General features: G+C 35.1%; 1 pseudogene; it reads left to right on the forward strand.

Annotated features, from left to right (window-relative positions):
• Nucleotides 1-1,132: 1,132 nt before the first annotated feature.
• LOC149180925 (large ribosomal subunit protein uL10-like) lies at nt 1,133-42,650 on the forward strand (annotated as a pseudogene).
• Nucleotides 42,651-72,089: the final 29,439 nt, after the last annotated feature.

The raw sequence follows: 72,089 nt of genomic DNA on the forward strand, positions 1-72,089 counted from the left end.
ATCGTGCCTTCAGGTTGTGGTCATATTCATACAACTGAAAATAATTGTTCATGTTAATTAACCATGCTTCAGCCGCTTCTTCTTGTTCCCCATCAAAATGTGGGGATTTAATTTTTCGAAATTCTCCCTGTAGCTCCACTCTCTGACGTTTTGAAGTCTGCTGTTCGGATACATTATCAGAATGGTCCTCCCTTTCTTCTGATTTTTCAGGTTCAGTTTGATAATTTCGTTCTTCTGTCATCCTCTGTTGTTCCGCACTGGGATTAGCTAGTGGTGGGTTCTGCCTGTCCGACAAACTCTTCAGAATTCTTTCTTGTTCCACCATCAGTCGTGAATTATCCTCTCGTAATCGTGCCATCTCATTCTTCAGTTCCTGAACCGTCTCTAGTATTGCAAGGTTTGTGCTACGTGTCTCCTCGCCAAGCTGTACCCACAGCTCTGGGTTATCCCGAGGATTTACTGCAGGTTCCTGACCTGCCATCGATCTATGCGAAGCGCTGCCAGCTCTCTGCATATTCACTGTTTCTGTCTATTTCCTATTTGCTGTTGTTTTCCTGTGTCTCAACCCTAGAAATGGAACAAGAAGAGGAGTTAGTTAAATAGTTCTCCTTCTTACAAATATAATGAGATGGTTATTTGTACATTGTTTTTTTTTTTTTTGACATGTTGTTCCAGAGGTCACAGTATTGTAACCATGCTCTGATACCAATTTGTCACGATCCTTCCATGATACATGAAAATAATTTTTTTTTTTAAACTTATTATAACCTTTACATGTTTAACCCTAACATAAACTTTATGCTGCTCATACTCTGCCATTACACATAGCTATTCAGGTTATTAACAATATTGGAAATATATCGTTTCCACGACAACTATACAAATGTTTGGTTCATGGTTTGTTCGTATGCATTGTTTACACGTATACTCATTTGACAACCGGAATGTGTGCTGGCATAACGTTTTGTGACCGGAGTAACATTTCCGACGTTGAGTTGTTGGGTTGCTATTAATTTTATGGGCAGCTGTTTAATGCTCCCAGCACAACTGTCTTGTCTCTCCTGCTCGGCCATGTGAACACGCCGGTTTCCATATCCTCGTCCCTCACGCCTTTGGTTCCCGCTTCTTTTCAATGGTGTGGATCTGTCGATCTGGATCGGAGGGTGGAGATCCGTCTGAGGGTTTTAGGACTCTTATTAAACGCTCTGAGTTCCCACTTGGCTCATTTGGTCTTGAAACTGCTCCCGGATTTTGTTTGCCTCTTCACACATCAGATTTATTTTCATTCTCACCTCCTCCGAGGTCTCATCTGCAACTCAGGGTTTTCACGCTCGATTCCCTGGGATTATTTCACACATGTAATGTTTTTTTTCCACAGTTTAACCCATAGTTTCACTATTACATTATTCTTTCATTACGGGTTTTTACTGATGGTTTTGCATGCATATTAACAGTTCTTGTTTCTTGGGCGTATGAAGGTAAAGTTATGGCGTTGCAACCTTCCAATTCGCAGGACGACGGGCCTTCGGCATCCCGACCTCCTTCGCTGCGTACCAGGTATGCAATATCGGCTCATAGATTCCTGGTGCGATGATTGGGGTTTCCTTTTTTTTTTGCCTGAGGTGGTTGTGTGATTTATACATGCTTGATTTTTCACTGGCTTTCAGATTCCTATAATCTGATCGAGGTTACCCAGGACAGGGTCCTTGTGGTTTTGCTTTCGAGACTATTCATGTGTTTTCGTATTCTCAGATTGTTGTGTTCCCGGCTTACCCTATTGGGTTGTGAGGAACAATCGGTTCCTTTTGCGCGGGAGGTGCCTTAGCCGTTTTCAGCAATTGAATTATCTCGAAGGCCTATTTGTTTTTCTATGAATTGTTAATCAGATGTAATTATTTGTGTACAAGTAGTAAGGACTACTAGTGAACTGGTCGCGGAATATGGACCTCTCTGTTTTCAAAGGATATTTTATTTACATCTCTGATGAATATTTTGTTTATAATTCCAGTTCGTTGTTTCCTGGAATAGATACTTGCTCTGTAAATGTTGTTTTATTTTTGGGTTTCCTCGGAAGGTTTAATAGCAAGCTAACTATATTCCAGAGTGCTTGACTCCGATGTTCAATGGACTTGCCACTCTGAATCGGTTAAAACGTTTATAATGTTATCCCTGTTGTTTGTATATAATTTCATGGTTTCATGCTACGGCGGATCTGCCATTGTCCTGTAGAAAGAAAAACTATTGTCTGCTATCTACTCGGATTCGACTTATTATTCCTTTTTGAGCTGATAAGGAAATCTGTTATGTTTTCGGCACATTGATCCTTACTGTTGATGTGCATTGATTATGATGGAAGAATTATGGTTATTGCTGAGATTATGGGTTTTAGTTAATTTGAACATTAGATACTCCTGCTGTCGTATCTACTACCGCGGCTACGGTGAATTGTGCAGTTTGCATTTTCGTCGTTTCATTGAATGGAAATACTGTAGAGTCTGGTTCTGGTTCATATTCTTCTTGAACCCTCTCTTAAGATTATTCATATTCTTACGGTTAACAGCTACCTCTGTCTGTATTTTTTTAGTTATATGTAGTTGCTTTACAGTTTATGCAAATTGTCTCGTTTGTTATAATCTCATATGGCCTTCTAAACTCTTTAATGTACGTTCACACCGTAAATGTTAAGGTGTTTAGTTGGTGAGGGTTTTCTCACTTCAGTTCTGGTAACCCTAGCTTAAAACCTATTATAGCTTGAGGCCTGTTATTCTTCTCCCCTCTAATGATGAACAAGCTCAAGTCATTTAAGGATAACTTAATCATTTTCTTTATGTTTGTAAATACATTAACTCCTCGGAAGTCTATACAGTACAATTTGACCTCCGTCTTGTTGTTTTCTTTTTCTTTTCTTGAAGTTAACAATAAACATAACAACATCAGGTTTTTTCCTCAACAATCATCTATTAATATTTCGGTAATATTTGCCTGAGCCGGGTATTTTACAACAAGCATAATAATGATATAAGATTGTATAATTTTAATTGGTTTTCACAGCCAATCTACTGTAATTTTAGCTAACAGTATTATCTACAATCATTGTTGAAATAATTTCCTCAGAGGCTGTTACATACCTGGTCCGCCAGATTTGTAATTATGCTTCAGAAGTTCACGTGTAATCCTTGTTTGCTCTTGACCACCCAACCATGAGATCCATCGCCAAGACTGGAATCTCCCCCCGAGCTATCTTGCAGGCCTAAAGCCCTCAACAAGATACATGCAACTTGTGCCTGGTTATCTGGTCCTCACCAGACTTAACCAACTTTCCTTTCTTTCTTTTTTCTTCTGTCTGTCCCTACAACACAGAATTTTTGTCTCTACCCTCCCTTTTCCCCTGGAGGCCTCTCCAGTTAGGGAGAGTAGTTTCATGCAGTTTTCATAACTCATTTCCTCTTCCAATCTTCCTTTGAGAAGTTGTCAGCATTTCAAGAAGTATATATTCCTTTTCAATATATATTTAATTCACAATAAAATAATATGATTAGAGTTTTAAAAACAGTCTTTCAATTCTATCTTTTACTACAGTAAAATTCCAATATTTACATTTTCCGGGGTCATCACAGGGGAAAAGAAGATCTCAGCTTGGGGGAGAATTGGTGGTGAAAGGTTCGTGATTGGGTGAAAAATTGTTTATATCAAGTAGATCCAGTGGTTATGGTTAGATTTTCTGGTTCTTGTTTATTTAAAATATTGTTTATCCTACACATTAGTTGATATGAAAGATGTTTTATTTGTTGGAGGTGGAATATTCTATTGTATGATTTAATTATGTTGTTCTAAGTTATTTTCTTGCATGTTGTTTGCATAGGCATAGTTGAATAATATTGTTGTATATTGTATTGTAAAAGTAGTTATATCACAAATAGAAGCAACTTAAACAAGATGTAACTAGACTTACTCAACTTCTTATGAATACTAAGGTGTAAAGTGAACTCTACAAGTTGTTTTATTTTTAACTACTGATAACAGTTCTGAAATATAGAATTATATAGGATACGGATAATATTCTGATATATTTTGTGTGTCTCAGTGGAGGATTGAATGAGAATGGATTTGACTTTCTAAAATGGACTTAGTTGGTATCTATTAGTAGAATGAGTAATTTATAACAAGATTTATTATTCTCTTTCATATACACATATACTTGTACATACTGTTAATGTAGTTGTCGACCAATTGATCAACCAAAAAAATATTGTTCTCTCGTTTCATGCACAAGAAAGAAAAAGAAAAATGTTTAAAGCTTCAATCATAAATATGTAAGCGTAGATCACCAGTTTATATTGGGGTCATCACTTAAGGTAAACAATCATTAAGAAACATAGTTAGAAAATTATACAATTTCCGTTTAGGAGTCTGATGGTATAGAAAAAAATATGTTATTAAAAAGGATGTGTCTGTACAACTGAGAATTAACACAGAAGAGAACGCGTCGAGAGATGGATTCAACTCTTTGGAATTAAAAACAGTCTATTAAAGAAAAAGTGAAAATTACTAATTAACCAATAAAGAAAATATGCCTAAGACACAAATAGCTCACAATTACTTTCTACTCTGATTGATAATCAGAGGGTGAATTAAATAACCCAAGTGCATTCCAGTCATTCCATTAAAAAAACCATGTTCAGGTAGATAAAGAGTAAAAGTCATGGTTGCCGTTTGGGTAATATACGAAAATGACTTTCTAATTAAATATGAAACATATGAAATCCACATCAAATACTAAAGGGGCGTAGGATGCACACCTTACGCACAAGGGTGATGAATTTGGCGCGTGTAAAATCATCCTGATGTTGTGAAATACATATAAATACACCCTACAAGACTAATATGTTTCGAAAAACCATGAACAACAAGAGCTTAGCAAAGCAATGGATGAATACATTCCTGAGTAATAATAAACCACAAATTCTTCAACACTAAATTGATATAAGCGTTAACGAAAGGTAAATCAGAGAAGTAACATTACTGTTTAACAATTACACCAAGTATAATATGGAGCAATAAAACACAAACTTTATAAATTTACCAAGCGTTTTCACACTGATGAACTTGAGGGGTATTTGTAAATCGAATGTATTTACTTTTCAAAAGGAAACCAATCAGATAATACACACTGAAAAAGATATAGATTTACAATTTGGGTTTGATGAATCCATAAAACAGTCACAGAATGAATACAACCACTAGGAAATTTTAGAGTACGATTACTCTCATGAGAAACTAAGATAAGTTTATGTAAAGGGGTATTCCAACCTTCGAAAAATTACAGATGAACTATAATTATGATAACCAACTATACATATTCGAACACAACCCGCCAAATTTTTAGCTAGAGGGAATCATAAAACCCATCACTAGGATGGAGAGAATGAATCGACATGGAATCCAGGTGCATCATCGACCTGGAACATAATGAGGGGTATTAGTTAAGTAGATTTATTAGTGACAGCTGGGGTAGACGAGCCGGTAGATGACATTGGTCTCCAACCTGTATCTATCACATTGCACAAAAACCCATTCGAAATGTAAGCAAGGATAGTAAATTCGAAAACTTATTCACAAGCTATAAACTCAGCGAAGAAAAAATTATTTACCTGTAGAAAAGAACTCAGCGAAGAAAGAAATTATTTACCAGGGTATCAAAGAGCGAAAAGAAAATTCAAACTCCGTTTGCGTGCAGAGCGGAATTTTGACAATAGAATATACAGAGGGAATTAGAGCCAGACCTTACCTGTGAAGCCCCTGTGCCACGAACACCAACTTCCTATAGTATGCATCGAACCAGAGACCTTACTTCCTGAAAAACCCCAGTTCCATCTTGAACTGAGATCCATAAAATCTGGAGAGTAATGAATAGCAGAGAGCCATTGTTTTATACCTTTACATCATACATGAATTAAGAAACACACAAAATGCAGTAGAGGGTTCTTTTACGTGATGGAAATTAACGAGGAAACATGCATAAAAGGAACAAATATCTTAGGGGTTAATGCATTGACTAAAGTATATTATGGGCACAAATATAATACACTGAAATACAAAACAAATAAACTTATATTTATAGCGAGAGCCTAGGTCTTACCAGTGGCTAGGAACGAAGAGTTTGTGATGAGGAGATGCCTATAGGAGCGCCGGGGAAAAAACGCCAGCTACCATCCATACCTCATTATGATGACAGCAATTATAAAAGTTGACTCCAAAAACATTGTGTAGGGTCAGGTGTTATACCGTGGTAAGGGGAAATCAACATATCTCCTCCATAGCAACACAATTATCCTCCAAGAAACTCACTAGTAAAATTCCCCCAGATAACCAATGACCAAGTAACAGGAGCGCAACGCACGAATGATCAGGAAAATAAAAGACGGAAGGGGTTAGGGTTTGCGAAGAAACTCCACAACCATTCAGTCTCCTTAATAAATCTAAATTGTCCGTCAATCTCAGACCCATGTGACCAACACGTGATGATGGAGGCATGGCATGACAGGATTCGTCGTGCAACGCCCAAGGGTACCACCCTTCCCATTACATATTGTGTAGAGATTATGCAGTTGGAAAGAAACATAGGATAAATAACGATAACAATGATATGGTTTGATAGTTAACATTAAACCATTATCTTCTATAGTATGAGATGACATATTACGGTAAATTTATTATATAACCAAAAGAACTTTGGGTTAAATATGTGCACATTATATCGTACATGGATTATGGTTATACACCACCAAGATTTCACCAATATCCCAAGAGGCATGTGATATGAACCCTAAGATATAGTAAATGAATTGCGAGTATGGTGAGATTTCTGGTAATGATAGTAATGAAATAAAATGTATACATGTTGTCCAAGGGAATCATGTAAAGAAGCATGAGCAACCTATGTTGAATGTTATACCTTCATTATTACTCTGAATTCAATAAGCATAAATTGACTAATAACCTAGTAAATTATTAAAACAGAAAGTGGTAAGCATAGTATATTAAAAAGATCTTGTAGAACAGAGGTATGTGACAAGTGGTATCAGAGCCCAGTTTTAATAATAGGCCTGCAATGGACCATCACAATCTAGAAAATTTTTGTGTATACAAATGTTATTACAAAAATAGTGATAGTAGGTTGCACTGGTTTATAAGGTACATAAGTGAAGCATTTTGCACAAAATGGCTAAAGAATCTCCTCCAGCCATAGTGGGTCGTGAAGAGTTATATGTCGAATTAGGAGGGGGTAGCACTACACCAAAATCCCAATTTATGGAAGTTATTAAAAACCTATAACAAGAACTAGCTCATCTCAGAAACAACAATTAATGACTGTTGAGGGCTAGTGAGGAGCAGGAACGTATGATAAGGGAGTTGATGAAAAAATCCAGTCATAAAAGTGTAGAACCAGAAGGGTTGAAACAAAAACAAGTAGATATCGAGTTGAAAGAATATGGAATTTCTGGGGAAACAGATAAAACGTATTCAAAATCACATAAGTAAAAGAAGAAACCGGAGTTGTAGGGAGAATTTCGGAAAATAAAACCCCATACTTTTGATGGGGAAAAGGAGGAAGATGCAAAAGCATGGATTCTTAACATGATCAAATACTTCCAGGTGTATGAGTATGAAAGTAATTTGAAGGTCCAACTCACTATTTACCAGTTATAGGGAAAAGTTACTCTATGGTGGGAAAAGGCTAAAAGTATACACCTCTTGGAAGAGAAGACAATTTCTTGGGAGGAATTTCAGAAGTGGTTTAAATCTCGGTATCCGAGTGAACGCTATTATGATGACCTTTCTAAGGGATTCCATGAATTATGATTAGGACAACTTACCATGAATGAGTTTGTAACCAATTTTACAAATTTACTATGACATGCGGCCTATATTAAAGAGGAGAAAGAAAAAGTACAGAGACTGAACTATTTACCAACACCTTACAAAGAGAGGATTGAATTCAACAATCCAGGACCATGGATGAAGTAGTAAGGAAAGCTAGATTATGTTACCAAAAGTTCAAAAATAGAAATGAAGGGTCAAAGTCGTGGCAAAACAAGGATAAAAAGAAAGTTGCCATGAACATAAAAAGACAGAAAGCTCCCTACCTTAAACACTTTGGGAAGGAACAATAGAGGAAGAAGTTTAAAACGAGAAGTGTAAATCAGTCGTCTCAGTATCACACGGGGTCAAAACCCATTAAACTGAACAACAACAAGAGCATGGGGGCAAGGTATGGGAACCACTGAACTATTGGGGTTGTGGGACTGAAAAAAAAACCATCATTTAGGGCCTCAAAATGGCTCTAGAAGTGTAGGACCCAAAAACTGCCAAAAATAGTAAATTGTGTTGCAATTAAGGAAACTAAAAAATCGAAAGAGATAATGGTGGGGGTCCAAGTGGAATAGGTGGGTGGACACCAATATCCACTTGGATCAGTCCTCCCCACTTAGGAAGCAATGGTCCCCATTACGTTGAGGGCATCGATGACATGGGGAAACTTCTATTGAAATTGGTTCCTAGTGAGCCACTTGCCTTGGTGCAGGAGTTGGCCAACTTAGAAAAACCGATATAGTTGGATCTTCTGCTGGCGATTTTTCTTGACCTATGTGTCCATGATTCGATTAGTTGTGGCTTGTTCCATGCAGTTTGTGTTTAACTCTATTGGTGTGAGTTGTTCTGCAATCCCTGATGTGTCTAGTAATGATGGAAGGTATGGTCGAAGGCAGTCCACATTGAACACTTCGTGCAGGCCAAGGAATGGGGGAACGCTGAGTTCAAAATAATTGTTTCCCACAGCCTTGGTAATGGTGTAAGGTTGATGGCAGAGTGGTCCGACCTTCTGATGGGCTCCCATAAGGCGTTTTTCTACAAATGCAACCAAAATTTGTTATCCACCTGAAACTTGTGTGGCACCCAATATTAATCATGTCACTACTTGTACTTGGCATTTGACTTCTCCAATATGTCCTGAAACGGCTGGTGGATGTGTTGGATGCATTCAATAAATATGGTTGCTTTATTAGCCTTGAATAATACATGTGTGGATTCTCTCTGTGTAGTCGAATGAGGCATGGAAATATCAATGAGACACAATGGTTGAAATCCTAGACCCACTTGAAAGGGACTACGACCAGTCGAGCTATGGAGAGCTCTGTTATACCTGTGTCGCACATAGGGAAGACTCTCATCCCAAGTTCATGGATGCTTGGAGTTGTACATGCGGAGTATGTGCACTATCATCCTATTGACAACCTTTGTCTAACCAACATTTTGGGGATGGAATGCAGTTGACTTGCTGAGATTGCTGTCTAATAGTGTCTAGAGGCTTGACCAAAATGTGCTTAAGAACCTACTATATGGATCTGATATAATGGTCAACAAGATCCAAAAATGTATCCAAACTCATTCAAAGAAGAGTTTGGCAGTGTGCTTTGCTGTGATACTCTTCCTGCAGGCCACCAATATAGTCATCTTAGAAAATATGTCTACGACCACAAAAATACACAGTCATTACTATGCTTGGTAGAAGGTAGGCCAGACATGTAGTCCATGGAGATGGATTCCCAAGGATAGATGGGAGTAAGAAGAGGAGTGTACATGCCTTTCTTCTTAATGTTTGGCTTGGTGATGGTGCAGGCAGTGAAGGATCTCATATATTTTCCAACATCCAGTCAGAGTTTTGGCCAATACAAGTAATTTTGTAGTACATCCACAATTTTCTCCACACTAAAGTGTCTTGTGACCCATCTGTAGTTCGCCTCCTAAATCATCTTGGCACACTCACTTGAAAGAACATAAAGGTGGCCCAGGTAGCATAATAATGCATCATGGAGGTGGAAATCAGGAACTTTCTTGTCATCCACTAGCATCTGGTATGTGGAGTTGAACTTTGTATGATCATTTTTGTATAATTGTAGTCATCTAGAGGTCTCGTGGTCACAAGACTTGAGAACATTAGTCAATGATGCAACTGGGGGCCAGCTGAGGGAGGCTACAGCATGATTGGTAATGCCCCTTTTTTATTTAATGTTGAAGTGGAATTGTTGTAGACATGTAGACCACTTCTGATGGCGATCGTTCTGCAACTTCCCTTTTGTATATCTAAAGTGAAGAGGTTGGTGATCGGTGTGGATGGCCTTCTCCTTCCCTAGAATGTAATGCTTCCATTGTCAGTAAGCTTGCATGATGGAATACATCTCTTGATCATAGGTGGGGTACTTCTGAATTGAATTGGAAAGTGTCTCATCATGATAGGACACTAGATTCCCATGCTAGGCGAGGACTGCACCAATAGCATAGTCGAAGGAATTTGTTTCAATTTCAAATGGTTGATGTAGGTTTGGAAATGTGAGTACCGGTGCAGAGTAGAGCCAACGCTTCAACTCAATGAACACCTTCTGTTGGGACTCAGACCATGGAAAATTTACTTTCGCTCTGCCCTTGGTAATCTCACTCAAAGGCCAAGTGATAAGGGAGAATCCCAACATGAACCTCTGATAAAAATTTGCAAGGCCAAAAAAAATGCGAAGCTCTGTTAGAGTGGTTAGGGCTAGCCAATCCTGAATGACTTGGATCTTAGTCGGATCCACATGCATGCCACGCAGATCTATGATGTAACCCATATATTAGACTTGGCTCATGACAAAGGTGAATTTCTCCAAATTGGCACACAATTTTTGCTGCTGAAGGGTTTGAAGGACCTGCCGAATGTGTTGCAAGTGTTCTTCCCAACTCTCGTTGAAGATGAGGATGTCATCTAGATAAACAACCACAATTTAGTTGGTGAAGGGCCACAAGATGTCTTCCATTAGCCTCATACAAGTAGTAGGGGAATTTTTCAACCCAAAGGGCATAATCAACCATTCAAAAAGGATTTCCTTGGATTTGAAGGCGGTCTTCCAATCATATGTGGGATGTATTGGAACGTGGTGATAGGCAAACTTTAGATCGATCTTGCTGGAATACATGGCCCACTTGCGTTGGTCAAAAGGTCATCAATTCATGGGATTGGATACCTATTCATGATAGTGATTTTATTCAATGCTTTATAATCAATGTAGGGCCTCGAGGTCTCATCCTTCTTCTCAACAGGTGCAATCGGGCTCCCACAAGGTGGGGAACTTGGTAGGATGTTCCCTTTTTGAAGCAAGTCTTGGATTTACCACTTGATCTCTTCATTTTCTAGAATGGATCGAGGATATATCGACCCATTGGGTAGAGGTGCTACGGGAGTTAGATCGATCCAATGCTTGACCTAATAGTGCAAGGGTACCCGTGTGGGTGAGGAGAAAATGGTCTTGTATTCTTCCACTGTCTTATCCATTTACATCCACTTGCATGAAGGAACCCTTCATGGGGGCCATGGATTTGGCTAAGATCTTCTCCTTACTTTGAGAGAAAACTAGAAAGAAAGTAAATTTGCCAGTCTGGGAGATGATCTTACTGCATTTCTTAGCAGAGATCAAAGACCTGGCGGTAGGCAGGGTTACCTCCCGTATCTTTTATACCTTATTACCCAAATAAATAATAACAGTGCAAGGCCTTGACTCATATAAAACATGACGCTTCCAAAAGTATGGTTGGCCTAATAACACATCACAAACTTCAAGAGGAGAAACATCACAAAATACATCATCCGTGAAGGAATTGATGTTATATGAAAGGTGGCACTATTGGCTGACGTGAAGATCTCGTCCTTGGTGAAGCCAACCGATGGTGTATTAGTGCTGTTGTGGTGTGGTTGGTAGGCCCAAACACTTCACGACCTTTTCTGAAATAAGGTTCTATTGGCTCCCACTGTCGACAATGAATTGCAACGGAGAACCCTTCACCCACATATGTGAGTGGAAGAGACGCTCCCCCTCCTCTAGATCTTCGGGCTTAATCTTCTAGATCTTGGTGGTGGAAATAGTGGCGCTCGACTCTGCATCAATAATATGCTTCCCTTTGTCATTCCCCTTGTCAGGTTCTGAATCAGAGTTAGAACATCCATCTGATTCTGAAGCCTTCAGCTCGACCACCAGTGACTGCTTGGCTCGACACTCACTTATGTTGTGAGTGGGGCTCTTATGGAACTCACACCACTTCCCTGTGTCCTTCTTCATCTTCGTGGTGTTTTTCTTTGCTAGCATCTTCAACGGGTTGCCTTGGGTCACCCCACCTTGGCTTTGTCCTTTGTTCTACAGTTTGGGGGCACCTCATGGAAAATTTTAGGGGCGAATTTTCGTCTTTAGGAAAAATTAAGGGTTTTTAAATTTTCAGTGGGTGAATATTTTGTATCATAGTACATTTTTACAAATTTCCTCAAATATCCCACCTTATTTTAAGGGAGAGGGTAAAAAAGGTAAATTTAGCCCTTGAAATTAGGAGTTACAACCTTCCATTCACCCTAATTTTCAAGAACAGGTTTTATTTAAGTGAATCCTATGGGCCAAATACCATATTTAGAAAAGAGGTATGGTAAATTAATAAAAATATAAATAAATGAGAGGTATGGTAAATAAATAAAACATTTTTTATATTTACTCCATAAGTCACCTTATATACATGCAAGGGTGTTAACAAATAAAAACATAAATAAAGTGGAGTTATGGTAAATAAATAAAACCTCCTTTTATACTTACTCAAAAGGTATGGTGAATAAATAAAAATATAAATAAACTAGATGTATGGTAAATAAATAAAACCTCTTTTTATATTTAGCCCATAACCCTCTTTCTATTTATGAAGGCTCAAAAAAGAGGTTTTATTTAAGTGAATCCTATGGGCCAAATACCATATTTGTAAAAGAGGTATGGTAAATTAATAAAAATATAAATAAACGAGAGGTATGGTAAAAAAATAAAACATTTTTTTATATTTACTCCATAAGTCACCTTATATTTACGAACACTCAAAAAATGCGTTATATTTAGGTGAAACCTATGGGAAAAATACTATGGGCCAAATACCATGGGCTAGATTATTATTAATACCATGCAAAAAACATTATTAACCCTAATATTAGTATTAATAAAAATAAAAATGGCACATGGTATTGACCTATGGTATTCACGTGGAATGTAACCTATTTAAATGGGGGAATTAAACCAGCATAGATCCATCTTTACTCTGGATCTACTAAGCCGGATAAAATATCGTGATATGCAAACTAGCATAGAGTGAAAAAATATTTGATCCCTCTTGGGGCTTGGTGGATCAAGAGTAAAAATGGATGTTGTAATTTAATGTACGTTAAACATTTTAACTTGGTTAAAGTATAAAATAAAATAAAAATCAATTATTAATTTTATTAATTCTTATAAATTACTAATAGTAATTTTTAAGCTCCACGTTTATGATAACCCATGGTAATACCATGGTATTCATGTGAGCATAGACTATTTAAAGGGGAAATTCTATCATCTTAGATTCATCTTAATTCTGGGTCTACCAAGTGCTCAGAGGGATAAATAGATTTCATCTGCCTACCAGTGGTAGATGTGGAGTTAAGATGGATATAGTTTGGTTTTTATGATAATGAAGATATTAAATAGACTTAGGAAATTATATTGTAAAAACATCTTAAGGTGAATGGTTAAATCTACATTTAGTCACTTCACAAAATTTCGTAAAAATACCAATATCTCCAGTAATATTGGTTTTTAAATTTTTTCTGATTTAACAAAAAAAATTCAAAATAATGGAACCTTATCACTTATTCCGCATCACCCTCGCAGAAGATTTCTCACCATTTTTCAAACATTCTCAATATGATATCTTCCTGAAAAAATTTAGGTACTGATGTTGGATTAGTTGTTTAAAAAATAAGCTGCTTTGTACAACCTTTCATCTTCTGTGCTATTCTTAGTTTGTCCTAATGATATGTAGGGGTTGGAGCCACTGCACCAAATTTTCCTAAAAGGTGGAGATTGTTCACCAAAAAGGAAATTAATCTACATGTTACAACACTGTTAAAAAATGCGAGACCTATGAGGGTAGTGAATTATGCTAATAAGCAATTTAGATTGGGAGAGACATAATTAAATTTTATTATTTAATTGAAGATTTCCAATTAAAATAATAATAAATCTATATTTATATATTCATATATTGATTGGAAGGATTCTCACAATGGCCACTTTCTTCAATTAGATCCCCTTCAAGCCTTTGGGATACCTAATAATTTATTATATAATATAGTTGGGGCTTGCTACTTGTTGGCGTGTTGGGGTAAACAAACTTGATGTGTTTTTTTTTTTATCTCATAGTTGGAGTCTATGGAATAAGAAAGAAATTTGATAACTTGAAAAAAGTGGTAGCTTGACAAAAGTTGTAGAGAAAAGTTTAATCTCTCCTACCTTAACAAAACTCGTTGTCAATACCAACACCTACAAGAACTTTGTTGTGGAATATTATCAAAACTAATAGAAGGATATGAAAGAGTGTATTGTAAGAACCTTGACTAACATGGCCACTGGAACTTGGAACATTGTTTGTAGGAAGAGAAAATTATGTTTCTTTTTTCCAAACATGTATGTTAGTATATTACAGTTTAATGAATATGTTTTCTTATTATCATATATGGTTTCATACTTTAACAAAACATTCGCCAAGACTTCACAATGTTTTATTATCCAGTGAAAGATTTTCCAAGATCTTACAAGATTTTATAATTCAGTGAAAGATTCTCCATCACTGTACAAGATAATATAATCTGGTGAGAGATTCGCCAAAAAAATTATATATACATATTATATTATTGATAAAATCACCTCCCATTTTTCCTATGTATCATGGGGATTAGCCCATTTATTATACATATAAATTTAGGGTGGTTCTTAAAAATTTCCCTGGGGCACCTTTCCCTTGCTTCATATTCGTAGATACAAAGTCTCTCTTTTTCTGTTTTAACTTATGCTCGATCTTGATAGCGTATGGGTAGGCAGCGCCAAAAGAGGAGATTTCTAGGAAATCCATCTCATCTTAGATGTATTTGTGCCGAAAGTTGCAGTACTTGATTACTAGATGTCACTTAGAATCCTTGATACCCAACTTCATGTGAAGGGTATGAACAATATTTTTGAAATCTAACACATCTTTGTCCCTTCCATGTCGTAGTGTTGTCCACTTTGTGTACTTATCTTCATAGCTCCCGACAGGGTAATACTGCTCCTTGATGGCGTCTTGGAAAGAGTTCCAAGTGGGTGTGAATGAAAACAATGAGGGTTCCCTGTCGTCCTTCTTCTCACAGTAGGTTTTCCATGGGGCCTTGATGTGGGGGGTGGCTTTGAGGAGTGGAAAAGTAATATTTTCCCTACTGGAAAAATCATGAATCGAAAAATACCCTTCTAATAGATTTGACCATCTATCTATGCACCTGCATCTATCTGGCCTTCAAATATGGGAATATCAAAGTTGAATTGTACCTTGAAGAGTTTGGTGCCTCTAGAGTGGTTTCCGGATGAAGATGTGTCGCCTGTGGGAATCCGCTAAAGGATCTGGGAAAAGTTTTCCATAATTGTGTTCCTCTGTCACTCGAGGACTCCTTCGAGCAATATTTTGAAGGGATATCCTCCTCCCTCATCTTTCTTTTCTTCTGCCATGGGAGGCCGTCGGGGTTTGAGAGGCTATTATTGCAAAGGTTCATTCAGTTCAAGCCCTAACTCCTTATACCCTAACGTCGTTGGGGACATCCAAAGAAAAATAGAGAAAGAGCAGACTGCTTGGATACCAATGTTCTAGACTTATGCAGGAACAAAATAGAATATAGATATAAACATAAACAAAAATCTACAACATGAATAAAACTTCATTTCCGTAATATCAAAGAACTAAAATATTCTTACATAGAGAATTGGAATAAACTAGCTTGGACTATGATAGCTTATCTATGAGAAGAGATGTGGTGGCTACATCCATTTGAATTGTGTTAGAATGAGGCTCGAAGGCCTATTTTTGATTGAGAAACAATGGAAAACCCTAAAAATCGTAAAACCTAACCCTAGGAGATGAAACTATGGGCCTCGTTTGGATAAATTGGTACATTAACTTCCCTGGGTCGTAACTTCGACATACGATCTTCGTTTGATGTGCACAATACCTCGTTAGAAACATCTATCCGAGGACTATGAATTTTGACTCCAAACCTCAAAGAAAGACTCATTTTTTCCCATTTTTACCAAAAAAGCGTTGTTTAGGGCCTCAAAATGGTTACGAAAGTTCAAGACGTGAAAGCTGCCAAAAATAGTCAATTGTGCTACAATTAAGGAAACTGAAAAAATGAAAGAGACAATGGTGAGGGTCTAAGTGGAATAAGTGGGTGGCCACCAATATCCACCTAGATCAACATTATTCAAATTAACAACGTTAGTTCTTTTATATTAGTAGTGCAGCAATGCTTTTGTACAACTCATAAGCACCGATGCTATAAATTTAAATAAGGCATTGGGACTGAAAGATTTTTTCACTTTCCCTAGTGTCGTTCGTGAAAAGTACAACCTAGGGCATATGTTGAAGACATAATCACTGAGGTGATATACTTTTCAGGCACGAGTTTTTTTTGCATTCAACACTCGAGTACTTTTATTCAAATTTACAATACCTGTGCTTTTATGTTGGTAGCGAACTGGTGCTATTTTTCCATTAAGCACACCGCTAAAAAAAAATCTAACCCTCAACCACCCAAATTTTTTAGTTAAGACAAAGTTTCATTATTAGCTCTGCTAAAACATCCGCTCCCAAAAATGGATGTTGTAGAAGAGGTTTCTTTTGACAATTTTGGCAAATTTATAGCACTAAAAACCTTTGTTATAACCTCTACTAGAAGGTATTTCCCTTGTAGCGAAAACTAATAGATTTACTATAGTACTACACATTTGATTTCTTTCAAACTTTAGAAGAAAGTTAATTGTGAAAAGAAAACTAGTAGTATAAACAATGAGTACTATTATAGAGAAGTATGGTAATGTCTAACATCATATAGTGCCATCCTTAAGAATATAGATAAGTAATCTATGAGATAAGCTAAATAAAGAAGTAAATTATAAGTGAGAAAATCAACACTATAAAATCATATGCTTATTAAATTCCAAAATTAAATATCCTTAAGAATATAGATAAGTAATATATGAGATAAGCTAAATAAATAATTAAATTATAAGTGAGAAAAACAACGCTATAAAATCATATGCTTATTTAATTCCAAAATTAAATAAAGCAAGAGAAATTCCAGAATTAAATAAATCAAGAGAAAGAGTTACACAACCCACCACACAATTTTCAAAACATAGTATTGTCTCCCAAAGATATCGGTCAAAAATGACTTCCCATTCGTTAACACTTCATAGGACAATATGCAAGATGGATACAAAAAAATTCGTTTGCAATTCAAAACCTTCCTACATATAGAGAAGAAGAAGGAAATATATGAACGAGAGACACTTCATATTATTTTCTCTTGAAGGGCTCAACTTCCTCGAAGTAACTGGACATTCCATTTTACCTTTGGCATTCATATTTGTGTTGTTTGAACTATTCCTCTATAAGATAGCCTCTCATCTAACCTAGTGAAGTTTCTTTTATTTCCCTTCTCCACCTTCTCATAATGGGAACCTATGCTTCAGAATATAAGAAAATTGCTTCCTTATGGTAAAATGTATGAAATTAAAGAGCACCTATGTAATGTGATGTTTTTGCTTATCATTTTTTCAATATTTTTCCTTTTGGAAAATAGTGTTTTTTAGCATTACCTGCTTAGAAATATCCTTAATGAACCTATAGATAACCTATTGACGATTTATTAATCTCAAGGAGATCTCTTATGCCTTTTCTATGGGGAAACATGGCCTTCTAACAATTCAGACAATTGTGCTTGAGGAACAATTTGTTCCTAGGTCCTAAAGAGGGGTGTTGATAGTCCTTTACTATCTTCTCTATGTATTGCAATATATTCACAAAACTCCTAACCTCCTAAGGAATTCCTCAAAGAAATCCACAAGATCTATGGTTCCATGATTTGATGATAGACTCTATTTATTTTAGAAGCCATGAAAGAATAAGGGAAGTTTCAATGGGGATTTCCTCAAGTGCATTCTATAATACTACACGTAACCTTCTTGATACTCTATCTTCCACATTTGCACATATATTTTGACTTCTACTATGTCCAACCTCAACGTTTTTAAATGTTGTGCTTTAGCTATAGAATTACGTTTTTACTATATTCACTTCATTCTATCGTTGAAAGTAATATTTAATAAATGGGTGAATTTGATTGCCTCAACATTTTTAAATGTTGTGCTTTACCTAGAGAATTACCTTTTTACTATATTCAATTCATTCTATCCTTGAAAGTAATATTTAATGAATGGGTGAATTTGATTGTTGAATTTTTCATTGATCATTTTTCACCTCTAGATATTTGATATATTTTTCACTCTGCTATATTTTATATAATTCCACCATCTTCCACACTAACAAGAATTATCTTCTTATGATATTTTGGTGTGAAAATCAATTATGGTTGATCTATAAATGATATTTCATAATGGATTATATTCCTATTTCCTCATATTTTGAAGGCTAGATAGAATTTCTAGTGATGCGTTAGAATATATAAATTTTGATAATGCATTATTAATGTCAAAGATTGAATCAAATTAAAAAGTAGCAAAGTCTCCAACCATTAAAACTAAACATGTGTTTTCTTTTTAGATAATGGCCACCTCAATTTGAGTTACGTGTTGAAATAGATAGGAGACACATTCTTGGGTATTAATTACAAATCCCAATGTAGGTTGAAGGTTGGGAAAATATTTTTGCATGTAAAGTTGTATTCATTCCACTTAAATTTTGAAGTGAAATGTTTTAAGAGATCTTCTACATTGAGCATCATTGAATAGGGATAAATGCTAGGTAATGTTAGATACTATCAAATATTTTTTTGGAATGTTCTGAAAGTGGAAATTTAAGCATATGTCATTTCTAAATCATATTTGAAGGCATGCAAACAAGTAAAAATCACTTGGATACTTCAGATTTTCCAACTGAAGTTCATAAATTTTCATTTATGTGAATAGATTGAAATGATAAAAGAATCAACCTCTAAATTACTATGAAAAAAAGGTTAAGACCCTTCAACATCATTATAAACAAGTGTAGGTCGAGTTTTAAGATTAGGCTTGGTCAAGAAATTGAATTATGAGTTAACTTGGTGTAGGCCTACTTTGAAGTTGTAACCATCTTCAGAATCAAAGATTTGTGACACCAAGTTCAATAATGAAGAGATCAATTAAAATCAAGCTTATTTAAAAGGATTCACACATGCAACTAAAAATATTGCGAAAGGAAATATGTTTACGGAATCAAGACCAATTACTAAATTGAATAAGTGTTATTTCTCTTCAGTAACTTGAGACCCTTATTTAGAGTTTTAATCTTATTTGGATAGATGAATTTTAAAGGAAATCATTTAACAAGATTTAAAATACCTCAATGAAAGAAATGAATTGAACCATGATGAGAGTCCACACAGTTCATGTACTACATATCGTGATGATAAGGTTCAATTTAGTGATGGAGAATAACAATAAAACTCAAGAAAGGCAACAACAGGATCCATATTTGGAAATTAGGGTTGATTGAGAAATAGAGACCCATGAAGGTAATGACTTAGGTAATTTTACAAAATAACAAAATAATTTTGGAAAGAAAGAATATACTATCAATTGAAAGAAAATAAACACAAATAAAAGGAAAAATTTAAAGCTATGTGAGGGGGTTCATTTAAAGATTGGCGCAATTTTTAAAATAATGATTCCATCACACAAAATTTACAGTAAGGAGTCCAACAAAAGGATTCAAACAAAAGAAGAATAAAAAATTTTAACAAAGAGAAGGTGAAGAAAATATTAATTAGAAAGTTAGTGTTGATTTCTAAATCAGGAGGAAGAGATATCAAATAAAGTGAAAGGATGTTTAATTTGAAGATGTAGCCTAATTTAGAAATTAGGGGCTATGCGAGTTGGAACAAAAAAAATTAAGCACGAAATAAAAATAAAATGAAAAGATCAAGCTTGAGTTGTGAATAAAATTTAGAAAGGAAATATGTTAAAATCAAATAAGTAATGTTTGACCATCTAGCTGAGTAATATAATGTAGGCATGCAATAAAAAATCAAATTAATGTTTAGAGGGAAGAAAAATATTCAAACTAGTAAAACTTAAGGCCCAATTCTTTTTTTCTCTCAAAAAATAAGGGTTGTAGTGGGAACAACATAATTGTAGGAATTTATAACCTAAACTCAGCTATTTGTTGAACATATTCTTTTGCACATTTTATACTAATAGGTTTCTCTAAGCTATATATTAATTTTATATATTATTGAAAGGTAGTTAAGTCATAAGGCATTTGTATTATGCACATTTATTTTAACATATTCATCTACCTTATTGATTTATATAAAAAAATTATTTTTAATTATTTTCACCATTTTCCACTATTTTCCCTTCAACTTGCCTTCATTCTACCGTTTCCCTTCAACTCACCTAAGTGATATCCTATATTTTCATGTGTAGTGAAGAATCTCTTAATGTAATATTACTTAGGAAGGATGGCATTCTGTCTGATTCATCCCCATAGTGATATCCATATGAATAGTGCTCAATTTCCATTGTTCCTCCTAATCCCTTACAAAATATACAAATTAATTCCACTACTCCCCATCCCTAAGAGAATGATGATGATAACATGGGGTTTACCTTTATAAAATCCATTTAAACATAGTTAGGCCAAATATTCGTCAAAATCTCTTTCACAGTTGGGGTTTACCTATGGAATGTTTACTTTTTGGGGCATGCTGGTGGTGGATTTGTCATAAAAAGTTTGGATTTAGTTAGACTTGGGATCTAGGGTTTTCTTCCATTTGAATACAAAATGGAATAGTATTTAAGACATGTTTTCTTTCTTCAATTCATCCTATCCTCCTATCTTTGTAGTTATTCCTGTGATCCTTAAAAAGTCGGGACTTGAATTTCAAATGGATTACTCACAATGCATATACATTTCTCCAAATCCTTATAAGTTACATTAGCCTTCTCCATAATTCTAATAAAGGCTCTGTGGAATTAGTTTTTTAAGTCATTAAATTATTTTTTCATTTTATTCCATTGAATTCACAACCTCGTGAAGTTTTCTTTGTGTATGAATTAAAATGTTTGGTGTAGTTTACATGGAGTGCTTTCTATTTTAGGTCTAACTTTGCTAGGTATAAATAAAACTAAAAAATCTCTCAGAGTTTAAGCTAAAAATTATAGGGAATCAAAGAAAAATATTAAGGAAATGAAATTTTATAGAAAATATTACTAGAGCTTAAAATGCTACTTGATCTAATCACTAACTCAATTATGCAATTCCCCATAATCATTTCCCACATTTTAATGCAAAGCACCCACCACCTCCCTAAGGTCATTATGGTCTTATGGTTATAAACATTATTTGGTTGATCCTCACATGTATCCTACAATCTCATGGTAGAAGCTTGGGGATCATAATTCTCATGTTCTAGAATGAATGCCATTTATTAGGCATTCATTCATTCAAATTATCACTTTCAAATAATGATACCTATTCCACTTATACGAGTTAAGTAGAGGTTGAAATATTCTTAGGTATATTGAAACTCATCTTGGCCAGAGAGAATGCAATGGATGAGATCAAGTAGGCATGGTGTCAATCTAGGTTGAGAATGCAATGGATGAGATCAAGTAGGCATGGTGTCAATCTAGGTTCCTTGAATAAGGAACCAATTTATTCCACTCTTTCCCTATTTTACATACATCATAATGTATTAATTCATATTACCATAATGATTTTGATAGTTATTCATCATTAGAGAATAAATAAGGACAAGGTAGTATCCTATCCTAGATTTTGCCACAAACCTAATATTAAAAAGCTCTCTTTTTCAAAAATTCTATTGTTATTATATTTCCCAACCACATGACATCTTTTTATGGTGTAATAATGATTAGTTTTTTATTTATATATTCAAGAATCTCTTAATCTTGTAACTATGAGTAAGTTAGATACACTATCTTGAACCCATCTACTTTATTTGTTGTTAATGAATATTTATCAATTTTCAAGCTTAAAAAGAATCTATTGACATATAAACCATGCTATAAGAGTAAGCTCATCCATTATTAACTTACTGCTAAAATAACTAGAATAAAATGTTTAAAGTTGAAAAAACTAATTGTGATGCTATCAATGAATTATCATCAAAGAAATCAATTAATAAATCAATTTTCATGTAAAAAATTAATTCTTATTTTTATTTTTATTTTTGTAAACATTTACCTTTGGTAATAAGAGAAAATATTAAAAAAAAAATAATAATTCATATAATTTCTTTTATACCATATTTTCATAAAAATTAAAAAATTTCTCCTCTCCACAATAAATAAATATATAGAGATAAATATAGTTATTGATTTTTATATTATAATTATTTACGGTGTATCATAAACATGAAAACAACCTTTAAAACCATTACTAAGTATCTCTAAATAATGATAAAATACTACACAATAATAAATTAAATAATTAATCAAAAAACACACACCCACTCAATTCATAGGTGAAAGTTGGCCTACCATGCGTGGTGATAAAATACTACAAAATAATACATTAAATAATTAATTAAAAAACACACACCCACTCAATTCATAGGTGAAAGTTGGTCTACCATACGTGGTGAATTATTACATGAAATGGTTTCTATCAAAACAGAATTCCTTGATGTTAAAAATGTGAAAAGAATGGTATAGTCAACATCTAAATATTTGCAAAGCACTTTTTAATAGAAAAAATATAGAGCGCTACAAAAAGGTATACAATAATAGGAGTCATTTATTGTGAAGGGTACAATTACATAATGCATAGGCCAAGTTGGCCTCGAGTCTTGAACCTTGGTAGTGAATAATTATATAACATGGTCTCTATCATGACCAAATATCATCATTTCAAGGTACACTCTATCTAAAAGTAATCAAAATCCATTGTTAATAAATAATATGTGGAGCGCTACAAAAGAGTACGTAAAAAGACAATCTTACATCCACGGTCCACTTAATCTTTATGGCAATCATCCCGGCATTGTCGCTGGTCATGAATTACTACATATAAAAATTAAAAAGGGGGAATTATTACATAAAATTTAAAAATAATCTCTATGAAAACAAAATATCTTGATGTTCAAAATGAGAAAAGAAGGTAGGGTAAATAACACAAAAAATATAGGGTTTAGCGAAGGAGTTAGAGTGGTAGTACTTTCTTTATCTTGGTTTAATGGTTCGCCTGTTATAACATTAATCACGACGGTGCCAACGGCGCCACCCACTGTTCCTACGTCAACAAGTTTAATGTGAGTCGGCAAGAGTGGGTAAGACATCAGTTCAAGTCAGCCGAGATCATTATTGATTCTCCAGAGTATGTGTCTATAAATAATGATATTTAGTAATGAAATAACAAGTTCTTTCATAGAGTCTTCAAGTTTATTAAGCGGCAACAACTAAGACCCATCATGAGTTGTGAGGGATTGGTGGTGTGTGTTGTGAAGATCGATGTGGAGCACAAGTCAAAGCAATGTTGTGGATAGGAGTAATATTCCCAAGCTCTGTGTGTGGAGATATCACTGTGATGGTGAGGTGAGATGAGTTTATCGTGTAATTGGAAAGCCGAGTAGTGTAATTTGAGATTGCGCGCTGTGTAATTGGTCGATGCCGATCTGTGAAGAGAAAAGAGCAGTTGAAGGAGCTCATAAGGAAAGCGAGAAAGGTGAAGATGAAACTACACCAATAAATGAACAAGCATGGACCCTTTAATAAGAAGGCCAAAATGAAATGTTTTGTTGTAAGCCTCGGTGAGACTTAGACTAGCAGGCAAGTTAAAGTTTAGGTCGTTGTGATTAAGTGGAGGTGTTAGAACATTAATCACGCCTGATCATATGATGGAGATAGTCAGTGAGTCATCAATGTTAGTTGGCGTAGAGCGGCTATAGTCAGCGGATTTAGATAGATAATAAATAGCAGTAAGTGAATCACTGTAGTGAATTTTGTATAAATATATGTGCTTTGTAATGTAATGAACAAGCTCATTCTATGAGTCTTCAGTGTTTCTGATATCGCCTTGTTAAATTCATTTGCTTTCGTGTACCGATATTAAAAAAGTAGATATCTTTAGATGTGTGAAGTATATTGGCTTTATTGCGGTGAGGTTATATAAATAAATATCTATTTTATAAATATATTTTTGAAATATTTTATTTTTTATTAAGTTATAAATTTAGGATTTTTATAAATATATTTTTAAAATTTTTTATTTTTTATTAAGTTATAAATTATTTGTAAACATTTATGAATGTATAAAATTTATAATGAAATAAATGTATAGAGTTTATAAGGAAGGTTATTAGTTATTTAATACTATAATTTTTTTTTAAAGGAAATTTGTAAAATGAAGTATAATAAATGGAAACATTATGTTTATTTTATTTTTTACTAATAATCTCAAATGCTTCTAAGAATATTTAGTTATATGGATTTAAATACACATTTCATTACAATGTTGCACTCAATCTCATTAGGTCACTTTTCACTAATGTCCCAGTTTCATTCCTCTACATTGTAGTTCAAAACCAAAGAGGTTAAAATGGGTATGGCCTCTACTTTTCTCATTATGTAGAAAAGACTAGTTGTATAGTTTAATGAAAAGGATAGGTGTAATTTCTTGGTTTTTGACATTTGAAAACTATATTTTAGTGACATATTAAGTAATACAGTGTATATTAACTTTATGTAGCCACATTTTATCGGGTTATCTTTTCATAACTAATATGAAGCTAACATTTTTCATTTAAAAAATTAATAATAATAATAACAATAAATTTAATATGTCATAAATAAAATATATGGATGTCCATATCCTTCCCTAGCTGTTAATATATATGTCTATATCAAAATTTGGGAAATAGTTTGCATATTTATGAATTGGATCAATTTAGGCCTCTGGTTAGAACAATTTAAAGCTATGTTGGTACGAGAGAGATGTAATTCCTTTCACTGTGAATACTAAGTAGAACTGTAGCTATTAAAAAGTGCGTATATTTTAAGTCAAAATTTGTATTAAATTTGATGAAAAATTTGAGTTTCTAGAAATTTGATCTCAAAAATTAAAATGTACATAAATTAATAATTTAAACATTTTAATAATGTGTATTTTTTTTTTTGTTTGTATTGAACATAAAATTAAATATATGACATACATTTATAAGAACAAGTCCAAATCCATCTTAATTCCAAATTCATTTATAAAAACAAGTCCAAATCCATCTTAATTCCAAATTTATATAGTGTAATTTTTTTTTTTATTAAAAAAAATATATTTAAAACTTAGAATATATTATCTATGAATTTATTATGTATCTATTAATGGTGGTGGTATGGAGTCAACTTAATAACTTAAATTTTAAACGCTATTCAGAACGACCAGAATCTATAGTAAAATCAAACTAAAGATGGCCCTTTGATGATAACGGCTCACTATAAAACCCCGAACATAGTGGATAGACGTTGACCTATCAGTTTAATATCAGGTAAATTTACATTTATCACATAAAATAAAAATCTTCCTCATCACAGGTCAAGAAACTAAGATGAAAACTGTCTCACTCCCTTCAAAGGTAGAAATCATGATATGACTCTTTCCTGCTTGACGGTTTTTTACGACAGTTTTGATCTTATAAGTTACTGTTTACTTTGCAGTTTGTTTGCATATTCATTCTATGATTTTTGCCCCGAAATAATATTTAAATACCATGGTTGTTTTGTCAATGCCTGAAAACAGTCCTTAAAGAAAGGTTACAGTGATCTCGTTTCTATACTAACGCTGCTATGGTTTCCCTGGAAACTTTTAAGATTTCTTTGCTTCTCTGGTTTCCATGCAAGTTTATTGTCTGTGAGACCTATAAATTCATACAATGTGTTTTGTTATTATTTCCGTTTTCAACCGCAACAGGTCTCTCCCCTGTATTTTATTTTCAAAAGGTAAATACCAAGTATGCTTCTTTAAGATGGATTATCTAAGGTAAATTCATAGCCTGCGCATATAACAACGATTATACTACTTCCACTGATTACTGGTTTATAAATGTCTTTAAAACAGCCACATGTAGATCTACTCACATGACAATGAAGATTTTAATTACACCGAAAGTGTCCTGCATTAGGAAAGTGCCAGATTAAGCACGCTTTTAGTGACAGATCTATTTTGCCATCAGGATTCATGGATACATAATACTCTTCGCCATGGACCTATTAAATCACAAAGGTATGATTTAATCTCTTAATGTCTTTGCAATTCATAATCTTGGTTTTATCGTTTGTGGTTGGGATTAAGACTGACGAGCAGGTTTTTTTGGTCACGTATTCATTCGTAAAACTTGGTGGTTTTACTGTAATTGGTTTCCCTCGCGACATTCCTTATTGAGTCCTCCTGCGAAGTATATTATGGTAACCACCTAGGGTTTCTAAGACTATTTTTTAAGTAAAAAGAAATGTTTTGTCTTAAATATTTGATTTCTTCCTAAACATTTTAGAGATGAAGTCATATCTTCGTCTTAAACATATTTTGTCTTAATATTTAATTTCATCTTAGACTTATTTTCCTCTTAACATATCATTTTATTTTAAATGAGTTCATGGTCATCTTAAACTTATTTTCTTCTTAACATTTCATTTTATCTGAAATGAGTCCATGATCATGTACATACACTTTTCATTGTCAGGTTTTCAAATAGCCGGAGGAGCATAGGTTGGAACTTTTAATTGTCAAGGTTTAGGCGAAGGATGCCCGACTATAGATAGCTCTAGGTGAAAGGGTAAAGCAAGACCCTTTGTCTTATATCCCTCCCTATCTCCCTATTAGCATATGTTCTGGCTTGTTCCGGCATAAGCCTTACATTTCCATTTTCAGGGATATAGCCATAGTCTATTTTAGATCCCATTCTCAATCCATGACCAATTGCTTCAAATCTAGTCCTGAATCTAATTCTAGTTCCTTTAGTTCGAGAGCTAGTAGCAAACTTTCCTTTTCAAGAGTAATTAAGTGGTAGCAAGGGTGGTTCATCACCACACAACCTTAATACAAGCTCATAGAAGAAGGAATACATGGGCAAATAAAAATTCAGATTCCAATATAGCAGGAGCAAGAAGCCAAGGAAGCATAAAAGGAGGAAATTATTTTCACAGAGCATTTGATTCCCAACCCAATTGTTGGGCACCTCTTTGAATGCCTGTTGTAGGTAAAATTTGTATTTTCGTTAGAGCTTATATGTCTAACTACTATTGCATTCATTGTTTCGTTCTTTTGTGAGAGGGAATTCCTAGGGTATTACCCTCTCAGATCTGTTTGAGGGTTTTCCTATATATTCCATCCCAAAAATCTTCAATTTAAGGAGTTACAGGGTTTTTTTATTGATTTTTTTTTGTTGAAAAACATCTAGGGTTTCAATGGGGTAATTTTGTTTAAGTCTTAGAGGAACTTATTGGAGTCTTTTACTTCTTGATATTTGTAGAGCCTTCAAATTGTCATCTAATGCCAATATTTTCTTTGGCACATTTTGTCAATAATTCTCTCTGGAGATTACAGACGATTTAGGGTTTTGTCATTTGACCATTTAGGAAACATCGGCATCCAAAGATTTGATCCTAACACCGCTGGTATGAAGTATTACTGATTACATTTGATTTATATGTGGTAGAGAGGGTTTTACTTACATACAGTCAGTTCTAGGTTGGGTTTTTCAATGTAGTGGTAGATTGAGGGCTTATGATTTTGAATTCTTCGAATGTTATTTTGGAAGTAGTTTGAGGGATTATGCATTTGAATTGCTCATACATTTATTTGCACTTTTATTTAAGTGTTGTTGAGTAGGTAAAAATAATTCTTCCTTAAGTTTGAATGGAAGTTCTTCCTCCACTTTAGCAGGGTCTCATGCATTTAGTAATGCATGCCTATATTCTCCACATGCTCCACACTAAATCATTAAAAACACTGAATCATTAAAACAACAAATTAATAGATCAGTAACGAATCTTGCTTGCAAGATGCTTATATGTGAATTCTTGATCTAGATGGAGCTTAATTTAAAGTGGAATATAGAGTTTATGTCAATGTAGTACAAAATATTCGTTACCATTGATGAGAAGCCATTATATATGTAGAAATAGGAAATAAGTAGGAAAAATTAGTACGAGAGTCTGGATACAACTATCAACTGCCATGGCTGATGTAGTTCTGCTCAATGAAGACATCCAAGCCCCTCTGGGAATATATATTCCTTGATAAAGTCAAAGCTTCTTCGATATTCATCATATCTTTCATTATCCACTAGCCAAACTATTAACTAATTGCCAGAAGATTAGCCAAACTATTAACTAATTGCCAGAAGATTAACTTCCAGTTCATCTGGCTTCACTATGGGAGAAAGGATGATTGCACACATACAGGCTCGCATCACAATGACTTTTCTCACTTGGGTGCAACAGACAAGAGGGATAGTTTCCGTAGCATTTTTGGAAATCCCAATGCAAGGGCTCAGACTGAGATCCCCAATGTTAATGGGAGTCTTCCCACATTTGGCAATGCTATAAGAGATCTATAACATGAATGAGCTCTAGAATGCCATTAGTATTACCTTTGTTTCCTGCACATTCACCATAGTTAAGGAATCCCAAGTTTCCATTGTACTAACTCTCCGTTACCTCGATTAAAAACATTAACAACCACCACAATTGAAGTTGCAAGAAGAGGAACCAACGACTGTCTCTTCTTTATACATAAGGGCTCCCTCCATGAAATAAAAATATCAGTATGAACACAGAGAATGGAGTGTGTGAGTGCTTTATGGGCTGTCTAAAGGTTTTGCGTTCTTCAATTTCTGACCGGTCCTTCTAATGGTTGGGTTGTTGTTACTGATATTTTTGTAATAAGATTTTTGTAATCTCTTTCCCAAAATCTGTAAATGTAGAGATGAAATAATTAGTGTGCCACAAAATGCACTCTTTATCAATCAAAGGTCTAGCTACTTCCTGATCTAAGCGAGGACCATGGGATACATTGTTGCAAAATGGAGGGTCCGTGTAGCCCTTGCTCCATCCAACGTATCCATGATTTTCAAGAGCCACTACAATCATTAATATTGGCCAGAACTGAAATTATGACTATTCGTTACATGTTGAAGTATGGAACTTGAACTGAAATTAGGGTTTTATTTCTTAATCTTGCTTCAAACTTTTTATTTTTTGTTTTTTTTTTAAACCCAAAAAGATGACATTAACATAAGTTTCTCAGTCCACTGTGGGACTGGGAACCCATCTCCCTAGTTTTGGTCTATTTTAGGGAAGTCTGAAATGGCTCTCTCATATCATGAATATACATTGCATATTAATTAGAGATATTTAGAGATTATTTATTTGTCTATTTTCTGTGAGTATTCACCTCTATTTTTCATGTGAAGAGTCGAGTCTCAAATTAGAAACCTTAGCATACATGCTGGCCCTTATAATTCTTATGAAAAATATACATCTTAGAATTCTAGCCCACATTACTATGATTCATATCCCTTACTTGGGCCACAAAAAAGAAATGACATCCAATTGCAATGAAAATTATGCATCTCTTACATTTCTCCTAAATATTCTAAAATCAACGTTAGCTAAGAGAATTAATTCCGACAGGACTATCTTTTGACAAGTCATTAAATAGATTGAGGACCCATTAAAAACTCATGCACACCTGGTTTTCAAATGAAACAAAGAGTGTCACCATCCCGATGCGATCCATTATTCCTATTATGTAAATCTTGACTACAGAAGCATGGTCACTCCATAGTGAAACTTTCCAAATGGATCTGGCTGAGGAATATGATTTGGAACCTAACAAGTAACCAATTCCAAATACTTTTGAGTGCCACACAGTCGCACAGGAGGTGTAATATCCATATCTTTCTTCTGACAGGGAGGACAAGAAGGCCATGCAAAACTATAGTTTGCCATTGGTAGATTGCTATCCATAGAAAATTCCTTAGTCTAACAACAACTTTTTAAGACTAATGTCAAACTCCTTTTAGTATAATTAACTTCGTTCCGGTTTTTTAGGATTGACAAAAACATGGCTTTAGAGTGAAGGACTTCATGCAGATTGGCCCCTCAATTAAGACATTCGTTACAAAAACAAATCCTCTTCAAGCATAAGAAATTTTCTATAGCTTCTATATACTATTTTTCACACACAACATGGGTATTCAACGCATCCTAGGGAATTCATCAAGCTATTGGAGAAACGCATTTACAATTTGTACATCATTTATTACTTCACAAGGATAACCTTTTCCATTGATGTCCATACTCATTATAGGGTCTAAAATGAACATAGAGAGTTGTTGTATGGAATTTCATGTGAAATGTTCATCAATTTTTTTTCGATGCTATATAATATTATCCACAGGCATCTTTTGTAATGTTCACACACTCAGGAATTCATAAGTATTTTGAGAAATGGATTAAATTTTCTATGCACATTGTATTAAATACATCCTTTACCCACCTCTACTATTGATGACCATATTCATTATGCAAACATGGTTGGAATTTTTTTCTTATTGAAAGTTCATTCAATAACTTGAAACAAGCATCTATAAGAATATATCCAAAATAGAAGTATATACTTTATTATCTTTCCAGTGTAAGGAATATAATAAATCATAGAAACCTCTATGAACTAAATATACCTTCTTTGCAATCTGAAGCATCATTCCCTTAGGAACCATCTTCATTGAAATGATTTAGACAACATGGAAGACATAGTCCAACCTCAACACGACATGCATTGCCATGAATGAAAGTGACATCTACCCTTAGTAACTTATCTCTTCTCTCTCTAGATACCATATCATTAGTTGACATTATAGAATTTACAACACATTACTTAGAAAATTTAGAAATAAGACTCCTCATAAAATATAAGAGTAAAATTTAGTCTACTTGGAATGGAGGAAAAAAAAAAAAACTAGTTGATAAAACATTTATAAGGCTTACTAGGATATTCTCCTGAGAGAAGTGACATACAAATCCTAATCAAATACTTCTTCAAGGACTAATATTTTTCACATGGTAACTAAATTTGAGATCAAAGGTATCACAAGAACATCAAAAGTTTTATGGTAGAACAAATGTTATATATGCCATAGTGCCAATATTAAAATAAATTAAAGATGGCTTTATTAAAAAATTCTAATCTCTTCTAAATACATCTATGAAAATCAATTATCAACCTATCCTCAAATAGGTTAGCCATCATCCTTTTCATCACAAATACCCATAAGAGCCATTAAAAATATAAATATTTAGAGTTAGGCTATGAAACAACCCTTTCCACAGGTAGCCTTCATCAAGTATCAGACATGAATGGATAACATTAATTTATTGTAGGTTGATTTAAATCGTTAATAAGATATTATAAGACCTCACAAAGCCACTATCCTCTTTTTCACTTTTTGTTTCTTGAAAATGTTGCAATGCTCAAACTACTCTTCACCATTTCTATATAGGGTTTTCATATTGTTGTTCCTCATTCAACACTTACCCTCAAACCATCATTTACTTGTGTGATTATTCCTGAACCAACAATATTTAAATCATCCTCCAAAATCCATATGCATATTTGATAAGATACGGGGAAAGTACCCTCCCAACAAATTCAATTTTAGCGAAGTTAGCACTAAATGCAATTTGGGCTATTTTCACATGAGTGAATTTCTCTCATTTTTCACTCCATTTGACCCTAGAATAGCTTGACCTATTTCTCCTTGTCAATTTTCATGATCTACAAATTTAAGTTCCTCCATTTTTGGTTTCAACATTGCTACTGGTGGACTCAAGCAAATGAATGGAGACTAGGGCATCAAATCTCAATTCCCCACTAATTGAATATGGAGATGATGTTCAAAATCTCTTAGTTTTCGAGGAGCTTGCAACCTCGATTTAAGTATACATATGTTGTGCTTTGATATGTGTCATGTATGGATTCATATATATAGATCCATCAATGGTTATAAATAATTTCAACTCTATATGACTGTAGGTTTTGCCATGCATTTCACACCCATACATTTTAACTTCTAATTGTTTAGATGGTCCTTTAATTGATGATGTTTATTCATTTTATGTGTAGAAGTGCATGGGTGTTAATTTTTGAGTTTTCTTACAAAATTCATCTCCAATGAACATGCCACATAAATTGAATGGTTTGGAGGGATACTAAAACTTGTTTCCAAGCTATGAATAACTACAGATGAAATTGTGAATAATTGTCTTTAAGGAAAACTTTATGAGTTTCACCAAACACATGACACAACTTATACAACCTACATGTTGAAATGATTATTTTGGCTTTGGAAGCCATATCAATTTCTCCACTTTTAGATTCTGCAAGGATACTTAGAGGATGATTTCAGTATACCAAACTCTCCATTTATCATGAATTTGATTGGATTCCTCATGATTTTACCTTTATTTTGTCCTTCATGAGTATTAGATTTCTAATGTACATGTTTAAATGGGAAGTCTATAGAGCTAGAAATTCACCTAATGATGTTTGTGTACAAGTTCAAGGACATGGGTAGTTATTTGATGGAGCGAGGCTAGGAAATGTTGAGCTAGTACGACATTTTCTCAAGCTGAATTTGTGAACACCACTCCTAGAAACACCACTTATCAAAACCTAATTCCTTTGTTAGTGGGAAAGGTTTGTTTTATTTTCACAAACTGTGACCTCAAGAAGGTGAGAGAGTAGTTACCAAAATACAAGGTTGGAGCTGTAGCTCATGTTGTGCTAGTTGCACCAATTGATGCGGTGGCACCCCTTGGAAACAATGTTCTAGAACCATCTTAGACATATTTCTTCTAGGTGCTAACTTTTCACAAAGAGATTAACAAAGTGTAACATCCCTTAGGAATTTTTTTCGACATTTACCAATGTGTAACTTTTTACATTACTTTCTATATTCCCTCCATTATGATTAGAATAAACATCATCATTACATAGAGAAATATTTAATAAATGCATAGTGATTTTAAACAACCATTAACTCCCTTTGTTGTAGCATATTAACTTGAATTTCGTGCTATAATTATGCATCGATTTCATGATTCTTTTAAATCAATTAGTAAATCACATACTTGATAATATAAGAATCACACCATGAAATAAATTAACATCATAAAAATGGCACAGTGAACAATCACATCATTAGATAGCGATATACCCCAGAAACCCCGTAGGGTGAAAACCAACAAATGTTTAATTTTATGATTAAACACTCATGAGGTGTTCACCCCTCACTCAATAGTTATAAGGGAGTCCATCCCTCAACCATTTTCACAAAATATTACATACAAAAATCATCTTGGATGCAGCATAACTAGCTATAAGCTATTACAATAATCATGATATCATTTACCCATGAATCTTCAATCTCTATGTTTTTGTGGTTACTGTTTCCATCAGTGGATCATCTTGAAGTTGGAACCAACGAATCTTTATCTACCACGATGTTAAACATGAACTATTCTTTGCACAAGTCACCATCCTTTCCTGCGATTGTTGTCATTACCACACTTGATTTCATGATTAGATAAAACATAAAATATTAATTAACCAATAATTAAACTTTATTAATTGACACTTCAACATCTATTCGTGTGCATGCATAAAACATAAAAAAAAATGTGATGAAATGTCTTCTTTAACACCATTGCACATGCATTAATAAGTTAATAAAAAACAAATCACTATCAAGCATCATCTTTCCATCACAATGCTAGAAAAATCTTGCATGCACTTTCATATTGTTTCCAAGGGAAAGTTGACGTACTAGATATTATTCTTGTGCATGCAAATGCATAATAATATTTCAAGAAAACTAGCACAACAATCAATTTTCTTTATTCCTACTATTATGTTTTCTTTTCCAAAGGGATTGATGCAATAACTTATACGCTTTTGCATGTGAATGCATGCTCTTTTCCAAAAACATATTTCCACGGGAGAGCTATTCACAATGGCTACTATGTATAAAATGCAAGTTCTATTTCAATCAAATTTAACATAATAGTTATAATTTATTGCATGCACCTACTTTTCATCTCCAACAAAAAATGATATGATAACTTTTTCTTCTTGCATGTGAAACATATATTTGTTTCCAAAGGAAACTAACTAAATCTTGCATTGAAAAAAACACATTTATTTTCCAAGGGATCAAACACATAACATTTATTCTTTCATGCATGCAAAGAGACATTTTCTTCTTACCAAAATATCTAGCCCACTAACTATACATAATATTCTCCCAAAAGAAAGCTAATACCATAGCTAATCCCTTTAGGTGTGCAAATGCATATTATTTTTCCCAAAAGAAGGCTAACACAATCAATATTATGCGATTGCACCTTCCTTTTCTCCAGAAATCTAATACCAAAACTATACTTTTCCATGCATGCAAGTGTATATGTTTCTCTAAAGAATCTTCCAAAGGAATCTTAACACAATAAAGCATGTGATTACCAGTTTTCCTCTCCAAGAATCTAATTCAATAATGCATACAAGGACATGTTTTTCTCTTCTCTTCTTTTTGAAGAGTTCTAACACAAAAAATACTTCCTTGCATATATATATATATATATATATATATATATATATATTATCCAAGGAATTTAACACACTAATTATTCTTTTTCCAAAAGTTATCTAACTCACTAGCTATTATGCATGAAATACAAAATATTTTCCTATCATTTAACACATCACACAAATTTGTAATATTTCCTCAAGAAATAGTATGAATAACAAATCCTTCCCAAATAACACAACGAATTGATTTTTATGCAAAGGTTTTGTGTGAACTCTTTCTCAAAAAAGTTACTTATCTCTTTTTGCACAACTTAAGCTTCTCATGCATGTAAAATCACATATTCATTTTCAGTAGATCCTATATACTAGATATTATTCCTATGCACATAAGAGTCCAATATTTCTCTTTAAAACTTTAATGCATGTGCGTTCAAAACTAGAGGGGGGTAGAGTATGTATGCCTTCGTAGACTTAGCAGTCAAATCGTTGCGCGGAGGTGGGTCCCTTGTCCCACAACTAAGGGGGTCTCATACACCAGTTTGATGTTTGGCTTCGCTATGACCTTAAAAATGGATATTATTATTATTATCATGAGAACATGATTGGTAATATTTTAAATGAAATAACTTAATTCCTTTTCAAGAATTATCAACATAATTGTTCTATTTTTTATGCATGCGAATAACTTATTTATTTTCAAGAAATATCAACATAATTGTTCTATTTTTGTGCATGCGAATAACTTATTTATTTTCAAGAAATATCAAACTTAATAGTTATTTGTTTGTGCATGCAATTAATTTATTTCTTTTCAAAAAATTTAACACAATAGTTATCTCTATATGTAGAAACAACTATTCTTATCCGACTGAAAAGTCAAATGCAAGCACTCTGTTTTTCCTATTTTAGACATCAACTTTGGACGCAGTTTCTGAACATATGGAAATTATTTTTTGAAAAAAAATAGGTTTTTTTCGGGAGAGAGTTCATTAAAGAAAACCTCTCTGAGGTTTTACATAGGTGCCACGGTTATGAAGATTCAAATGAATCTTCACAACCCATTTTTCTAGATTTAAATATTAAATAATTTTTTGTTTTAGTCATCAACTTTGGACACAAGTTTTGAGAAATTTAAAATGCATTTTTCAAATATGGAATAGGTGTTTGGCTCAAATGGGCTCATTTACAAAAAAGTCTTTCAATTTTTATACATATATCACGGTTTGGGAGATACAAAGACATATTTGGACTATATTTTCCAATAAATCATGAAATTCACACAATTATTTAGCCATGAAAATCTTTTAAGAAGTGAGTGCACATGAAATATTTTAAGAATTAAATGAACAAAACACTTATTTCTTTATGCACAAAAGTCCATGCAGGTTTTCCCAAGAAAATTATCTCGACTCTTTATCATATGAAAATTTCCAAGCAAATAAATTCGATTGTAATTTCTTCATGCATCATATGCAAACACAATAATATTTTTCAAAGAGTATAGTTACATATCTTTTAATGCATTCTTGGAATCCCTCCTTCCTATCTCTTGGCTTGATTCTACATGTATTATATCATTAGTTCTCATATTTTCTCATAGACTTACAATAATTAGAATTAAGAAAATTCAATAGCTTTTCCAAATCCTAAAAGCATTCCATAAACCACCCATAAATCACTCCATAAATTATATGTTTCCTAAATCCTAAAATCACTCCATAAATCATCCATAAATCAATCAATAAATCATATTTTTCTAAATTCTAAAATCACCCAATAGTTCATCCATAAATCTCTCATGTTTTTTCCAAAGTAGATTTTCTTTTTCCTTATGGACAAAATATCACTTATCCATAGCTTTTCTAAAACTATGACTCATTAGTTCTAAAAATAAAAAAATATACCAACTTGGAAATACAATTTATTTAGATAGAAGAATATAAATTATTCTTAATATAAAAAGTACGAATTAATTCTTGTAATATTCTTATAATTAAGAATTAGAAGAGTATTCTTCTTGTAGTATGAATATAAGAATTAAAAATATTTAATTATCCAACAAAACTCATTTTACGCGTGTTTTTATGGTACTTTATGCCACTCATATATATATATATATATATATATATATTTTCTGCGTAAAGACTATTTCTATTAAAAAAAGAGAAAGAATATGTACAAAGAGGTCAAGACCTCAGAGGGGGCAGAAGCCAGCCCTCAACCAGAGATTCTGATACATACAGATCCTTCTATCCGCCCTTCCAGGATTGAGAGACCTTGAAACATGATTTGTAAGTCCCTGACAGACAAGAAAGTGAACCAGTTCTGTGTCTAACACTACAGTACTATCACCGACTATGGCTTTGCTGATAAGAATTCTGTCATAACCGCCATATACAAAATTAAAGCAAAAACAAGGCTTGCTGAGCCATGATTTGTTACTGCTCATCAGACTATATTGGCTCGCACCGATACAAAAACAAGAACTGAAACAAGAACAGTATCCAGAGACGCATAACATAGACGCATAACATAAAATGAAACAGAGCAGAGGCGAGAATGCCAACAGTAGGCATTGAACCAGAATCATTAAACATGTTTAGGAGAGTCGAGAGCATCCTTGTCCACCTGGCTGGAAGAGGCAATCCACGTGACGACCACATTATCTGCATCTCCCGCGATACCGCCATCTGGAGGAATTACCAAATTCAAAATGCTGCCTGGAGGATGAACCGGCTCACATGCAAGCACCTCGCGTTGATTGGAGTCTGCCAGAGGCTGAGGAGCTTCAGGTACAATGCCATCTTCCTGCATGTTGTCGTCGTTGAAAACGACCCCAGCCATCTCCCCCTGAAGGACACTATCATCCTGAGACTGAGACGTGGTGGTGTGGGCCGAGCTGCTGGGCTTATCCTCCTCCTCAGCAAGGATTACAGTGATGCTGGCTGACAGCACGGGCTTATTGAGCCTGCTATGGAATGTGAAGCGGGTTGTTTGAAAGGAGTTGTGTGGGAGAGGCCTAGCATGGCCAGAAGGTGGAGAGGACGAGGAGGGAGAAACGATAGGGACAATGTTTTGGGGAGCAGAATGAGAGGCCCGGCCTCGATTACCAGTGGTGCCTCCACGGCGAGAGACTCTATGACTACGAACCATTTTCGAATTATCAGAGAGACCAGGGAAGGGAAATTGGCAGAGCCGAAGGGGAAAGGGCTGAGCGCAGGTGGACCAGGCCAAACTTAGAATCCAGATGAGCTTCCAATCAACCTGAATGAAGCAGGGGTGCGGGAAGAATAGCAGGCGGAGGTAGAAAGAGCCGAGGGTAATTGCATAAACCAGACACCAGGCCATGGATAAATCACCGTGCATAATCTCTCGAGCTGAGCGCGCATTGAATACCAACTGTGTGACCATTATTATGTACCCTGGCGAATTCATATCGCATGCTATGGGATTGTGGGATCCGCATCGGTGAGCCAGGTGCAGGGACAACTGCCTGCAAGGAATAAATCCTCATAAATGCTCACCAGTGACACCCGCATTCGGGTGTGTATCATCCTCCTGATTCATATCATTCTTCACGATGTTATGGAAATCTGAGAGTTGATCCTTTGAGGCTATGCTGGTGATTGAACCTACAAAGAAATCTACCCCAATTTCCACTCCTATATTAGCAAGAAAATCAGCCAGCTTATTTCCTTCCCGCTTAGTGTGTTTGAAAGAAATTGCTTGGTGTTGAGAAAGCCATTTGTCTATTAGCTCGAGTCTTTGAGCCATTCTCCAACTGCTGCTGACCTTAACCATGTTTATGATGATTTTTGAATCTCCTTCAATGGTAAGCGGAAAAAAACTATTGTCCTGAGCAAGGGTGAGACCTCGCCATAATCCTTCCAGTTCCGCTGAGTTGTTAGAGTCCCAGCCTTTTGAGCCAAGATAGATTAGTAAAGGAATGCCATGATGATCCCTGAAGACTCCCCCATAACCTTCTTTTCCTAGATTACCCTTTGAAGCTCCGTCGAAGTTGAGTTGGAACATGTTGCTGGGCGGCGGAGTCCATTTTGTTGGGCTTTGGTTACTCTTAGTAGGATTGTCTTTAAGAGTAAGCTTTTGATTTAAATGTATTTTCCAGTTGGCCCAGACAGATTGTTCCTGCGGCAGTGATGGAAAATCTTCTTGGGACCAGGCCTTAATAAACAGAGTTTCTTTAATGTTCTGGTGTAATCTAGTCCAGATCTGCTCAATAGACATTGGTTTATCCTTGAAAACTCTTCGATTCCACTCCTTCCAGATGTTCCACATCAGTAGACCAGGGATAAGCTGCCAAAGTGTGTTTAGCAGTTTGCTTTGATAGGGCTCTTGACTCCAATTACGAATCGTAGCTTTAATATCCCCATGCACTCTGCCTTCCTTTTGGCATCGGAAGGTAACCTTTTCCCATAGCTTCCGTCCTATTTGACAAGTTTGCATTAGATGTAAATCTGATTCCTCTGCTTGCTTGCAGTTAAGACATATAGATGGGCCAGAGAAGCTCCTTTTTCTGAGGTTATCCCATGTGAGAATTTTATTGTGACATAGGAGCCACAAAAATGTAGACACCTTCGGCCAGTTAGAGGAATTCCAGATTTTATCCCATAAGGTATCTTTGATTATCCTTTCCTTGATAATTACCTTATACGCTTCCCTTGTGGTGAAAGTGCCTTTCTCTTCATATCCCCATCTGAGAATGTCCGTTCGTTCTGAGGAGAGGATTTTCTGCTTTTGTAATTCTGAGGAGAGAGAGAGCTGAGTTTGCTCAGAGCCATGCAACAGAATTTGTTTGGCCTCCATCCATCGTCTGTATCCATGTGTGGAAGAAGGGTCCCAGAACTGACTAACCTTATCTACCTGATTCATATCTTGCTCTGGTAGGGGAAGGTCAGAGAGAGTGTCCTTGATCTTTGGGAGCTGCTGCCAAGAGTCTTCCCAGAACCTTGTTGTGTTGCCATTCTTAACTTCCCAGAAGCTATGTTGTTGTATTAGATCCCTATGTTGAATGGCCGAATTCCAAATTACAGAGCCTGTGCTTACTTCTGACATTCGAATTCTTTCTTCAATAGGGCTATTGTTCGCATATTTTTCTGTCCATAGGGAGGCCCAGGGGGTGTTAGGATTTGAGAGCCATCTCCACCAAATTTTAGCTCCCATTACCTTATTACTCTGCCCAAGATCTCTTAGCCCAATACCACCAGCCTTCTTTGGAAGACAAACATTGTCCCATTTGACCAGAGCCCACTTTCGATTAGGACCTGAATTTCCCCATAAGAAGTTGCGTTGAAGATTCTTTATATCCTTGAGAACCCATTTAGGAGCTGCTAGAATTGAGAAAAGATACAGGGGCATGGAGTGAAGAACAACTTTAATGAGAACAAGTCTGCTGGCCATGTTAAGAGCTTTGTGAGTCCAGAGGAAGAGCCTCGCTTCTAGCTTATCTAACGGTCTTTCCAAGAGGAATGCTTGAGAGCCGAGGCTATTAAGGGAGCTCCCAAGTATTTAGAGGGAAGAGACGCTATGGTAAAACCAAGAATACAGGCTATGGCTCTTTGGGTGGGGGCAGGGGTATTAAAGAAAAAAATTTGAGATTTGACTCCATTAATAAGGGATCCTGAAGCTTCAGAGAAGTTCGTTAGGAGGGCTTTGAGAAGGTGAGCTTCTTGAACAGAGGGGTGACCAAAAAGAATGTTATCGTCCACGAATTGCTGGTGGGAGTAGGTAGGAGAATTGCAAAAAGATAGACCTTTGAGACGCTAGGAGAGCAGAGCAGATTTAATGCTTCGACCTAGTCCTTCTGCCATAATAACAAAAAGAAAAGGTGAAAGGGGATCTCCCTGCCTGATACCCCTGGAAGGACGGAACGTGGGCGAAGGGATACCATTGATAAGCACAGAAAAGAACGAGGAAGACAAAAGATTTACAATCCATCTAACCCAGGAAGGGGCAAAGCCAAAGGCAGTTAAGATTTTTTGAATGTAAACCCAGCTTAAGCTATCAAAAGCTTTAGACAAATCAATTTTAAGCAACATACCTGGTTTTTTTTATTGCTTCAAAGAGTGGATTATTTCATGAGTTAAAATAATACCATCCGTTATCTGCCGACCTTCTACATAACCAGATTGCTCGGGCGAAATAATGAGAGGGAGCAGAGGTTTCAGTCTGGTAGCTATAACTTTTGAGACAATCTTGTAAATGATGTTGCAGAGAGCAATCGGTCTGTACTTGTCTGGAGTATTGGATTCCTCTGCCTTGGGGATTAAAGCAATGAAGGTTGCATTCATCCCTGGGTACATCCATCTTAAAGTGCGTGATTCTTCAACAACTTGCCAGACTTCCAATTTGATTAGATCCCAGAAGTTGTGAAAAAAGTTGGAGGTGAATCCATCCGGACCCAGTGCTTTCCCTGCTTTCAACTGATGCACAACATTTTCGACTTCCTGCAGGCTTGTGGGCTTAAGGAGGAGAAGATTATGCTCTTCTGTAATTAGTTTGGGAATGTTCCTTAGAACTTTGTTAATAGCAGACGTTCTATCTATGTTGGGTTCTTGATGAGCTTGTTTGAAGTATCTGAGAAACTCATCTTCAATGCCTTCGTGCGTCTCAATTCTGTCTCCCTGCTCGTTTTTGATGTGGGAAATGTAATTATTCATTCTGCGTTGCACTGTGGTCTTGTGAAAGAATTTTGTATTCTTTTCCCCATCCTTTAGCCATTTGACCCTCGATTTCTGCCTCCAAAGAGTTTCCTCCTGTTGTGCTTTATCTAGGATTTGGGTTTCAAGAGTTTGTTCCTGCTTTGCTAGTTCCTCAGAGCGTCCTTCTATAATGATCCTTTGTTGAACATTCTTTTTATGCCACTCGTATTACATAGAGGTATCGTTGAAATTATAACACCTATGGAGCTTAGTATGAAGGGAGACAAGTTTGGTTTCTCCAAGGCAGCTTTGCTTGTGATGCTTGGCATTTGACCATTTTAGTATGGATGTATTGTGCAGTCTATATGTGACAATGGATCTATATTTGATCTTGAAGTTCTTGATCTCACAGACGATGATTTAATAGAGAAATTTGCTGCTAGTATTTCTATTGTAACAACTCTTTCTCTCGCCATCAATTATTTTACAATTGCAGCTGTTCCACATGATATCATTTTTTTTGTAATGTTGGTCTCCCCTACCCTTGTATTCTCATTGATTTTGTGAAGGCAAGTGCTCTATTTTCATTCAATTCTTCTTTCTCCAAATATGAACAATAATCTTCGACCACGGAACTTGAGTTCGATGGCTGAACAAGCTCTTGTTTTGATCCTTTAGCCTTCTATAATGAAATCAATTTATTCAAATTCACATAGCTTTTCCGAGAGAACTCCATCAAAACCTCTTTAAAGCTAACCAGATGATAATTATGGCCTATAAGAAAAGTATCATCCTGACAAAGAAGCTTTAAATATTTGTGAGCACCATCACGAGATTCACCCTTAACTAACTCTATTAGGATTAAAGAAACAAAGTTTCCAGGAATGGAAACCATGAACTTATTAGCACTAGCTTACCAATAAATCTTCTTAATCTTACCTCGTAAGTGTTTGAAAATAACACTTGCAGCATCTAGCTATTCCACATGCTATCATCAACAGTTACAAGAATGTTCTAGCAGTCGATATTAAACTTAATTTTTCTTTTCCACTCGAAAGTTGATTATTTGAAAGGTCCAAGAAAGTTTGCATTTGCTGCTACTTGAGTTGTTGGTGCTATGGAAGTGCAGCTATTGCGGCTACTCCAAAGGAAGAGAAAAATAAGTCTGAACTAGAGGAAGAGTCAGAACATGATATGGGTTTCAATACTTTTGACTAGATTAGATCTCGGTTACAAAACATAAATCATTATATTTGATAATTTTAATACAGTAATTATTCTTCCTTTTTGTTGTAGTGTCATTGCATCAAGGATTAGGCTACTATAATTTTTTTAAGTGTATATGTCTAGTCTACCATTATGTATTTAAAGATATTGATATATTGGGTTGCCTTTACGAGTTATTTGTGAGGTATCCACTATAATTATGTATTGAAATAGTTAAGCTATATATGTTGAACTCTATATCTCCAAGGGCATATAAAAACTTAAAAAGTTAAATTCCTTTAAATTGCACCTACAATTCAAATGGTTTGTTTATAAAAATAAAGCTCGTGTACATGCTATGGAAGTGTGCCTTTATGGATGTTCAAACAAAACAACCACTTAGCTCAGTTTGGTGTTTCCTTTCTCCCTCTTTGGGGTTTTTCTGGTTCTACTATAGTCTGTAATGGATGGGTCTAAAATAAAATACCAAGCTCTTAAAATGGAGAAGTATGTTATATTTTTGATTCTACAGTAAAATACCATTTCTGCAAAATAGTAAGTTAATTGTCGTTCGTCTATAGTATGTGCCAACATCTAATTGCAGCAATATAATCCCATTTTTTTAAAGCGGTAAATATATATTTTTACATCTTGTTAGTGCGTTATCATTTTTTCTAAATTTAAGAGGGTTCACTTTGTGGCTTATTCTGAGTTTGAAAGTAAATGTTTTTTTTCTTTTATTCGGTTTCCTAAAGAGATATCTTGTCCATTTCCACATAATGAAAATACAGTACTTGAGGAAAAATGAATATATGAACAAGAAATTAGCTCATTATCTGTACCAATGAGGATTGATTTTCAGCGCATAGTGAAAGTAGACAAGGAAGAAGTTGTGAAGGAAATTTCCAATGTGTTACAAATGTTTCATGATAAAAAATTAGAAGTGACTTTGTATCTTTCTTTCTCTTTGATTTTGTATCCAAGTTGATAGGGTGTAAAAAGTATGTTTTTATTTATTTAGGTTGATTTTTGATTGACTTGAAAGATGATGTGTACTTCTAGTTTCCATTTATGCTATGTATCGGGAATAAAAGTTTCTTAACTTGCTTTGAGATGAAGAACATCATTCAATAGACAATGCAGACAACGCTGAAAAGCCTAAATTGAAAATGTACAAGGAAAGTTTTTATGTTAACAACACTTTATTTTGCAGTTAACTCTCATAACTATATTCTCATGGTATACATATTATTTTCTTCCGGTTGCAGTTAACTCTCATAACTATATTCTCATGGTATATATATTATTTTCTTCCGGCACCATGGGTAATACAACTTTGGGATAGGAAGTGGATTTTGCTTTAAACGTAAGAGACTTATCTTAAAGCAGCTCATGAGAAGTGTGCTGCGGAAGAAGAATGAGGAGATGGAAATAACTTGAATATACTAGAATCAATTTTACAATCCCTTATTAATGCAAATTTTGAATGTGTTGTTAATGACACTAATGTGAAGTTTAACTTGCATTCTCCACCTGATGAAGTTGATGTAAAAGAAGGTTAATTTAAAAGACCAAAATTCAAATCTTTGTACAACATCCATCGCAAATTTGGATTAGGAGAACTGCCATAGAGGTTTAGTCTTAATTTGGAGTAGTTAGGAAAGAATTTCTAGTTAATGTACAAGGTACATGTGGTGAAGTGTCTTCTTAGCACTGTTTTCCCTTAATGGAATGGATTTTCAATGAATGAACGTGAAGGATTTTGTTCTATTTTTTGTGTAGAAACATGAAGTTGATGATGCCAAAAAGTGGCTGTTGAATTTTCTATGAGAGAATTTTGTGATTCTTAGGTAGTACTTAAAGGTTCTAGGAACATGGTATGCTTTCTTATTGTCAAAAGTACCTAGTGATTTTATATTCTACTAGTTGTCATGAGATGTAATTTGATTAGAAAATGATTTTGAGGGTTTTACAGGAAGCTATAGAAATTAGTTGTGATCCAACTGCTAAGGAATATGATTGAAGTGACTATATGGGAAAGGCACTGGTAACTACAAGGTCCAAAACTGATGGAGACAATGCCATAGATTCCTTTAATCAATATGTAGGGGTGAAGTGGTGAGTTAACAAGCCACTTGGTATGTTTGATGATGCCAATAACGTCTCATTCAGAAGGCTAAAAAGGAGAAAATTCTCTAGGTTACTATTGGTTTACCTAAAGAAGTACTAGTTAGAGATTTAATGGGGGACTTAGAAAGTCATTTCCTAAGTGATGGGGTTAGTAGAGCTGCTCAATTATGGAATGAGTAGCACAAAATAAGAGTAAAGGAACATGTATACCAACACATTTTTCCTAATATGGATAAGGAAGAACGAATAGTTCTAATCGCAAGAGCCAAAGGTTGTTTTTTTTAGGATTATGGCTCAAAGCTCTGGAAGAAAGCATCAATTGCTCCCTATAAGTGCCAAAAGTGTGATGAGGATCATTCAGATGAATATTCTTAAGGACATGTGATGGCATACTACTGGGGATTTGCTAAAAGATCCTGCAACATTTGTGATGCTAGATTCTTCAAGTGAAGTAGTGGATAGTCTTTTTACATTACATTTAAGCCTTCGTTAAAATAACCTTGCTGAGATAAAGAGAAAAGAATTTGATCAACAACGGTTCTTGAGATTTATGATGGATTGTCAACCTAATGTACTTGCTTTGGGATCTTCCAAAATTTACTGTAAACACTTGAAGGATGGCATCTTTGAGGTACAAAATTGAACGTCCTTTCTCTTTGTAGTTTTCATTTAGTAATTTTGCCCTTCAATTAATGTAGAATGGTTGGCTTGAGGAAATATGTAAGATTGTGGAGGAAAATCCGCATGAATTGACCGATGCCTAGACACTTTAAATGAAATGTGGTTCTGCTTAGACTTTATGAGAAGCCCCACATTTCCTAGGACCGGTTATTGACACAAAAAAGTTATGCATGTGACTTGTGACAAATCTCTAATAATGACAAGTATTGTGTGTTAATATTATTTATATACACATCAATAGTTTTCTCTTATTGATTGACATTGTTGGTGTATATACACATTATTATTCTCCTCCCACTAACATGCCATTGTTGGTTTATATGTAGAGATTTCTATCTTATAGGTGCCCTTTCTTTTCCCTAGTCATACACAATATGAAATTTTCTTTGTTTCTCTTATATTAATTGATTTTTTTTTTCTCTTATAGACTATAACATGTTCTTAAACAGCGTACCTTGTGCATTTAACTCGTAACTAGCCAAGAATGTTTATATTTTAAGGTAGATTTGAAGCTAGATGACGAGTTGATCATGATGTAGAGTTGAAATCTTTAGGTGATGATGCAGCCTTGATTTTTATTATACATATATATCCACAATAATTATGAGTATTGATGTATTTCCTACTACTATTATACTAAGTAAAAAAATTCCCCTATTTCCATTTTTTAAGCTTGGAAACTTTCTTTTCAATGTTTGAATTCTGTTTGCTCAAAAATTTTCACCTATTTACGAAAGCCCTAATAAATATAAGGTGCACTATTTGAGGTTCATTGTGACATAGAGTTGAAATATTTAGGGTAAAGCATGACATATTTATCATGATGTATTGATGTATACCTTTTGTTTCTATAATATTTAGGGTTGATCCGTTATACACATTATGAAATTTCCTTTTGTTTCACTTATAATTTCCCTTTCTTTGCCTTAATCATACACAATATGAAATTTCCTTTTGTTTCACTTATATGATCAAGCCTATTTCGTGATCAACTTTAAATACATTTTTTAAAATTTAAAAAATATTATTATATTTTTTTCATATTTTGTATTTCCCCATTGTATCAAGAGCATGGCTTTTCAAATATTTGGTGAATCTATATCCCTATTTGTTTCATGGTAACTTAGCTTCATATACATTTGAGCGTATTAGGTCAATAATCTCTATTGACATTTGCTTGTTGTTGATAAAAGAAACCTTCACATGGAATTTGAGTGCACAACCTCTTGCATGCTCTTTTCATTTCAATATTGAAGTCAACCTTGAAGTTTAACAATCCTTGCACCATGTCGTTTAAGATTGACAATTCTCCATCATTTAAGGGAATTTTTATTTTATGCCAAAGTTCACACAAGTTGTTATTGTCATGCACTAGGGCTTTCATAGGATCTTCTATAGCCTATACATGAATTCTCTCCAATGCATAATGATATGAGAATTTTTTTTAGATGTGGAGTTGTTAATCATCAGATACAACCATATAATCTAGGTTTGTCATTACAAAATTTGAAAGGAATTTCTTATTTAAGCTAAGTACATATAAAATAATAAACACTAGTCATCCCAATGATATCTCTTGATGGCATATGGAACGATGATATGGATTACTAGGTTCCACTCGCATACTTGTCTCCTACTTCTAAAGTTTGTTGAAGACCATGAAGTTGTTAGAATCTCTATTATTGTTGTTGAGAAAGGGAACCTTAACATGCTTTCTAAGTGCACAACCTCTTGTATGATCCTTTCACCTCAACCTTGAAGTCAACCTTCAAGTTTGAAAATCCTTGCACCATGTCCTTCAAGATTAACAATGCTCCATTGTTTAAGCAACTTGCTATTTTTTGCCAAAGCTCATACAAATTGTGATTGTCATGCACTAGGGATTTCATAGGATCCCCTACAATATATACATGCACACTTTCCAATGCATAGGGATATGATCATTTGTTCAATATGAGAGTTGTTAATCATCAAACAAAACCATATAATATAGGTATTTCATTAAAAAATTTAAAGGAGGCTCTTAGTTAAGCTAGGTACATATAAAATAAGAACCACTAGTAAACTCAAGGATATCTCTTGATGGCATCTAGAATGATATAGATCCTACTTTTTCAACAAATATGTGGCATAATCACCAGGTTCCACTTGCATACTTGTCTCTTACTTCTAAAGTTTGTTGGAATCCTTCTTGTTAGAGGTCATATATTTGAGGCTCCACTGTTCACAGTGTCTGACAATAAACACGTGTTAGATTAAAGGCATGATACCACAATGTTGTTAGAATCTCAAGCCCAATTTGACTAATGTCCTTATGATCTGAATCAAATAAATAAACAATTGAATTTAATTAATGTTCAAATTAAATTTCATACTATAACATAAGTCAGACAATACATAGCAATTAAATAGAGGAAATATAAGTAATTACTCCTTCAAATAAGCTTTTCATTCCTTTGAAAACATTTATAGGGAAAATTCCACATGTTGTCCAAAAAAAGCATGCATAGATACTTAAATGACTTGAGTTTGATTTTCTACAAGCTGTGTAAGAGGCACAACAATCACCCGATGTATAAACATGTTGTATGGGTGCTATGCCATTTGTACAAACTTCTATGGATTCAATATAGTTGTAAACATCTACAAATATTATTCCACTTATCCCATAGAAGCCATTTTCATATATACTGCGAGGTGGATGATCATTAGGGGGTGGTATGTCACACCAAGACATTTTCAATAACACCCATATGCTTCTAGGTGTGTCTACTTGAGTAATATATCATATATTCCTTTTAATGAGGCTGCCTTGATTTTTATTATACTGATGTATCTACAATAAGTATGAGTATTTATGTGTTTCCCGTTGCTATTATACTATGTAAAATAAATTCCCCTATTTTCATCTAGCTTATTTCATTTTCTAAGTCTAGTAACTTTTGTTTCAAGGTTTGAACTATGGCTACCCAACAATTTTGACCTATTTACACAAGGCCTAACAAATATAAGCTGCACTATTTGTCTGTTTTATATTCTTTTAGACATTAATGTATTGTAAAATTTTCACTTCTTTTATTCATGAAAAAATTCCCTTGTTTGTTTCTTGCTGAATTACGAGGGTTTTCTATAGTTAGGGTTTCACCCCAAAGGAGACAAAGAAGCTAGGGTTTGTGATAAACCATAGAGGATAGTGAAGCATTTTTCTTGTATCTCTCGTGAGAGAAGAAGGATAGGGTTTTATAAACCCAAGTGTTACTTGGTATTCATGATTGAGGAGAGGAGGAGACATCTAGGACACTTGTGGGAGACAAGTAGGACTTCCCAATATTTATGATAACTTGTTGTGGATCTTTAACCTAGGTGTTACTTGGTATGCTTGATTGAGGAGAAGATGAGGCATCTAGGACACTTGTAGGAGACAGGTACTCTCCAATGTTGATGCTAGTTTGTTGTGGATGTTTTGTCACGGACAGGGTTTTCATGATTTTCCCTAGCTAGGGTTTGGAGAGATAAAGATTATACCAGCTTGGTGATACCATTATGGCATGTACATGTACTTCATTTCCTTTACATATATGTGAAGTTTAAAGCTATCCAAAATGATGTAATTGTAGACTTGTTTTTCAGCTTACACTATCTTCTTTATAGGGTAATTTCCACATTTGTTCATGCCAATTTGACATGACATAGGGATGAAATTATGAAGCAATTTAACATCTAAATTGAAAATAAGAGAGAAAATTTTCTATTGTATAATATGTTGTAGTAAAGTGATTATCATATCTGCTATATGCTTGGAAATGTGTGCCATAAGGGTTGAAGCTTCTTAGTGTGGTGGGTTGAAGTGAAGTGAAATATTATCCACTGTTGGCTGCTATAAATTAATAATTAAGATTAGCCCAAAGCTGAATGTTCACAAGGATTAGATCTGGGAAGCTCCTAGTGCGAAATGAAATTTCATATTTTCATATATTGGCCTATATCCTAAATTTCAAGGTAAGGAAGGGAGGGGGGATTCTCTTCTCCTCTTCCCATTCTTTGTGGCTAGAGAAACATTGCAATTTTATGAGGGATTTTCACATCTCATGGCTGATGCGCCATTTTCACGTACACTACATGCTATAAAAGTAAGATTGTTCACATTTCTATAAATATTTAGGAAAATTTCAAGAGCTCCTTTTGTTATTTCATACTCCAAATTTGGGGTCTTACACATACCCTTCCAAGAAGAAACATAGCATATCACTATGTATTAATGAGGAATACCTTGTGTAGTTGAATATTATAAATGTTGTAGTGGCTCCAACTTGGTATAAGACTAACAATTTTTTTAATGGGCAACTATGTATTTCCCTAGTCTGCTAGTTGGCCCTTTCCTTAATAAGGCCCATATTATCTTAGTCCAAGAAAGTTGTTATTTATTAGAAATCTACAGATATGGGTTGTTAGCCTAATTATGTTATCATATCATATTATTGCGATTTTCTCTAAATGTTAGCTTGTTTTGGAATATTGATGAATGTTTAATAAACCAAAAAGTATTCATCTCTAGACATTGATCGGCAAGAACATGGATGCTTATCATGATGTTGTATATAAAAACCTCTCTAATTTACTTTTTGTACAAATATAATATCAATGTATACCACATTTCTCTTGTTTGATTCTTAGTTTAGATTCACTAATAGTCTAATTTTATCTTTCTGTTTCTATGCAAAGTCCTGCATGTGAGGTTAAATGCTTGGATTCCATCACATAGTCACTAGTTTATGTAGAATTTGGGAGGGCATTAAATGCTCTTGCTTCAACTCGTGCATACAAAGCATATAATCGCATGGCAATGATCAATGGGAAAATAATGGATGATAATTTTAGGTTGACATTAGTAAACATCAGTCTAACCACTGGATTGGTATAAGGCTAGAAATTTTAGGGGTTCTTATGATTTAGTTGAGAGAAAAATTTTCTATTATGCATAATCAACGTGTTAATTCAACAATATTTGATCCATTGATGGGTCTACTACTCAGTTATACCTTAAATATCACTAGTTTGTTGACAACAACTTTACGATTAGAAGGTACGGTAGAGAATAGATAGTAAGTTTGATCTTCCTTAACATGCCTCAAACTAGCAAAGAGAGGTTGTGTAGGTGAAATATTTCCAATTCTTAAAACATTGTTTTACAAAAGAAGTTTGAAAGAAAATTGTAGAGATTATGAAAGTCCAAAGACTTTCACATGATAATGTCGAAATTATTTTGCACATATCCATTTGAAAGGAAACTATATTTTCAAAGAATAAAAAATCCTATGGTTATTTAAAATTTAAAGTTAAATTAGAAAGATATCCAAAAGGAATAAAATTTTGAGCATAAGACTTGGTATTATCCACATAGTAGCATCTTCATAGTAGAAGCCACATTGATTTAGAATTACTATGTTACATTTTTTTAACCTTAAGAGCATAAATAGGCATGTTTTCTACCAAGCTAATTGCAGAGTCTATTAGATCCTATTTTTGTAGTCTTTTACGAAGGTAAGCAAGAATATTTTCCATGTTTCTAAAAGAGAAAATTCAAAGTATGTACTAAATATTGTGTCTATGTTTTTGTGTGTGTAGAAATACCGATTGTATCTAAAGTGTCTGAGTGGGGACACCTTAGAGCCCTACCCGGTTTCTTCATTCTAGGCTGTAGATGATAACGTATTTGGAGGGATGAAAATATTACAACAAGTGGAAAATAGTGTTGCTTTTCCATGTGGTGCAAAATGATTGAATTTGGGTTTTGGTGTAAGTTCAGGTTTAGGCGTTAGGGGACTAGATCCAAGCACTCTCAAATCCCTTCAAAAGTATAGGTCTTATCATTAAAATGTCTCTCGATTGTAGAATTCTATTTAAAATAATATTATATTAAGGTTCTAACAATTTTTTTATTTTACAGGTTTGACGTACAAACCCCCAACTCAAAATATCTCCCCACAATAGTTTGAATTTTCCTTACCAAGTACGATCTTCCTTTAAAGCCATCCTTTTCTCTATAGGTCTTTGATGATGTATTTGCTCATAATCTATATTTGTATCTACTCAAAATATAACCCTTCATAAAATAATGCATGTTTGTATTCATGAAGGTTGTAGTTTTAAGAAAAGTATAAAGAAAAATATAATTTTGTTAAAATTAAAATTCCAAAATGTTATGTGACATAAATGGAATTTTAGAACTTAATGATCTTAGACATAATTTAATAATGGAAAATTTACCAACCCAAGGTTCATCATCATATTCAACTTAATTTGGAAACTTTGTACCTTTCTCAGAGTCACTACAGTTGTGTACATGTGCTTTTAGTAGGGTATTTTCTCAGAGCCACTACTATTGTACATTATGTCAATGACAAGATGTATCCGAGTTCCCTAAGAAATATAAATAGTTAAGGAAAATTGAGACCATTTCGATCTAGTTATGTGCGAGGTGTATATGAGTCATTTCCCTTTGGTTCAGAGCATAACTGATTTTAAAAAAATATGCATTCTTGCAATCTCGTTTTCATTCTACTTATCCTATTTCAGAGTATTCAACTATTTTTAAGGATTTATTCAATGGGAATCAATTTGTGTGTTATACTATTTTTAATTTTTTTATTATTCTATTATGTTATGTTCCTAAGTTAATGCTCGTATGTTTCTTAAGAGTTCAAAGTACTATTCTTTTGAAATGCATGTTCTCCTCTTTGGTTTGTTTCCTAATTTTGAACTTGAGTTGTTAGTACTCTTCATCTGGTAAGTATGTCATATCACACAAGTTTACTACACATAAAGCTAATAGTGGCAGTTTCCTTTCCACTACCAATAGTTTCTTTATTTTTCTTTGAACTTGCTTTTGGTTCTTTGCAACATTAGCACTATTTCACTTTCCTATACAATTTCCTTTGACCTGGGTGTTGTTGTAAAGTTGGTATACCTAATTTAAAAAATGTTCTAATGAAAATTTATCTGAGGATATTAAATTTCCAGTATTGAATTATGTTCACTTTTGATACTAACTTTTTGAAGTGCAATACTTCTTGTGCTTTTAACTTTTGGAAAAGTATTTCCATAGGTATTCTAAGAAGTTTACCAAAAAGGAATTGAGGAAATGATGTGTAGTTAGTACCATGTAGAATTTTTTCTTTGCGTGAAATTCATCATGTAGCAACAAGTAACCTAATTTTTCTTCACTAATATTATGGTACATTTTGACTCATTGATTTTTATCATTTCTAATCGAGATGACACGTTTCTTTTAAGGGTGTTATCTCAATGGAAGAGAACCTTGTGGGCAAGAGGTTGTTTTTTTATTCCATCGTGCCTTAACATGAATTAATCACGGAAGAAACAAAAATATTCACATTCTATATTTTGTTTTTAAAGATAATTTTTATTGTGTTTCAAGAGACAATAACTGGGATTAATGACATATTGTCTCTATAGAGACAATAGTTTTTAATTATAGCTATAGTATATTGAGATACAAAAGTGAATTGTCTCTTAAGATACAATAATACTTGTGTTTTATATTGTCTTTATAAATACAATTTTTTAAGATAATAGTTTGAGACACTCACTTAAAGACAATATTTAAGACAATTTACAAGTTTTTATTCCATCTCAAGTTAAGATAATTTACTGAAAAAATGTCTTAAATATTGTCCTAAAATCCCCCTTTGTGTAGTAGTGTCACATTCTTCGAATCAATTTTTTTTATTATATATAAGCCATTTATATAGGATGTATAGACCAATGACTACACATTGACCAATCTTTCACATTTTGCTGGTCGTTTCCCCACCATATATCAATTATTCATTGTCGTATTTTGAGATTAGAGTGTCGCAATGTGGGTGTAAAAGAAAATAAACAAACCATGGAAAGAAGAGCAAGGATGGATGACATTCCTACTCCTGCAACAACACTAGGTGGAAGAAATCAATGATATCTTTATGTAGAGGACATAAAAACATCTTTCAAAGAAAAAGAGGTGAAAAGGATTTGAGCATATTTGATTGTAGATTCCATTAAAAAATGTTATGTGTCTAAAAATTGCTAATATCATCATATTCCTGAAATATTTTGAATAAAAATAGTCAAAACTCCTCAAATATTCTAAATAAGAATATCCAAGGTAACAAGGATGTACTAGCCACCACTAGCACCAAGTGATTCTCTTAGACCAAATATATTCCATTGTGATGGTGTTAGCTCTGCTATATACTTCAACATTTGATGGATAAAAACAGGTTGGGCAGTGCTGGTTATACTTACAACAGGCTCGCAACTATTGGTTTCCTCTTCTCCTTCATTTTCCTCATAACTTCATAGCCTCCGCTGCCCCTGTTTTACACCAACATTTAGCATAAAAGCCGTGTTTCCTTAGCTCCCGGGTGTTGAGTTTAAACATTATAAAACCCCGATAACATGACCGCGCACCATAACCTGCCCTCTCCCGTCACATCCACGCAAGCTTGTGCAATCGCATCTGTGCCGTCCGATCAAACCCTGCTGCGATCGGATGACATTCACACCTCCCACTATTGAAACATGCATGCGCAATAGCCAACAGGGAAAGCGGTTTCCTGCGAGTCACATCCGCCACGTGTCGTCACTTGAATGGAATCACGCACCTGCTGTACGTTTACCGCTCACCCCCGTAAGCGGTGCGGGGAATACCGCTTACTGCCTATCATACGGTTCCCCACTTGTTAACATCCGCACACCTTTCCCGCGCGATAACAGTTGGATTTTCCATTTCCAGATCTGACGGCTCATTACTGCCTGCTCCCGCTTCTTCCCGATAGCCCCTGCAAAAGAATCTCCGCCGCCCATCTGCAAGATCCAACGGCTCACAATCATTTTTGCCTCCATTTCCTCCCGACGCCTCCCGCCGATAGATCTCTGCCACCCATTCACTCGATGGAACAGTTGTTTTTTAATCCTGGTCCCGCTCATTTGCTCGCCATGCAGTCTTCACGTCCATAACCATTTTGTACACCAAAAGGATGAAATGATCGACTGCATGTACCCAACGCAGTTATTCCCCAACCACTGCATTCAACAAAAATAATGGTTGAGAAGAAAAAGCACAGCCTCAAGTAGTTAAAGTATTTATCAGTTATGGAGCTTCTTCTGTACAACACTACACCTGTTCAGGAAGGACAACCGAACACCAGAGAATGTCAAATTCACTTATTGAAGCAACAGATTATATCAGAGACCCGTATTAGATAGTTAATGTGGTTGGTGGTTAGTTATGACCCCTCCACGCATAGGATAGCAGATATTTTTGTAACCAACCTCCATATATACCCAGAAGTCAGATGTAATGAGGGTTGATGGATGTTATTTTGATGTAAGATTCAACTTCTGGAGAGTGTAACTACTGTGATACCTGCAGCGTCTAGTCTTCATTTTCAGCTAATACAAGCTTCTTTGCTATTAATTGCTCACTTTCCACTTCTATTCTGTTTTAGGTTATGCCTATTATGCATTTGTTCATGTGCTCTTGATATTTAGCATTAGAGGGGCTGTCATCCCACCTCTGTGTTAGAATCTAGTATGTATCATTGAATGTGTATGCAAGTTTCTGTTATTTTAGTGCCAGAGAGCTGTCATCCTGTTTATGCATTAGGAAATAGATTTACAAACCTTTTTACTGGTTGCAACCAGCCATCACATGGTCTTGTGCATCTACTGGTGTGGTCAGTTTTCTCCATCTCCACCTAATCCTCAAACTGTGAGTAATTGGTGGTCTAAAGCCTTGTAGTCTGGGGGTCTTCACCCATGTCTGGAGTTAAGCATAGTAGAAGTGGTTATCTGGCTTGAATATGCATCATTCCTTCCATTCATCCACCTATTTCCAACATTTTTGTTGAGTTTGTAATGTTCCCAAGCATCTCTGAGATACAACCTAGGAGAGTTTCTTGGGGTGATAACATTAATGGTGCTCTTGCCGGGGAGAGGAGATTGAAGCTCAACTTCCCTAGGAGAATGAAACAGTTCCAAAGTTTGATGATAGACAAGGTCTGGGCACATTTTTGGTTGTAATCATCTATCTGGCGACTCCATTGGAGGAAGACCAACCTTTGGCGACTCCACATTGAATTTCTAGCTCAGTTTGTGAGACATACACGAAGAAATCCTCAGAAATCACCAGCTGTTCCAATGCCTGACCCTGAGAAGATTGTTAAACTGAAGAAAAATCACAGAAAGGGGCATCAGGATCAGTTAAGCCTAAGAATTCTCATGCATCTCTGAAAGATAAAGTTATAGCTGAAGATATACAGTTTGAAGATTTAGAGACCAACACTCTTAGTAAGGAATTTCCTTCAGAGATTAAGACAACCCCTTGTTTAGTTAGTTCCCCTTTGAATCTCAATCCAAAGAGAACTTCCCATACAGTCCATAACATCCCTTTGTCTCTGTCATCCATTTCATTGTTTCAAACTACTCAATCTGCCAGTGTCCTTCCACATACCCCAGTCATGGCAGGACAACAAGCACCTACGAAGATAGAAAGAATTGTAGCTACCATATATGGACCTTTGGTCTTGCCTATTCCTTTGAATCCTATGCTTGTAGGAGAATATAAAAAATATATGCCTAAATTCACTGGTATTGAGGGAGTAACAGCTGAAGAACACCTTGAAGCTTTTTATAGTTATGCTGATAACTTAGATATAAGTGAAAATGATGTGTCGATGAGAGTTTTTGTCCAGAGCCTTGATGGAGAGGCCAAAAAGTGGTTCAGAGAATTAGCCCCTAGATCTATTGCTGATATTGAAGCCTTAGATGAAGCATTTCTGAAGCACTGGGGAGATAAAAAGGACTTACTATATTACCATACTGAGTTTGGTAATCTGAAGAGGAAAATGGGAAATCGTTACCTGATTTTAATAAATGATTCAATCGTATGTATAGTAAGATACCAGCTGAGGTAAAGCCTACCCCTAAATCTGCGAAACTCACTTATGCCAATGCTTTTGACTTTGATTTCTGCCTTTTGCTGAGAGAAAGAAGATGTGCAACTCTGGTAGACATGCAGGATGCAGCGCTAAAAGTGGAATCAAATATTATGTCTGCAGAAAAGCTTAAAAGTCAAGCTGACAGAAGGAGGTAGAGAGGTCAGGCTTCTATTTCCTCTACTTCTTCTTCAGAGCCTAAATTAGATAAAATGACTAAGATGATAGAGTCATTGGCTGTTGAAATATCTAAGCTGAAGGTTGAGTAGAATTCAAGAAAGACAAGGCAGTAGAACACATTTGCTCCAAGAAATTCCAATCCATTCAGAAGAGCAAATGAATAGTTGCAAATCATTCAGAAGGGCAAAGAAACAAATGAAGAAAAAAAGGCTAAAGCTCCTTTCCAGAATGTAGTCATGGAGGAGGAACAATTTGAAGATGAGGATGAAATTCACTGCATGGAAGATAAAAGCAGTTCTGCCTTTTTTACTTTGGCTGCATACGAAGAATCACTGCTGCAGGATCAAATAGGTCAAGAATGGGATAGAGAAGATGTTTTGCAGACTGGTGAACAGGGAAGATATAATATGAGGTCACAGGCAAATAATGTCAAGGAGAGTCCCGCCCAAAGAGCTGCTGTCCAAACAAAATCTCAGAATATAAGACAGAGAAGACCAGCAGCTAACCCAGTCATCCTCAAAGCTCCAGTTCAAGAGGTAAGAGGTTCTAACAAGCTACCTTCCTCTTTCAGCTTAGAGTCAGAAGTCCAGAAGTTAAAAATAGCCATGCCTCTGGTAGAGTTGGTAAAGAGTGAAGTGTTTAAAAAGCCTATCCTTGATGCTCTTGAGCTGGAAACCACACAAACGTCCACTGACTCTGTTAATTTTGAAGATGACAAGCCTTCCATTGTGCTTAGCCACATGTTTGAACCTGCTGATAATAATTCTCCATCTTTCTATGTCTCCTTGACCATTCATGACAAAATCCTCCACAATTTCCTGCTAAACACAGGGGCCAGCCACAATTTGATGCCTAAAGCTGTCATGGAAGAGTTAGGCCTTGATATCACCAGACCCTATCATGATTTATTCTCTTTTGATTCAAGGAAAGTGAAATGCCTAGGATTAATCAAAGACCTGGCCATTACCTTAACTCAGTTGCCCATGAAGAGTATGATGATGGATATTGTGGTAGCAGATGTCCCTCCTAAGTTTGGCATGCTGCTGTCTAGATGATGGATTAAGAGACTAGGTGGGACATTACAAAATGATCTATCTTATGCCACTTTCCCAGTTTTTGGAGGAGAAAGCAGGAGATTGTATAGAGGAGCATAGTTGGCATACATAATCAGTGATGAAAAGAATCCATCCAATCATCCCATATATGATGTAGACACTGATTTTGGAGCATGTATCCTCCAAATAGAAGAATCCCAGAAGGCCTCATTGCAGCTCAGGAAACCGATGAATCAGGCTGAGGAAGAGCAAGGAAGTCAGGTTTGGGCGATGTTCTTTGATGGAGCATGTTCGAGGGAGACTGCAAGAGTAGGGGTGGTGCTCGTATCTCCAGATCAAGAAAGCACACACCTATCTTTCAAGCTGGCTTTTCAAGTCACAAACAATATAGCAGAGTATGAGGCTCTGTTGTTGGGCCTTAATGCAGTAAAAGACAGAGGAATCAGGAACATAAAGGTGATTGGAGATGCTGATTTGATCGTTTAGCAAGTAAACAGAACATTCCAAGCAAAGCACCCAAGGCTAAATGCATACAGAGATGAGGTATGGAGACTCAAAGATTCCTTTGATTATTTTTGTATTTCATATATCCCTAGAGCCAAAAGTAAGCTTGCTGATTCCCTTGCTGTGTTTGCTAGTCTGTTTATCCCTCTCATGCCTCCCAGACTAGTTTATGAAGTCCAAATGAAATACAAACCATCCTTGCCTGACAATGTCCAGCATTGGAAAGTTTTTGATTATGATGATGAAATAAAAAGGTTCCTGCAAGTCATTGATGAATTCTTCGAAATGCAGATTGAACAAGAAAATGAAGCCTTAGAAGAAAACCCCCAATCCCAGCTTAGAAACAAAATTGGAAAAAATAGTATTGTCCAGCTTCCTAGTAATCATATTCCTAAGGGGTTAATTCCCTTAGAAAGACTGTTTGACCAAAATGATGTGCCTTACAAGGCTGCCTAGAAAGAATACCAATCTGAAGTTTGTAAGCATGACATAGGGAGTCCAGGTCAGCCTAGATACATAAATCTGTCCACTCATCTGTCTGCTGACCAAAGTTCTGAATACTGCAATTTAATGAAGCAATTTGCTGATGTGTTTTCCTGGGAGTATATAGACCTGAAAACCTATGATAAAAATATTATTTAGCATAAAATCCCTCTAGAAAAAGACACAATACCTTTCAAGCTGAAGCTCGGACCAATAAATCCTATGCTCCTCCCTATGATTGAAAAAGAAATTAAAAAGTTATTGGCTTCCAAGATCATAGTCCCTCTTAGATATTCAAAATGGGTAGCCAACTTGGAGGTAGTGAAGAAGAAAAGTGGAGTAATCAGATTGTGTGTGGATTTCAAAAACTTAAACAAATGCTCTAAGAAAGATAACTACCCTATACCCAAGATGGAGCATTTGCTGAAAAAAGTCTCCGGAGCCAAAGTAATGTCTTTCTTGGATGGATTTTTAGGCTTTAATCAGATTGCTGTACATACAGATGACCAAGAGAAGACTGCATTCACCACTCCTTGGGGAACCTTTATGTATGCCAAGATGCCTTTTGGTTTGATGAATGTTGGAGCAACCTATCAAAGAGCTATGGACATAGCATTTGTGGGAGAGAAGGACAAGTTTTTCCTTATCTACCTCAATGACATAACAGTGTACTCCAACGACCATCAAAATCATTTGCAGCATTTGAAGAAAGTGTTCCTGAAGTGCAAGAGGTTTGGAATTTCAGTCAATCCTAAAAAATCACAATTTTCTTTAGAAGGAGGCAAGCTGTTAGGGCATATTGTTTCTGCTGCAGGTGTCCGAATTGACCCAGAAAGAGTAAAATCAATACAGACTTTGTTTCTCCCGAGATCAAAGAAGGATATCTAGTCCTTTTTGGGCAAGATTAATTTTGTGAGGAGGTTTATTCCAAATTTTGCAGAATTAGTGAAGCATATTACCTCCATGTTGAAGAAATGGTCAGAGGTCAGATTGACCGATGTAGCAAGAAAATCATTTGAGTCTATTAAAAAAGCCATTATGGAAGCTCCCACTTTAATAAGTCCGAATTACAACAAGGAGTTCCATGTATTCTCATTTGCCTCTGAAGACACCATTGCAGTAGTTTTATTACAAGCAGATGAAGAGGGTTCAGAACATCCAGTGGCATTTTTCGGCAAGAACTTAAGGGATGCTGAGCTCAGGTATGATATTATTGAGAAACGAGCATATGCTCTTATCAAATCCTTGAAAGCTTTCAGAGTTTACATTTTGCATTCCAAGATAATTGCATATGTACCCTCTGCTGCAATAAAAATTGTCTTGACACAACCTGATGCTGATGGAAGAAGGGCTAAATGGATTGCAGAATTGATTGAATTTAATATAGAACTGAAGCCCACCAAGATGTTCAGAGCTCAGGGTCTTTCCAGGTTGTTAAATTGAAGAAAATTGCAGATCATTGGACATGGTTTTCCTGTGCATAATTGCAGAAATTGGTCAGACAGATGAAGAAGAGGAAGCATCTAAACCAGAGAGAATGCAGGTAGTGGCCGAGAATCTAGCTTCTTGTGATTGGTATTTTGCAATAAATAATTTCTTGCTGAAGCTAGAAATCCCTTCGGGACTTACTCAAAGTCAAGCCAGAACTATAAAGCTTAGGGTAGCTAAATATTGCATTAATGAAAATTTTCTCTACTGGAGGGATCCATCTGGAGTGCTTTTGAGGTGTCTGGAAAAAGAACAATCAATAGAAGTCATGCAATAGTTTCATTCCAACATGTGTGGAGGGCACCATTATTGGAAAACCACTGCCCATAAGATCCTCAAAGCTAGGTACTATTGGCCCACTTTATTTTCTGATGTGTTTTCATTTGTTAAATCTTGTGACAGGTGTCAAAGATTTGAAGGAAAGCAACAGTTGAAGTCCTTGCCCTTAAAACCAATACATGTAAAAGGACCTTTTCAGCAGTGGGGCTTGGATTTCATTGGAGAAATCAATCCAAATTCCAGTGGCCAGCACAGATGGATATTAGTAGCCACTGATTATTTTACTAACCGGATTGAAGCAATCCCTACTAGCAAGGCTGATCATAATGTGGTCATCAAGTTTTTAACAGAAAATATCTTTACCAGATTTGGTTGTCCACATAAATTAGTCACAGACAATGCAATAGCCTTCAGGGCAAAAGAATTGTTGGATATGTGCAATTAAATGGTTATTAAACTGGTTCATTCCACCTCATATTATCCCCAAGGCAATGGTCTAGCAGAATCTTCAAATAAAAGCCTGATAAGGATAATTAAGAAGCTACTGGAAGACAATAAAAAGAATTGGGATTCCAAGCTCAAGTATGCACTGTGGGCTGATAGAGTGACCATTAAGAAATCCACAGAGAATTCTCCATTCAAACTGGTATATGGCACTGAGGCTTTGTTTCCAATTCACTTAATTATCCCTGTGGAAAAATTCCTTCAAGAAGAGCAGAATGAGGAAGAAGGCATGGCAATGGGGATCACTGATTTAGTGGAGGTACATCAGGTTAGAGAACAACCGATTGAAAATGCTGCAGCACATCAAAAAAAGATCAAGGAAGCTTTTGACAAAAGGACAAAATCAGACAATTTTCAGGTTGGAGACTTGGTTCTGAAGTGGGATGCATTTAAGGAAAATAAGGGCAATCATGGGAAGTTTGATTTCAATGGATCTCCTTGGAGGATTACTGACAAACTAGTAAGGATCATGGCTATCTTATGGTACTACTAGATCACTTTAGAAAATTGATCATGATGTTACCATACAAGAAATTAGTGAGCGCACAACAAGCTCCACAATTGTTCTTTGAGAAGCTGTGAATGCATCCTTACTTACCATTGTCAGATACTTCTAGCGATAACAATAAGATTCATTAGCTACTTGTGGAAATCATTGTGGGGTTTGACGGACACTAAGATGAAAATGAATAGTGACTTTATCTTCAAAAAAATGGTTTACTAAATATAGTGAATACCAACAGTTAAATTGTTGTAAACTTCTAATCATGGGCATCCAAAAAAATAGGATTCCAACAAAACAATTATAATTTTTCACTACACAATATGGAAGGCAGTTCACCTTTTGAAGCATGCTTTGGATATTTTCCAAAGGATTCGTTAGCTATTTTGGGTGTAATTCTTGAGGTAAGAACAATAAAGGAAATTATTACACATGGCCATGATATATGGTTTATAGACAACATATGGAATATTTAGGAGTAGGTTCAAGAGACATTGCATAAGATTCATTTGAAGCATAAATATCGACATGATCAACCCAATAAAACACTTTATTTTGTATAAAAAAGAGTTTTGGTTTGCCTTTAAGTTGAGTGCAACTAGGTTTCTTAGATATGGTCCTTATATTATTCCCAAATATATTCAACATAGTGCATTCAAGTTGGTCTTACCATCCTACATGGGTATTCATCTAATCTTTAATGTAAATTGCATGATGCTTTGTAAGTCATGCATGGTTGATAATGACGAGGAATAATTTATCATGTTTTCTCCTAAAGCGTTGGTTATTGTGTTGGAAGCGCGATCAATATTGAGAGGGGATGGGGGTAAATCAGTGTTATGCTATATGGATCAAATTTACCACTTTTTTCCTTTCTTACACAAATAACTAAATCATCAATATATCATCAACAAAACAATACATATAGCATTTCTAAAGATAAACATAAACCATGAGTAGCACACAAATCATCACAAGTAAATTATGAGAATAGCTCAAGAACATCATCACATAAGGAAACATCGGATATTAGGTGGAAACCACAAATCAGGAAAACCACTGCTGTTGTTGTCTTATTTTTCTTTATTATTAATAAAATTATTCTTTACATATGCATGCATTGGACAACACCAGTGTACAAGCCTCTATTTGCAAGAAATGTGAGCCACCACTCCCAAAACTACGTAAGCCATCGCCTACTAAAGCCCACCACCTTCACTAGTTTTTCCAGCCACCACGGGAAGGAAGCCCCTACTCCCTAAGCAAGTTCATCAGTCACCACTAGAAGGAAGCTATAAATCCCTTGGCAAGCCACAACTCACCTACAAGCCTCTACTTGAAAAATGAAGGCCCTAACCTTCAAACCCACATGGACCTAATTTCATCTATTTTTAAACAACGACCCATGATCTCTGCATTCAATAAATGTGAGCCTCGTTTCATGTTATTTTTAGACTCGGCCCCATGTAACGTTAGGCTCAAACACTGAATACTTTCTCTCCAACAAAATCTCAACGACAATCAATACATAACCTCAACATAATCAATAACATACATATAAATATGCAATATTGCGATAAATCTAATATACAATGTACACAACATGAAACCTCCAACATACACACTGTCAAAACAACACCATCAACAACATACATATTCTGATCATCAAAACTCAGCCATGTCTCAACAATAGCAACCACACACAATACATACAATAGAGCTACAACCGTATTAAATCTCTCCAATAATAAAGCATGATCTGCTCAACTATGATCCCCTGCATATACAATGTTAGAAATTTAAAGGTGTCGTAGAAAACATGCTAACATCCAATTCTCCATTGGAGCAACAATCTTCTCAATAAAAAACCTTCATAAACATGCATAAAGCACTTGCCGAAGTGTGCACATAGAACTTCTCAATAAAATTGATTCCCTTCATCAATCTTCTACAACTATGTCTCTCCTCTCACATGGTGCTCAATGTTCTTAATTCTCTACAATGACTTTCTCTCACAAAGGAACCAACCCCTCTTTCACAAATATTTCTCCTATAAGTAGATGATCTGAAGTGATTAAACAATAATATCTCAGAGATATAGAGAGACAAAACTCCTGTTCACAAGTGTAGTTGTTCCATTTGTCATGCATGCTAGAAGCGATGCGCAAGCACAAGTAAGGTGCATATGATTCAGCATAATATTGCACACCTAAAATCAATGCGTGAATAACTTGAGGTTGGACAAACCATGAAAAGAAGCTTAATGATCATAATGTTCACCAAATTACCTACTTCGTAGTCTTCCCAACACATTTACATCATCATAAACAATCAAGATATGAACGAATGAGATGCAAAGTTTCATGTTTCTTTATGTTACCTAGGAACATATTAATATCTACACTTCCCCCTCTAATGTAATGGGGTTAGTTGTAGATATTATTGGATTGGAATAAGCTTCATGTTGTTCACATCTCTAATATACAACAACTTTTGTTAATTAGGTTTGGAGTTGATATATTTTCCCAAAGTTCTTGCCAAATGTGCTTTATACATTTTTTGTTTGTTTGAATGGCTTTATTATTTGGTCTTTCCATAATATAGTAACTATGTGAGGATCTAGAGAATGCATTACATGTTTATTGTGTGGATGCACTTATTTCCTTTGAGAAAAATCTATTTCATATTTTGTTGGGATCATCCTAAAGTACCCAAAACACAATCAAAATGCCTATAAATGGCTAATGACCCTAAAAAACATGATTTAAGGGGAAATATCTAGGTGTTAGGCCCAAAATCCATTGTCTAGGCCATAAAATCTATCCTCTTCTCCATTCATGAATGCAATTGGGTACCTAGTCCTTCTGTATGGAATAGATTCCAACTGCAAGGCTTGTACCATACTTTAGTCACACCTTAATGACACTTAAGCCTAGAAAACATGCATTAGGCATAAAACCCAAAGGTTATCATACCCCTAAACAATGGTTTATCTCATAATAACCTTAGTTGTAATATATAATCTATGAAATTGGACCGTTAGTCCTTCAATAGGGAAATGTTTTCACCTTGAGGGTTTAGATATTATTGTTGGGGAACTCACAAATAATATTTGAGCCAAAAAGGAAAAGCACTCATTAAGAGAGATATCCATGGTGTGTAACCCGAAACCATAGATTATGCCATAAGACCCACTTTTATCTCTCCTAATTCATGAAGTTTGTCCCATGATGATCCTTTAGTAAATCAAAGTCCGATATCTAGTGTTGATATTATGATTTAGGGTCTTGAAAGGAAAAGACTCTATCTACGAAGTTCATGTCTTGGTCACTCTTGAATCAAATAAATGCATAAAAATCAATCATGTGAACATGATTAAACATTATTCATATGGATACCCCTCACAAGATGCGGGAAGAAACACTTAGGTCACTAATCATTTGGTAACACAAGTCATCTATCTTGTTTTGCCCTATGTTGTGGCTTTATTCCGTATAGATGGATTGTAGGTATAAATCACGTGGATTATTATTATTATCAAACTTGTTTTAATGAGTTGTATTTAGTACATAAGTCATATTTATTTAAAACAATATTAATTAGATTTTGTGTGAGGAAAAATGTGTCCAAACCATGCAATGGTTTAATATAATAATGAGAAATCGTGATCACATATATATGACTATAAAACATACTTTATTATACCGTCATGCACCAAAAAATTATAGTTATTAAGAAAGACACAAAAATATAACTTTTTTCCATTTTCACTTGGCCCCTAACCCCTCTCACCACCTTGACACAGCCCCCCCACCCCCCAAGGTATCCATTTCTAAATCTTTTGTGCACATGCCAAATTTAGGTTGATCCAAAGATTTGACAGTGCCTATTGAACCTTTCATAGTTATATCAGTGGAGTGTTCCACATGCACGTCTTCATTTTGAAATTAAGAGATACCATTAAACAAGGGTTCCATTATTTTTGTAGAGGTTGGAGGAGGAGAGAAAATGATTTCTTGACAAAGCTAAATATATGACATACTTCTATTTACTAGAGACTTCAAAGATCCCAACTAAGTGTCCAATTCTAAGTGTTGACATGTGACAAGCATGAAGGAAAATAATTCATTCTTTGCTAAGTCCCAACCACTATAACATTGTATCCATAGTGCATATCTTAAATTTGTTTCAACCAACCCTTACTTTCTAGTCACATTCCTCTCATTAGGAGAAGTTTGAGGTATAAAATGGGCATCGCAAGGAAAATAATAAAATAATAAATTAAGAGTTTGAATTTTTTTAAGAAAAAGAAAGGAACCTACTTTTTCCATTGTATTTTTGGCTTATTTCATTATAGGTTTACTCAAATTTCAGTGTAGACACTTGTTGGATGTGGAATTACATTCCACATCCAAGGAGTACTCACTCTGCATATTTTTTAGAAGACCCAAATGTAAAATACTGAAAATACATGAAAAAAGTGTGTTGAATATGTTTTTTTCTATGTTTTTTCATTTTCTTTCAATATGGGTTTTACTTAGACTAATGTGGAGTGTGTACTCCTTGGATGTGAAATTTAATTCCATATCCAATGGGTGTTTACACTTGAAGTTTGAGTAAACATATAATGGTATAAGTCAAAATTACAATTAAAAGAATAGTTTTCTTCTTTTTCCTCCACTATTTTCCCCTGGGGATGCCATCATCATGTTGAATCCTACTTTTTGTTTTAAAGTTAATTTTGTTAGTAATTTTTTGTTTTGAGGGTCATTTTTACCTCAAAATTTCTCCAATGTGTAATGATTCCACTTGTTGGTGGAATTCATGAAATTGCATATGTGCCGTGTTCACACCTTTCTTCAAGCTATGAAGACCCACCCTGGACCTCGTAGTAATCACGTAGCACAAAACATCTACCTTGACAATGAAAATGTCAATCATTTTGGTAGGGGACAAGTGAAACAACAAAGAAAATACCTCAAAGAACCACCTTTATTTGACCAAAGAAAAATTAACAAGGCACCCCTAAACTCAAATGGCTCTACTATGTAGAGGCCAAGAGTGGAGTTAGGATCCACACCAAAATACACTTATCGAACCATTGACATATTTAATCAACATGCAATTCTAATAGGCCTAGAATATTGTTTATTAACATGAACATGAAGAGCGAATAGGATGAGATGGTGTGGGAGAGAGACTTAACTCCCTAATGATTCCAAGATGCATGTTGGGACTATTGCCTTAACATGTAGCAGGCTCTGTTAGAGGCCTCACAAGGAAAAATCTATACTAAGACACAACAATGAGGTGGTGCCATTGTCACCTCAACACTTCACCTCTTTCTCTTTAGTGGAATTTCACCACACGAGAGGCCTCCCAGTATAGGTCATCTAAAGGGTATTCTAGGTTGATAGGATCAAGGTGACACTTTGAGAGGCTAGATCAAGGTACTCCAAATGAGGAACATGGCTTAGTTCTTTATAGTAAGGAATAACGTACCTATGAAAAATCCTATGAGATAAGGCTTGTGGCATCGCTAAACAATGGCACATCTAGGCATACAAGTGAAGTAGAAAAGGTTTGTTTGCAAGATATAGTCCAACCAATATAGAGACAAACCTTCACATGGCCTTAATTCGAAGCTTTCATTTCCAAAATTAAGGTTTTACAAGCCCTAGAATTGCTTAATATTGATGAGATCACCCCTAGAGAGCACTTCTAACCATGCAAATTGCTATATTTTGATGTTATACGGTAAAACAAGGTGAAATAGTCCCAAATCAGCTCAAACACCCAAGCCCTAGTTGAATTTTGCTTGGAACCTTAACCCTAATAACTTTCCTTGAAGGGCCAAAATTTTAGGAAGAGAGGAAAAAGATGAAAATTTTAAGTTTTTGATCATCAAGATGGTTTCAAGTGCCTTCTACTTACTTTAACCATGGAAATATCAAACCCTTCAGAGTAAGGGTGGAAACCCTAGAGGCTTTTACATGCTAACCCTAGCCATCACTTTATGTGGGAAGAAATTCACTAGAAAAATGCTCTCTAAGAGGTTTTCTAGGGAGTCCAAGGATACAATATTGAATCATACAATAATGACCAAATATTTCATATACATATAGCATTTAGACAAGGAACATAGAAGCCTAGAAATATTTCATTACATGCAATAAGCATAAAATATATTCAATAAAAATTACTCACAATATATCCAAGAACATGCCTTCTTTCAATCCCAAAACTATGTCACCACAACAAGCACTAGTCTCCAATAGAAATAATCCACATAAGATCACATATCCACAAGTAGCAGAGTACAAAAGACAAGGCCCAATTCTCTTTAAGAGAGGTCGAATTCCACATAAGCGACGATGAAACAATGAGATAGGTGATCCTCTATTTATATGATGTCTATATCTAATAATTTATGTATAAAATCCCCTACACAAGTTTGATTTTTGAGTTGACAAAAGGTAAAATTCAGTTTCAAGCCAACCCATTAGCTCAACAATGAAATATGCCCAAATAAGCCTACACGTGTGATCCATAAGCATAAAATAGTCATAAAGCCATGCCCTTTTACGGATCTATATGCTCCATCAAGGCAAAGACAAAGTTGGAAGTGTATCCAAGCATCGTGATCATCGTTAATTGAAGCAGCTCCAAGGGTCCAAAATATAGTTTTGGGTACCACATGTCACCTCCATTGGTGTGAGGTAGGCAACATGTTGTCTTCTCTCTCTAGTGTTAGGGCTCCATCAAGTGCAACAAGCCCTACTAAATCATCATAAGGATGACCATCTTCATCTTGGCCTTAGATCATGGCATGCCCATCAAGTAGAGTCAAAGCTAGCCTAGGGGCAAGCTGGGTCCATTGGAACAATGTCATGAATTCTCCATGCTAAGAAAGAGAAGCTCAAATTTCTGGCTCTTGGGGGTGCTTTGGGGCATATATTAATTGCTCAAGTCATCTAAAGGCCCAATGCTTTGCCAAAAGCGGGCAACATTGCATCTTCTAAGTCATCACGCTCTTGGAAAATGTAATGTATGGCCCAGGGATCGTGTGGGGTAGGGTGCCCTCAAGGCCTTTGTTTCTCTACACCACCTAGAACAACCAGCTCAAACTCTAGTGAAAAAAACCATTAATTAGAGAATAAGATTGTAAATGCATCTAAGTGGACAATACTTAAGTGTCAAGGAAATATTAATACTTCAAACCAGGATCACCCTCAAATATCTAACTAGACCATGTCATGTAAAAGTGTTTTCTAGATGTTATCTACATTTGTATGGGTGGCTAAGTAGTCAACCATATTAGGTGCTTCCAACCCCCAAGTGGAGGTGGCATTTCCTAGTTCAACCCTTAAATCAATAGGTGTTAATGAAAGTAAGTGGCAATGGAGGGGAAAGACTTCATGGCCAAGTGCCATGGTTAGGGGACTAGCTAATGGGAGTCCAGATCATGAATGTATAAATGTAATGGAGGGAGAAATCTTGGAGGCATGAGTTACCCTTCTCGACTTGCTTTTTCCACCCTTTGGTGCGCTTTTTACTTCTTTTTTATATTGCTTTTTATTTTGTGCATAACTCAAGGATAAACGCTTGCTCTTTGTGATATAACATTTATTTTACCCCTTAAGATGAGGTAGTTTATCGCTCATCAAGGATGGGATATGCAAGGATTCCTCTTGATAGATTGAGCATCAATTTCTTAGGAATCGGGTGATGGCTAATGAGGAGAGTAGAGGTCATACTAAGATTTTTCCCACTTGCTATCTTTGATTCTGGCCATCCTTGTCATTTTGGGTTTTATTTTTTTTTCATTGTGTCAATCTTATGCTTTTTCGTTCTTTTATTTCATCAACCTCTAGGGCAATGTTTTTTGGCCTTACTCGAGGATGTGACCAAGAGAATGCCAAATCCTAATGAACCAATGACAATTAACCCAAAGAATGAAGATGATATCAAGGAAATAATGTGACATGGAAAGTGTTAAGTATAGTAAAAGGGAATGTACGATAAACATAATCTCAGATAATCTCATAAAATGAATGGAACTTTTCCAAAAAAGAGTCTATGCACAGTAAACATAATCTCATAAAATGAAGGGAACTTTTCCAACAAAAAAAAAGTCCATGCACAGTAAACATAATCTCATTTTCTGATAGAATAAACTCAATTACTTATTTCTATAAAAGATAAAAATAAATTAACCAATTTTAGAATTATCTTTATTTAACTCAATATAAATAATCTTTTAAAACTATACAAACAATTTTAATAATATATATTTTAAATATATTATTAAGAAAATATTGTTATTTATTTATGTGTAATATTTATAATAGAGTATTAATATATATTTACGTTCAATTTTAATTTTAAAAATGTATTTAAACTTAGTGTATGTATCTATGTTTGGAAAAGTTTTAATCATATCTATAAACGTACAGAGAAAAAATTAAATTAATCATATTTATATATATGGAAATATATGAACAACTCAAACTCTCATAAATAACGTTAAAGAAAATCCCATGGGCTTAAATTTTTAACCGTACTGATTAATTTAGTCACTATTTTGTAACAGTATACATTAGCCAACATTAAAAATATCAGTTCGAATTTCCGAATTTAAAGTTTATGTTTCAATATGGCAAGTCTTTAGGATATGGTCTAACTAGATGGGGAGTTTGGTTTCAACAGAGCAGAACTATGTACCTCTGAGAATTGCTGCAAAGACGATTTCTTCCGGTGAAAAAAAAAATTCAATGTAGTTCCTTGATTTGGATCAGTGAAGTAAGGGGGAAGGGGAGGCTTTGAATGGCATTATAGAAGATAACAAATATATTTTGAAAATTTAAAAGCTACGCTGCCTGGTTTTTCTTTAAACCAGGTAGCTTGCTTACCAGCCTGGGATTATCTTCGCCATGGAACAATATCGCTATCATATGAACCGGAAGAGTTCAAACCTCTTACATCTACGTACCTTAGGCTTACGATTTTCTCACTGATCATTTCATAGATAAAAATGTTTAAACTGATTTAGATGAATATGATCCTTCATATGTTAGAAAGCAAGGGAATTAGCTTATTAAGAAATGTAATAGCGTCTCAAATGAAATTAACGAAGTCTGATAATAAAAGCCCGATAAATAATTCTAGTGTACACCCGGCAAACATACTAAATTGCTAAAAATATATATGTAGCTGGTAGAAGTCTGTGACAGTATCCTCACCCAAATTCCTTGATAATCCATCTAGTTTAACGCTCGTTGGAATATTTTACTATGACCCGGGATGTGAGTTGGGTACTTTGCAATAAAGTGAAATTAGGGAATTTTTCTCATTTTACTTCTTGAGGGTCCCTTCTAGTTTTACCCCATGCTTCCATTTCGTTTACAACCTGTCTGAAACATGGTGTGTGGTTCTTTATACGAGAACCGCTTAGTTTTAACCATTGCCTCTGTTTCATCAACAATCTGTGTGAAAGAGCTCGTGTGTTTTTTTTCATATTTTCGTTTCATGATAATTATGTAAATTTGGGTAAAATGCATTAATTATTAACAAGTTAGTTTTATACTGGAACATCCATTATTTACTTGAGGAGGCTCATATAAAATTGATGAATGCCCGAACTATTGTATGGAGAATCATTTTATTGATTGAATAGAGATTTCAATCCCTTGCCCCGTGGATGTTTTCTTGACACCCTGTCAAGGTTTTACCACGTAACTCCTGTGTTATTACATGTGTGTGTGCATTCAATTTTCCAGTCAATTACCTTCTTTCTTGGTTAGTTTATAACTATAAATGCTAACTCATCTAACAACAAATGGTATCAGAGCAAGGTTAGTTGAGTTGCTGCGTGCTGGGGAGGAGGAGCGTGTAAGCGTGGAATGAGTATGAATGGTGAAGACCAAACCCTCTGCGTGGAAGAGAGGAAGGTGTGCCATTGTTGTGTGAACTCCATTGCTGCGTGAAAAAGAGGAAGGCGTGAAGGTGTATTCTCTGCGTGAAAGAGAGGAAGGCGTGCCATTGCTGCGTCGCTGAGGGAAATCTGCGTGGACTAGTTGCTGGTTTGGAAAACGTTGTGGGGGCGTTCACTGCACGCTGCCACAGTGGTTGTCAAAAGCGAAGGAGAGCAAAACCTTCTGCGGCTTGGACAAGAGATGCATGTGCACTCTGTGTGGCATATTGCCAAAGGCTGTGAAGACCAGAGCCATCTCTGCGTGGTGAGGAGGACTGCGCTTGAGACTAGAGCCATATGCCTACGTGTTTTCTCTGCGTGAGGAGGACTGCGCCTTTTGCTGTCTTGTAAACCGCGAGGAGAAGCTGCATGAAGACCAAACCCTCTGCCCTGCGTTGGATCAGAGTGTGACCTCTGTGTGCTGGAGCAGAGAGGAAGAGTCTGCGTGGTAATTGTTTACCTCTACATGCTGGAGCAGAGAGGAGGTGCGTGCTGGAGCAGAGAGGAAGTTGTGAAGACCAGATCTATTTGCTATCTGGATCCGGGTAATTGTTTTTAAATTCGAGAGAAATTTTTTTTCCAGAATTTTTTTTCTAGAAATTTGTTCAAATTTGGAGGAAAGCAAATCAAAGGGTTTTTTCATTAAAATTGAAGGAAAGAAAAACAAAGGTT

This window comes from Pinus tabuliformis, chromosome 3_2 (genome assembly GCF_031772625.1).
Source record: "Pinus tabuliformis cultivar Carrire ecotype Pingquan chromosome 3_2, CPIR1, whole genome shotgun sequence".
NCBI classification, from domain to species: Eukaryota; Viridiplantae; Streptophyta; class Pinopsida; order Pinales; family Pinaceae; genus Pinus; species Pinus tabuliformis.